The sequence below is a fragment of the Meriones unguiculatus genome, chromosome 2, assembly GCF_030254825.1.
Source record: "Meriones unguiculatus strain TT.TT164.6M chromosome 2, Bangor_MerUng_6.1, whole genome shotgun sequence".
In the NCBI taxonomy this organism is placed as follows: Eukaryota; Metazoa; Chordata; class Mammalia; order Rodentia; family Muridae; genus Meriones; species Meriones unguiculatus.
In genome coordinates, this window is record NC_083350.1 from 27,545,616 (window position 1) to 27,609,011 (window position 63,396).

The 63,396-nt window shown below is 40.9% G+C and overlaps 1 protein-coding gene across 6 annotated transcripts; it reads right to left on the reverse strand.

Annotated features, from left to right (window-relative positions):
- Nucleotides 1-26,808: 26,808 nt before the first annotated feature.
- Nucleotides 26,809-60,017, reverse strand: Csnk1a1 (casein kinase 1 alpha 1). 6 transcript variants are annotated; one of them, XR_002476317.2, is made up of 12 exons: nucleotides 59,885-60,017; nucleotides 59,183-59,289; nucleotides 49,413-49,539; nucleotides 48,306-48,404; nucleotides 45,877-45,960; nucleotides 42,560-42,699; nucleotides 40,852-40,930; nucleotides 40,147-40,221; nucleotides 38,685-38,791; nucleotides 36,949-37,097; nucleotides 32,417-32,782; nucleotides 31,261-31,672 (listed from the first exon to the last, which is right to left on the reverse strand). XR_002476317.2 is itself a non-coding variant. In XM_021633684.2 (11 exons), the coding sequence occupies exons 1-11, from the start codon at nucleotides 60,005-60,007 to the stop codon at nucleotides 29,422-29,424; spliced, it is 1,062 nt and encodes a 353-aa protein (XP_021489359.1). In that variant the 5' UTR covers nucleotides 60,008-60,017; the 3' UTR covers nucleotides 26,809-29,421. The 6 variants fall into 6 exon arrangements, 4 of the variants coding, with proteins under 4 accessions (XP_021489359.1, XP_021489358.1, XP_021489360.1 ...); XM_021633684.2 differs by lacking the exons at nucleotides 31,261-31,672; nucleotides 32,417-32,782 and adding an exon at nucleotides 26,809-29,429 and having other exon boundaries at nucleotides 36,985-37,097; XM_021633683.2 differs by lacking the exons at nucleotides 31,261-31,672; nucleotides 32,417-32,782 and adding an exon at nucleotides 26,809-29,429.
- Nucleotides 60,018-63,396: the final 3,379 nt, after the last annotated feature.

The following is a 63,396-nucleotide window of genomic DNA, read 5'->3' on the forward strand; positions in this document are numbered from 1 at the left end:
GGCCTTGGGGATTTTTTTTTTTTTTTTTTTTTTTTTTTTTTTTTTACCTCTACTGGCCACTTCCTATATGGGCAATGATTAAATTGACAAAGGATATGAAACTTTTCACTCACCTCCAATCTCAGATTGACTCAATAAAACTGTTTAAGACAGAAAAAATGGAACACACTGTAATCCCAGCACTCAAAGGACCGAGAATCTCAAGTGTGAAGCCAGATTGTCTTATACAATAAATTCTAGGGCAGCCTGGAACACATATCAAGGCCCTGTCTCAATAAATGAATAAATACCACCTGTCATTTGAGTGCAGAAAGAGAATCCATGTTGGATTTGATGGCACATTACCATAATCCTAGCATTCAGGAGTCAGAGGCAGGAGGATCACCACAAGTTTGAAATCAGCCTTCTCTACACAACACATTCTAGGCCAACCAGGGCAACAAAGTGAGACCCTGTTTTAAAACAAACAAACAAACAAAAAACATTTTTCACACTAGACCAGAAGAAAACAGAAGTTTGAACAATAATATTCCTTAAATTTTTATTTATTTTTATTTCACATGTACTGGTGCTTTGCCTGCATGTATATCTATGTGAGGGTGTCTGATCCCCTTGACCTGGAGTTAGAGACAGTAATGAACTGTAATGTGGTTGCCGGGAATTGAGCCCAGGTCCTCTGGAAGAGAAGACAGCGCTCTCCAATGCTGGGCCATCTCTCCAGCTTCCAAGAATAACTTTAGTTTATATGTGGGAGATTAAGGCCCAAAAGCCAAGGGTTCTCTACCCAGAGCCTGAGATGAGAACAGAGCAAGCCACAGATCTGGCACAGGAGCCCTTCTCACCATACCCCAGGGAACAATCCAAAACTCAGAAGGCCTTGGCTTAGCAGCAGCAGCAGCCACATCAATACTCAGAGCCCCAGGTGCCCAGAGCGGGTACCTGGCACTGGGGTGTACTTTTGACAAGAAGTAATGCATCCCAGTGTCTACTTCCTCCTCAGGTTAGCCAGGCCCGTTTGTGTGCCAGGATGGAGTGAAGCATAGATGGGTGAGGGTGAGTGCAGTGCGGGGTCTTGGTTGGCAAGGATGTATTGGTAAAAAACACCACCCAGGAACAACTTCAGAGAATTGGTTCGGTTTTGGGGCGGGGGAGAATGGGGACACTTGTGTCCCTGGCAAGCTGGCCATGATCTCTGGGGCAAGGTTCCAGGTTAGCCTGGACTATAGAGAGAGATCCTGTATAAAATAAACTCAAACAAACAAACAAAACAAAACAAAACTGGGGTTTGGGGGCCAGTTAAGTGGCCAGCCAGTGGTAAAAGAAGTCACTCTCTAGTCAAGAGTGAAGCTGAGGGGGAAGGGTAGTTGGAAACAGTGGGCCTGAAGGTTTACATCAGAGACACCATTCTGATAGACAAAGAGGAGCGTGGGTACCTTTAGAATGTATTTGTTTACAGCCAGACAGGTCAGTTATAGTACCACAAATCAAAACAAACAGCAGTGGCCACCAGAATGAACTTGCTGTTTGCATTGTAGACCAGAAAACTGCAGCTTGACTCTGCCCTGACTTTAGAGGGACCAGTGGGATGGTGGCATTGCTGAGGCAGGGCAAGGGAAGGTGGAAAGAGACGCTGATGCCTCTGTGGTCTCAGGTCATGTAACCAGAGACAGCGATGGCTTTGCAAAATGTCTCATTTGATGTGTGACCAAGAAATTGCTGGGTGCCTAACCTGTGCTAAATTCTGCTTTGATGTTTAAATAGGGGAAATAATGGTCATCACGGAGGGTGACCAAATTGCTTCCAGAACACCCATAGCATGAGCACTGAGTGTGCCCAGTGCCATGGTGAGGCTGAGTCATGTAGTGAGATGGGAATCTACTAATCTGTCAGGGTCCCCCATGGCGGGAGAGCAGCTTCCTACAGAAGACTAGATGATACTGTGTGGGTGTGTGCTGACTCAGACTTCTCATTAGGGAGCCCAGACTGGATCTCAAATTGCTGCCTCCCTTCTGTACTTCCTCATTCAGCGCTTTGTGGAGCTCTGGTTTAAAGTCCTGAATGAGAGACCTGATAATGAATATGTGACCCAAGGAAGATACAGGGCTTTGATTATGGTGCTCATTTCCTTGTATTTCTTCTGGGGTTGTTGCTCCCTGTGGCCATTTATAAAAGTGTTTGCAAGTTATGGAAGGACTGGGCATATAGCTAGGCTATTGGAATGCTTGTCTATAGCATGCACAGAGTCCCGAGTTCAGTCCAGAGCATAAACTCAGCTTGGTGGTACAGCACTGGGAAGGTAGAGGCAAAGATCAGGAGTTCAAGGGCACCCTTAGCTACATAGTGAGCTTGAAGCCAGACTGGAGTACAAAAGACCTCAAAAAAAAAAAAAAAAAAAAAAAAAGAAAGGAAAAAGAAAGGAAATGATGACTTCCCCACACCTGCAAGTCTAGCACTCAGGAGGCTGAGGTCAGGTTGGGCTACATAGCGAGTTCCAGACCAGCCTGAGCTATGTAACAAACCCTGCCTGATAAAAGTGAGGGGGTAGGACAGGAAGTGTAGTTCAGTGTCAGAGTGCTTTTTGTAAGATTCACAAGGTTCTGAGTTCAATCCCTGCCTCCGTCCCCCATAAAAAAAGGTGGTGATGGGGGAGGGGAGTTTCAAGAAGGGGGCTCAGGAGCTAAAGTGCTTGCTATGCAAGAGTGAGCATCTGAGTTCAGAGTCCCAGCACCCACATGAAAGCCAGGTGCAATTGTGTGTGTATATAGCCCCACCCAGAGATAGGCGGATCAGGCCACAGGCAGGAAAGGGTAACCACATACATACACACACAGGCTCACAGACACACAAAACAGACTGACATTAGACAACATGAATGGGGGGGTTAGAAATGCAGCCCCTCCATTGGAGAAGTGCTTGTCTGGCATGTTGGCTTCTGACACTCGCTAAACCAAGGCACAGTAGGGTATGCAATCCCAGCAGTGACCTAGAAAGTGGCTGACCAGGAGTTTAAGGTCATCTTTGAACACGAAATAGAAATAAATCTGAGGCAAGCATGGGCTGTGGGAAACCTTGTCTCAAAAAATTAAAAACGAAACCAAACAAACAACTAAAACAGCACTGTAGGTTTCATCCTCCAAGACTGTAATCTTAGCGTTTGGGTGGCCGAAGCAGAAGGACTAAGAGTTGAAGGCCATCCTGGGCTCTAAAGCAAGACCCTGCCGGAAGGGAAAGCGATGCCATGGAACCCCCACTGATCTCTTCGTGTCTAGCCTTCATAACCGCCATAAATCTCCAGTTCCTCCAGCTGACCTCAGCCTGCTTTCCAGCAGCCCGGCGGGACCCTCCGGAGACCCTCCCAAACCGCACACCTTTGACTGCTCCGTCTGGCTCGCTCTTTTCCCTGCCCTCCGCCAGACGTTGCAGAGCCCTTACGTCATCTTAAGGTAGGATAAAACAGAGGGGGTGTGGGAAGGGAGAGGGGCCGCTTATCACAAGGTCTCCCCTGCCCATAATTTAGGGAAGACCTTAACAGTCTCTGTTATCAAACCCACAGAGATAAACCTTAGCTATTTAATACACGGCGGTACCCCTGTACAAACTCAGGGTCTTCTTTATTTTAACTTAATTTTCTTATTTTTATTTTGTGTGTATGGATGGTTTACCTTATAATACATGTATGTCTGTGCACCACGTACGTCTGATGCCCCCAATAAGAAGATTGCATCGGATCCCCTGGAACTGGAGGTACAGGTGGTTGTGAGCTGTCCTGTGGGACTGGGGATCCCCATCCTCTGGAAGTGCAGTCAGCCCTCTTTACCTCTGAGCCACCTCACTGCAGACCCCAGAGTCTTAACCGAATTCTCTCAGCAGCCGAGAATAGAGGATTCTAGCACGATGAGCCACAGTTGCTACACAGGGACAACATTCCTTTTGCACAGAGGTGTTTCCAAACAGCTTGGGCACGGGAGGCCTTGAGGTGGCCTTGGTCCTTTCCCAGATATTTTCCACTATTCCAGCAAACAAGTGTAAACGTTTGTTTACGGTAACATTTTAGCTTCCCCTGTCACCCTTGTTACCGGCTGTAACTCTACCCAGTGCTCCTCAGGAGCCACCCCCATGATCTCAGTCACCGAATAAGCACAGGTTCCTTAGCAACCGCTTGAGAAGGGATTTCAGAAACTGCCAAAATCTTACGTGCGGCTACTGTATACAGGTGGCTCTCCCTTGAGAAGCCTAAAGACGCTGGGCGTGTCTTACTCTTTTCCCGCGTGCCCTTCCATGCTTAAATGTGTTAAAAACCCTTTTTAAATAAACTGCGTTTTATATTGGTTTGTCCTGGAATTCCTTCCTGAAGTAAATGAAGTCCTGGCTGTGGCTTTACCTGGTGGAGGTCTGATGGGAAGCTGCTCCGGTTGCTGTGGATAGCAGTGTGGGCTATCTCCTGAAATCTATGAAACACTGGATTTGGGGGATCCTGGGAATGTTGATTCACCCTTTAGAACTGGAGCAACTAAATGATTTGTCTAAGATCCCAAAATATGGGATTTATGCCTCAGCCTCCAAACCATGGCAGCTGCCTCCCCCAGCCAGAGATGGGGGTCTCTGTTGTTTAAGGGTTAGAGATCTGAACCTATCCCTGCTCTCCTGGATGGCTCACATTTGTCCAGAGCCTGCTCTTTCCCCAGCTCCATTAGACTGCAGCCCACTGTCCACCTCAGGACTAGAGAGGACAGGCTCTTCTAAGCAGCCACCCAGCACAGGCCTTTCTTCCTCAGGCTGGCTACTACAAACAAGCAGCTGCTATGCCTCATGAACAACCTGGGTAGCAGCTGCCTGACTGGTGAAGAGCAGTAGAAACCAGGTAGCCAGGTGTGACTTGGCAAAGCAGCCTGTCTACCCTGTCCAGCCTGCCCAGCCTGTCCAGCCTCTCCCTGCCTAGGCAGGCCTCCACAGTGGCCCTGGTTTTCCCCCACTGGGACAAAGCATTTCAGGAGACAAAGCTCTGACCCTCCAGATCGGGCCACCAGTCAGCGCTGACTCCCTTCAACAAAATCCGTGACACAATGAGATCTGACGGCACACACCTGGGACCCCAGCCATTGGGAAGTTGAGGCAGGAACATCATGAGTTCAAGGTCAACCTATGCTATATATCATGTTTGAAGCTAGCTGAGACTATATTTGACCCTATCTCAGAAAACAAGGGGGCTAGAGAGATGGTTCAGTGGTTAGGAGTGTATAATACCCTTTTCCACTCCGTGCCCTCCACCCCCCCCCAAGACAGGGATTCTCTGTGTAGCCTTGGTTGTCCTGGACTCAATCTGTCCAGGCGGGCCTTGAACTCACAGAGATCCTCCTGCCTCTGCTTCCCAAGTGCTGCAATCACAGGTGTGCGCCAGCACACCCGGCTGAGGGCTGAGTGTAGACTACTCTTGCAGATGATTGGCGTTTAGTTCCCAGCACCCACATCAGGTGACTCACAAAGGCTTATTAAGGCTGGATCTGGGAAACCTAACAGCTCTGTCTGCAGAGGCACCTGCTCACATGTCACACACATACACATCACATTTTTTTTTAATCTTTCAAACAACAATGGACTGTGACAACAAAAACAAACAAACAAACAAGCAAACAAACAAACAAACCAGTAACATCAAAGCAGGACTAGTGGCAAGGCTGAGCCAGTGAGTGCATGTGCCGGGCAAGCTTGGCAACCTCAGTTTGATCCCCAAAATCCAAAAAGAAAAGAACTGACTCCTTCCAGTTGTCTGCCTTTCACAAGCACTCTCTCTCACATACATCATGCACATATATACATCATGCACACATGAGTTGCACAAACACACACACACACACACAAAAGCAAAAATTAAAAAGGATTTTAATCAGGTCCTGGCTATTACAAATAAAACCACTACAAACATGGTTGAGCAAATGTCCTTGTTGTGTACTTGAGCCTCTTTTGGATATATGCCCAGGAGTGGTATAGCTGGGTCTTGAGGAAGCACTATTCCTAATTGTCTGAGAAAGCGCCAGATTGATTTCCAGAGTGGTTGTACAAGTTTACATCCCACCAGCAATGGAGGAGGGTTCCCCTTTCTCCACAGCCTCTCCAGCATGTGTTGTCACTTGAGTTTTTGATTTTAGCCATTTTGATGGGTGTGAGGGTCGTTTTGATTGGCATCTCTCTGATGGCTAAGGATGCCGAGCATCTCTTTAAGTGTTTCTATACCATTCTGTATTCCTCTACAGAGAATTCTCTGTTTAGCTCCGTACCCCATTTTTTTAATTGGATTATTTGACTTACTGCTTTTTAACTTCTTTAGTTCTTTATATATTCTGGATATCAGCCCTCTGTAAGATATAGGGTTGGTGAAGATCCTTTCCCAGTCTGTAGGCAGTTGTTTTGTTCTGAGGACAGTGTCCTTTGCTTTATAGAAGCTTTTCAGTTTCATGAGGTCCCATTTATTGATTGTTTCCTCTTAGAGCCTGTGCTGATAGTGTTCTGTTCAGGAAGTTGTCGCCTGTGCCAATGAGTTCTAGGTTTTTCCCCACAAACCAAATGTCCATAAACAGAGGAATGGATACAGAAATTGTGGTATTTTTACCCAATGGAATACTACTCAGCAATCAAAAATGAGGAAATCATGAAATTTGCAGGCAAATGGTGGAATCTAGAAAAGATCATTCTGAGTGAGGTATCCCAGAAGGAGAAAGACACACATGGTATATACTCACTTATATAGACCTATAAGATATGATAAACATAATGAAATCTATACACCTAAAGAAGATAAACAAGAAAGAAGACCCGGGGTAAGATGATCAATCCTCACTTAGAAAGACAAATGGGATGGGCATTGGATGTAGGAGAAAACTAGTAACAGGACAGGAGCCTACCACAGAGGGCCTCTGAAAGACTCTACCTAGCAGTTTATCAAAAGCAGATACTAAGACTCATAACCAAACCTTCAGCAGAGTGCAGAGAATCATATGAAAGAAGGGGGAGTTAGTATGACCTGGAGAGGATAGGAGCTCCACAAGGACCAAATATAAAACGCACAGGGGTCTTTTCTGAGACTGTTTATCCAACCAAGGACCATGCATGGATATAACCTAGAACCTCTGCTTGGATGAAGCCCATGGTAGCTCAGTAAACAATTGGTTTCCATAGTAAGGGGAACAGATTCTATTTCTGACATGAACTCAATGGCAGGCTCTTTGACCTCCCCACCCTCCAAGGGAGGAGCAGCCCTGCTAGGCCACAGAGGAGGACTTTGCAGCCAGTCCTAAAGATACCTGATAAAACAGGGTCAGATGAAAGGGGAGGAGGTCCTCCCCTATCAGTGGACTTGGAAAGGGGTAGGGAAGAGATGAGGGAGGGAGGGTGGGATTGGGAGTGAATGAGGGAGCAGGATACAGCTGGGATACAGAGTTAATAAAATGTAACTAATAATAAAAATTAAAAATTAAAAAAAAAGAAAAGCATCAATTTATCAGACGTGGAAGTTCATGCCTATAATACTAGCACTTGGGAAATAGAGATGGGAGAATTTGGAGTTCAAGGTCAATGTTGGTGACTCAGTGAGGCTGAGGCCAGCTTGGGGCTACTGAGACCCTGTCTCAAAAACATGGCTTTGAAGGTGCCACCAACCCTGAAGAACTGAGTACAATTCCTAGGACTCGCATGGTAAGAAGAACTAAACATTGCAAGCTGTCCTCTGACTTCCGTACATGTACCATAGTATATGTACATCTACACACCTATCATGCATAACACACACACACACACACACACACACACACACACACCTTTTTAAAACATCCTAAATGAACCTGTGCTGTTTTGAATGAGAATGGTCACTGTAGGCTCATATATTTGACTACTTGGTCTCTGGTTGGTAGAACTGTTTGGGAAGGATTAGGAGGTGTGGCCTTGTGGGAGATTTGTCTCTGAGGTTTCAAAAGCCCACCTTCTGCCTTGTGCTTGCGGATCAGGATGTAAGGTCTCAACTACTGTTCCAGCTCCATAGCTGCCTGCTTGCTGCCAGGCTCCCTGCCATGACAATCAGACCCAAGCCTTCTGAACTGTAAGCCCCCACTAAACTCTTTCTTCTATAAGTTGCCTTGGTCATGGTGTCTTCTCACAGCCAAAGGAAAGGAGCCAAGGCAAATCTCTAGTGAAAGTGGGGCTAGCACCAGGACCACAGAATGCACAGCAGAGCTGAGCCAAGAAACAGAAGCCACATAGATACACAAACACTCGAAGCCACACATAATAAGTAAATAAATGCAATAAAGCAGGAAGAAATTGTAGCTCACTTGGAAAAGTGCTTGCTTAGCATACACAAGACCCTGAATTTGCCTCGGTAACCACCCTGAAACAGAGCATAGTGGTGTATGTGATCACAGCAGTGACTGAAAAGGTGGAGGCAAGGAGGATTAGGAGTCCAAGGTTATCTTTGAATACATAGTAAGTTTGAAGCAAGCCTGGGCTGTGAGAGACCCTGTCTCAAAACAAATACAAACAAACAAACAAACAAACAAACAAAAAAAACCCCAACCATTATCATTTTGGCAGCTTTGGTGAACCAGGGCTGTAATTTTAAAAAAATTAATTTTTTTTTCAAGACAGGTTTTCTCTAAGTAGCCTTGGCTGTCTTGGGCTTGCTTTATAGACGAGACTGACCTCAAACTCACAGAGATCTGCCTGCCTCTGCCTCCCTGAGTGCTGGGACTACACGCCCGGCTGCTAGGGCTGTAATCTTAGCAGGAGGACTGAGAGTTGAAGGCCGTTCCTTCTAGGCTATATAGCCAGACCCTGCATCAAAATTGAAACAATGCCATGAAAACCCCTACTGATTTCAGGATAGTCTCTGGGTTTTTGTTTTGTTTTGTTTTGTTTTGTTGTTGTTATTCAAGACAGCATTTCTTTGTGTAAACTTGGCTGTCCTGCATTCATTTTGTAGACCAGGCTGACCTTGAACTCACAGAGATCCACCTGCCTCTGCCTCCCGAGTGTTGGAATTACAGGCCTGTGCCACCACGCCCAGATACATTCTTTGTTGTAAAACACAACAAAGTTTTTGCCTTGCTTTTAGGAAGAATAGGACAGAGTGAAAATTTATGTTTTAGTTCTGTTGTTTGTTTATTTGGTTTTGGTTATGGAGCTGGAATCCAGGACAGGGCACAACCTAGGCAGAGGGCTCTGCCACTGAGCCACAGCCCCAGGTTAGAGTGAAGACTGTATACACAGTTGTTGTTTTTTTTTTAAGAATATTTTATTTTTTAGATTTATTTATTATGTACACCTGCACAACAGAAGAGGGCGCCAGATCTCATTATAGATGGTTGCGAGCCACCATGTGGTTGCTAGGAATTGAACTGGGGACCTCTGGAAGAGCAGCCAGTGCTCTTAACCAGTTGTCTAGACACAAGAACCATCTAGCTTGTGTTTTATGATGGGTTTTCGTGTGGCCCAGACTGGTTGCCAACTCACCATATAGCTGAGGATGACCTTGAACTCCCGATCCTTCTGCCTGTTGAGCCCAAGTCCTGGGATGCGCCGCCACTCTCCCTGACACAAGAGCTATCTCAGGATAAAGAAAAAGTCGGCCCGGCTCCCAATCTGTGTCTAAAGTCCAGCCCAGCCACCCATGCTCCGGGAGCCAAGAGAAAGTGGAGAGCAGAGGGGTTGGAGAGATGTCTCATCAGCTAAGAGCACCTGTTGCTCTTTCATGGCGTCTAGGTTTGATTCCCAGTGACATGGTGACTCACCACCATTTATAACTCCAGTTCCATGGAATCCGATGCCTTCTTCGGAACGCAGTAGATGGCAGGCATGTATGTGGTGCACATACATACATGCAGCCAAAAACACTGATACACATAAGATAAATTAAAAAAAGAATTGGGGGAGGGGTTAAGTGGGAAGCAGAAAAAGAAAGATTTATTCAATATGGCTACACTAGAAGAGGGGCAAAGAGAGCCAGAGAAGTCTCAGTCTGTCTGCCAGGCCTCTGGAGTGAGAGCAAAGTTTAGAGGGCCAAGGATACGCACATCTGAGCAGTGCGGTCAAGGCATGGTCGCTCATCATTGTCTGAGCTTTAGCCTCATCTGTAAGACGGTCTGACAGGTTGTTAGCCCTGTGTAAAATCCCTTCACAAGTCTTCCATCGGGCTGGAACCTTTTCCTTCTCCCAGCATGAGATTTCCTGAGGAAATTCCTATTTCTTTGGGGTCCATTGTTTCAATAGTCTGAAATTATCCACATTTATTAGGCCAGTTACAATGTCAGAATGAAAGCCAGGGTCTTGAAGGTATGGCTCAGTGGCATTGCATATGCTGAGGCTCAGAGGCCTTGGGTTCACACACACACACACACACACACACACACACACACACTGCCTCATGACTGGGTTTCATCCTCACCAGCCTCAGCACTAAGGGATGTAGCTGCTCCACAGAGAGAATGAGGCTTCTGGTTAGAGCAAAGGCTAATGCACAGAAAAGTCACCACTGCAGCAGCTTTACCTTTATTAGACATGGGAAGAAGCCAAGGAGAGAACCCTAATGGAAACTGAGATGATTAATGTGGCGAAGGAGGCAGGAATCCAAGTAGATTCAGATACAAAAGCCAAGCTAATAGCCTGAGCGAAAATGCTAAGGGCAGCGAGTCAGGGGCCAGCATCAGCCTCTGGAAAATTTTCCAGAGTGGGTCAGTGACTTAGTAGACTCTGCATTGTGTCAGCGCCAGCTGTAAATAGCTCAAACAGCTGACACCAAATGCTTCCAGCAAACTGGGCTTTGAAAAGCACATCATTGGATTGATCTGCTAATTACAAGGGCTGAGGACCCAGTTTGTCTGGCAGAGGCAGTGAGCTAGGTTGCTAGGGTGAGGGGCAGAAAACAATCCTGATTTTCAGCTCAAAGGAATTTCAGGAATCAGACACCGCAATTCAATCCTGAAGGAGAGAGGCATCCCTAAAAGGGTTTCAGCCTCTTACTTGAGACCTGAGGCCCCAGGGCGGAACAGCCCAGAAGTCAGTCACCAGTGAATGGACTGCAAACTTGCACCTTCGTTCTTGTTCTAGAAAAGTGGTTCTCGACCTTCCTAATGCCTGGACCCTTTAAGACAGTTCCTCATGCTGTGGTGACTCCCAACCATAAAATTATTTCGTTGCTACTTCATAACTGTAATTTTGCTACTGTTATGAATCAGAATATAAATATATGACATGCAACCCGGAAAGGGATCGTGACCCACATGTTGAGAAACACTGCTCTAGAAGCTACCTCAGAACAACCTTGAGAAAAGAGGTGGTCATGGCATAAGATGAAAGAGAAGTTGGTAGTCTGTCTACTGATTTTTTTTTTTTTTTTTTTACGTAGTCTCACTATGTAGCTCAGGCTGGCCTTGAATTTGGACTGGCCCTTTTGCCTCTGCTTCTCAGTTGCTGGGGTTACAGGCATGTGCAACTATGCCTGGCTTGTTCACTGAATTTATATTCTAGGTCAGCCTTGAACTCCCTACGTAGCAGAGGATGACTTTGAACTTCTGATTCTTCTGCCACCACCCCCTGATTGCTGAGATCACCATGCTTGTTGAACGCGCTGCTTCGGATTGAAGTTAGCCTTCGTGTATGCTAAACACGCATCCTGTTTAGTGAACTACACCCCTCAATTAGATGCTGTTTTTGTTTTGTTTGTTTTTCTCTGTGTAACAGCCCTGGCTGTCCTGGAATTTGATTTGTTGACCACGATAGCCCTGAACTCATAATAGTTCACCTGCCTCTGACTTCCTAGTACTGGGACCAAAGCTGTGCACCACCACACCTGGCTCTAGCAACTACTTTTTGATAAAAGACCTTTCAGGCTTTTTTTTTTTTTTTTTCCTCATGATTCACAGAACTCTAGTGACCAAGGGATTTCAGACATTTATAGATGCTGGACAGAAAAAGAAAAAGAAAGTACTGGGACAAGATCCTATAGCTATCAGCAGCAAAGCTTTGAGTCCACTGGAAGGGCCGTCAACTACAACAGACACATGAAAATTTGACCCTTGGGCCTACAAAGTTACTAAAAGTAGGAAAAAAAAAAAAAAAGCCTGACACTGCCTTCATTTTGTATCTACTTTTCTCTTAGAACTCAGGGTCAGGCTGCTGCCTCCATCCCACCACCCCCAAGACTGGGTTTCTCTGTGTAGCTCTGGCTCTCCTGGAACTCACTCTGCAGACCAGGCTGGCCTCAAACTCAGAGATTCCCCTGCCTCCGCCCTCTTGACTGGGAGCTGGTATTAAAAGCTGGGCAGTGGCGCAAGCCTTTAACCCCAGCACTTGGGAGGCGGAGACAGGTGGATCTTTGTGAGTTCAAGGACAGCCTGGTCTACAGCATGAGTTCCAGGACAGCCAGAGCTGCTACATAGAGAAACCCTCTCTTAAAAAAAAAAAACAAAAACAAACAAAAAAGGTTTGTGCCACCACTATCTGGCAAGGCTGCTTTAACTCCACACATAGACATATTGGCTCTTCCCAGATTGTCTAAGAGTCAACGAGAGTCTGACTTCCCTTCCAGGCTGAAGACACAAAGATAGGAGAAATGGAGGCACCTGATTGCTCTAAATGTTCAGAAAAGGAGCAAATAATGCTCCAAGACCTCAGTCACCTTACAATCCAAGACCAACACAGCCTTGCCAGCAGATCAACCCACAATGAGCTCACTCCCTGCCCTCATGGCTTTTAAAGTCTTAAACTGGCATACGCTAATTATAATGGTTTCATTGTAATAAAATCACTCAGCCCCATTACACTTTCTTGTCCCCTTCCCACTTCTGCTAATCCCTTCCTCCTCCTAACTAGCCCCCTTATAATTTGATGCTCCCCCCAATCTAATGACATTAGAGTTGCTTCTAATGGACAACTTCCCAGTGGATACACCCCTGGGAACAAAGCCTCCTAGCAAGCATTAACTGCCTATGATCTCCGAGGGGTGGGGGTGGAGAGTGGGACCTTGTGAACTCCTTTTCATATTTTAAAATACACACTTAAAAGGTCAATCCTGTACTAAGGGTTGATGGTCTTTTTTTTTTTCTTTTTAAACTTTTTGGATGATTCCTTTCTAAAAAGATATTTTTTTTTTTTAATGTGCATTGGTGGTTTGCTTGCATGTATGTGTGTGCAAGGGTCTCAGATTCCCTGGAACTAGAGTTACAGACAGTTGTGAGCTGCCATGTAGGTCCTGGGAATTGAACCAGGATCCCCTGGAAAAGTAGCCAGTGCTCTTAACCTTTGAGCCATCTCCCCAGCTCCGGGTTGATGGTCTTAAAGGTCTAGCAATGACATGCTCAGATTCGTCTTGTCCTAAAAATTTTGTGTTTGTGTATCCTTGAGTACGCCATGCCTGGCAGGCTGTGGAGAGCAGAGGACAACCTGTGAGAGTCAGCTCTCTCCTTCCACCATGCAGGTCCAAAGATTGAACTCAGGCTGCCAAGACCAGTGGCAACCTTCCCTACCTACTGAGCCATCTTGCTGGCCCACGTTACTATTTGAATCACCAATCTTGCATTCTCACCTTCTCTGGTCTACACTCCCTCCTGAAGAAGAATGACTACATCTTTGGGTGATATCTACACTGAGTTTGAGACCCTCTGTCCTATAGATTTTACCTGCCTCAACACATCATTGGCTGAGCTCTGGCTATTTGTGAGTTCATCACTGAATTGGCTCTAGTATGCTCTCCTTTGAACAGACACGGATGAGTTCTGACACCTGAGGAGCTCTCCGTCTGAACAATCACAGAAATATGATCACAAATATAGTTAAGAAGGATCTACTGTGAGGGCAGGGGAGCAGCTTTCCTGGTGAGCATGGGGATGGACATTTCCCAGAGATGTGCAAGCTGGGCTGGTAAAGTGGAAAGCATTTCTGAGAGCGTCCGGGTGCATAGTGAGTCCTGTGAGAAGCAAGTGCATGTGAAGTGGGGGTACAGGGGTTACAAACTGGAGCCGGGGTAGAGGCCAAGACATAAGGCCAGGGTGGCTGGTAAGTAGGGGTTAGAACCAGGGAGGGATGGAAACAGCATGCATACAAGGATGCCATGGAAACAGGGTGTGATGGCACACATCTGCAATCCTGACACACAGGAGGTAGAAATTCAAGGTCACCTCCAGCTTCAGAGTGAATTCAAGAGCAGCCTGGGCCACAAGAGCTACACAACCATCTCAAGAAGCCTTCAGAAACAATAAGGCTAAATTAAGGGAGTCAGCATAGATGGATGTGAACTGAGAAAACAGAACCAGAGAAGCAGATTTAGCTTCGTTTGTAGACACAGTAAGCGAACAAATACACCGTTAACCACTGAAATGCATGGCTCCTGACCTTCACACACGAGAACCTCAAAATCGAGCTTTCATGTGGCAAAGCACTGAGGCACACCATGAGCCAGAGTAACAAACCACCTGAAGCTAAGTGTGGGCTGTAGCTTAGTAAGCAGAGCAGCTCTCAACTCACCGCCATAGTCTGTCAGAAGAGGCAGCACATGAGAACAGTAAGCACACATGAGAAAGTATCTGGGTTTTAAAATCTGCCTGTAGAGTCAGCCTCCCTTGGAGAAAAAAACAAAATTCAGGCTGCCAAATTTAGGTCTGCAGCACTGATCTTCTGAATGGGAACTTTAAAAGCTAGACTCACAAAACCTGGATCGGGTGTTGTTAAAAATTCCTTTTAGAAATAAGTGTGCTGGCTTTTTGCCTTTATCCCTTCACTCTGGAGGTTGAGGCAGGTAGAGTTCAAGTTCAAGGCCAGCCTGGTCTAGAATTCCAGGCCAACCAGGGCTACCCCGTGAGACCCTGTTTCAACAAAATTAAACAAAACAAAGCAAAACATTCCTTTTACAGTTAGGGAGATAGCGTAGTGAAATTCCTGAATCTAGAGGGGGCTTTTGTTTATTAATGGTTTTAAAATTATATACAGGTAAAAACCTTTACCCTTATTTTTGATAGAGCACAAGTCCAGTGAGCCAATGGCATAATACTGCTGAAAAACCAGCACTGCTCTAAGTGAGGTTCAATTGCCAGGCTTCTTCTAGAATCTGAGGACGAGAAACAGCTACAGCAGAAATTCTTTTCATCCCTTATTCCTATGCCACCAACACAGAGACATGGTCACTTACTCCCCCTGCTTCCTCAAACAGCTGCTTGTCATTTAGGGGAAAGCGGCAACTCTAAACCCTCAGTAGATCTTTCCTGGCCGTGTCTGTGTGTCTCCTAGCAACGGAGGGAGTTGCACAGCTTGTTTTCCTATGTGACAAGCCCTGAAAGAGAGGCAAGGAGCCAGTACAAAAGCCACGAGCTTACCAGGCCAGGGCTCTCTTCTTTCCTGGAAGGAAGACCTAACTTAGATCCTGAGGATATGCAGAAACCGCCTCTCAGATACTTCCAACTGTCTCTACAAAGCCTGCGACACAGAATCTTAGAACCAAACAACCTATGGCAGTCACTGCCAAAACAGGCTGGCTGTCCTAGTACCCCCACCCCTAAGGTAATATAACATGTTGGTGGTATGCTTCCACTGGCGTTCCCCACTGCATCCTCCTGGCAGGCTCACACGGCTCATATTAAGGAGAAGTCTACTTTGCCCTTGTCCACCGCAGCCATTCGAATTAGGTGTGCTGCCTCAACAAGCAATAACATCTCCTCTTTGACCTCTCCACATTGTACTGTTAAAGCGTCTGTTAAAGTCCTCTCCATTCCCTTTCTCCAGTAAGTTCATCATTCTCTGTCCTCTGTCCTCCTGTCCCTGGAGCTGAGTTCAACTCTTCAGTTGTAGACCAAAGTTTTCACTATAGAATTCTCCTTGCCCTGGCTGTCACAACCACAGCCACACCTCTGTCCCACGCTGTCTTCCGAGTGTCCCAGAATTCATGTAGCTCTAGTTTTGGTGGAAATGATAAGGGATACATAGGGTGACGTTCAATAGGTAAAGTTCTTGTTGCAAGGACGAGGACTTGAATTCAGATCCTGAGCACCCACGTAAGTCAGGGGGTGTGCAAGTGTAACCCCAGAGCTTCGGCTACAATGGGGTGGCTACCCAAAGCACACTGATTGATCTAGCTCAGACAGTTCTAGGTTGACTGTGGGTGGGCTGGCAAGCTAGGGCAGCGGGTAAAGGTGCTTGCTGCCAAGCCTGAGCCGGAACATACATAGTGGAAGGAGAGAACCAGCTCCCACCAATGTATGCATAAACCACCTGATAAATGTGTATATAAGATCACCAAAGCTGTTGGACCCTGCTGTTAAGGTCGAAGTCTGGCATTACTGGATAGCCCCTGAACTTGGTGATAAAATGATGGACTCCCTTCCTCAGCTGGGTTCTCTCCTCTCCTCCCCCTTTTCCTCTAAGCAGTGTCCCATAGCCCTCAGGAAGATTACAGGCCCAACCGTACCCAATAAGTGTGCACTTGGGAATTCCTGGAAATAACCTCCACGCTAATGAGACATCTTGGTGTCTCATCTCTCAACCAACGCCCTTTATTCATATCTCGAACCATATCTGGAGCTCTCTCCCCCATACCCATAGGATAATTAAGTTTCATTCCCCTTCTTCTGATAGGACCTTGTTGCTGTGTGTAAATGAAGTATCCCTGGCACTCCTAGCCCCAGTAGAATCAAACACATTCATCCCCCAAACTCCACCCACTGCCCAAAGTTTATAATGTCCCTGAGTCACAAAATAAACTCTTTCACTCCATTCCTCCATCATGACTTTCTGGGACTCGTCATCTATTCTGAGGGGAAAAAAGGACTCCCCTTCTCCCTGAATGGAATTAAATTTGCCACTGAAGCCCACTCGACCACTCCAAGTTGGTCTGGTTGGACTGCCTTTAGCATGGCGGCTTAACGGAAGGGCTGTAACACTTCAGTATTTTCACTGGCTTTGGAACTCCCAAGTTTCTGCTGCTCTCTGGTACTGGCAATCTCATTAGAGAGAGCTAATTGTAACATAGTGGAAAAACTCTTTTCCACACTCCAGGTGAGATGGGGAGTCTTGCAACATGGACCTCGATCCACGTTCTCTAACTGTTCCTGAGGCGAAGTGGAACCTGAGACTCCAAGGTTCTAGCTGTTCCTGCCGGGAAGCTGGCAATGCTCTGACTATCCCTCGAGAGAAGCGTGTACTTCCAGTGTGGTGCTCAGAGGTGACAGCCTGGCAGGGGCTGGCAATGCAGAACGACACAAAGTGGGGTTTCATTAACATTTGAGCAAGTCCTTCACCTGACTTCATTCCATTCACAACCAGAAATCTAGTGCTTGTCATCTCAGACAAACAAGGCCATGCATCAGGTCCCAATTTATCCTTTTGTTTATGTATAGCCCTGGCTGTCCTGGAACTTGCTCTGTAGACGAGGCTGTCCTCAAATTCAGATCCACCTGCCACTTGCTTTCCAGTGCTGGGATCAAAGGCATGCGCCAGAACAACTCACTTACCCTGGTTTCTAATTGGCCTCTCTTTCAACAGGATTCTCAAATTTGATTGTGCATGGTCTGTGTGAAATTGCTGGACCTTACCCTTCTATGGGTTTAGGGCAGGGTTTGAGAATGTGGATTTCTACTGGGCATGCTCATAATCGCAGCACTGCGGCAGATAGAGTTCAAACCCAGCCTGCAGATAAGAACTGAGACATTGAAGAAAAAAACCTCCTTTCTACCCCATCATAGTCAATGGTCCTGGGCTATGGATGTAGCTTAGTAGTAGTGCTTGCATACTAATGAGGCCCTGGTTTCAACCCCCAGCAACCTGGCATAAAGTGTATGCATATATAATATGCATTTTGTTTTTTTTAAATTCATATTTTTCTCATTTATTTATTTTTATGTGCATTAGCATGAAGGTGTCAGATCCCTTGGAACTGGAGTTATAGACAGTTGTGAGCTGCCATGTGGGTGCTGGGAATTGAACCCAGGTCTATTAAGAAGAGCAGACAGTGCTCTTAACCACTGAGCCATCTCTCCAGCCCCCTGTAATATGCATTTTGTTTACTTTTTTTCTTGACATTTTGTTCTGTTCACCCCTTCTATCACTATTTCAAATAGTACTTGGAGACAAAAAAAGGCAAAGGGCGAGGAATGCAATTAAAAAAAATATTTAGCTGTATGTATGTCTGGATCTATCTACATGCATGTGTGTCCACAGAGTCAGGAGGACATCAGATGTCCTGGAACTAGAGTTACAGGTGGTTGTGACACACATGATATGGGTTCTAGGAACTAAGCTCAAGACCCCAGGACGGACAGCAAGTGCTCTTAATACTGAACCATCTCTTCAGTACTGATAATCCGAAGTCTTTAAATTAAGTAGTATCTTCCCAGGTGTCTGTGAAAATCTATATGTGGCTTTTTTCCCCCCCAGGGGACAGGTTTTCCCTGTATGGCCTTGGATATCCTGGACTCACTTTGTAGACCAGGCTGGCCTAGAATTCACAGAGATCTGCCTCTGCCTTCCTGAATGTTGGGATTACAGGTATACGCCACTGCACTGGGCTTACATGTGGCTTTATGAGATGCTTTGGCAGCAGTTTAATGTATGGGATTTCCTTCCCCAAGTATGCAGCACTTCTTTCTTGATGTAAGGCAAGAAACAGTAGAGAGGTTAAGGCTCAGCATAGAATGCTTCGCTAGCATAGATGAGTTCTAGATTTGAATCCCAACACTGCTGCAGACAAGAGGTACTCAGAAGACATTTAAATGTATTTACCCCAGGGGGGCATTTTATCAGCCCCCAAATAGGAACCTTTCTTCAGTACAAAGTAGTACTTTCCCAACAGTTGGCATCACACACATGATTTCATAGAACACCAGATCATTTCAAGAGTGAACTTGTTTTCTAGTTACCATCACCTCCATCCTCCAAACACCTTCCCCTGTTTAGGTTCATCTTGCTGGGCCAATTTCCCCCTCCTGATACTAACACAAAGAGTTTTTGTTTTTGAGACAGGGTTTCTCTGTGTGGCCCTGGCTGTCCTGGAGCTCACTCAGTAGATCAGGCTGGCCTTTAACTTAGTGGTCCAACTGCCTCTGCCTCCCAAGTGTCCCACTATGCCCTGATCATTGACAGCAAAGAGGGAAAGATCACACAGAATCTCTAGACCAGTGGTTCTCAAACTTCCTAATGCTGCGACCCTTTAATACAGTTCCTCATGTTGTGGTGACTCCAACCATAAACTTTTCATTGCTACTTCATAACTGTAATTTTGCTACTGTTATGAATATAATGTTAATATCTAATATGCAGGATGGATGGTCATTGTTTTAATTTGAACATAATTAAAGCATAGTGATCAATCACAAAACAATATGTAATTATATATTGTAGAATATTTAATTCTAATTACAAAGAAATGAAATATTTTTCTTGAAGCATGGTGTAACATGGGTAACCGTCTTAATGACAACAGTAAACTATATGGCTACATTTTGCAACAGTAAGTGCAAAGTTGCTTCTTTCTCATCAGATCAGAAATGAACTAGGCAGTCTCTGCAAGAGCACAATGAAGATCATCTTCCACAAAAAGTCTACTTCTATAGATAACCAACAAGCTGGAAAACCCTGTTCCACAAAGATATGTTGCTGGAAAAAAAAAAAAAAAGGTGGCACAATAGTCTCAGGCAGAATAGGATATGACTGCAAACACTTGATCCAGAATTTTGTAGTTGGCACTGTAGAGAAATCGGTTCTCACTGCATAACTGTTAATAACTTCAGTGAACCATCCTTCTGCTGTTTCAGGAACATCTTCAACTTTGACTACAAATTGGCTTCTGGCAAGTGTAAACGGGGTGTTGGGTAGACTTGGAGGATACAATGAACTTTTGTCTGCAAGCATGTGCAAGTTCTTTTGAAGAAATCATCGTAATCCTTTTGTCTGGTTCAATGTCATGTTCTTCAATGAGAGCAGATAAGGTAAGCAACATGTATGTAACCTTTTTTTTTTTTTTTTTTTTTTTTTGCCAAAGTTGAAGTTTCATTTAGAATGATCAAGTCTTTTCACACAAAATGAGGCATGTTGCATATGGGCCTATGGGTTAATAAAGTTAACTCAAGATAGCAAAGATGTTGACTAAGTAAGCTATTTTCTACAATTCACTTGTATTGCTGAAAAGTGCTTTGAATTGTGGTCTTGCTTTCAGATTAAAAAACCTATTGAGTTCATCATAAAGCTCAAAAACACGTTTTAAACCTTTCCTGCGGCAGCGAGCTGGGAGCAGCACTCAGGGAGGCAGAGGCAGGTGGATCTCTGTGTTTGGGGCAAGCCTGGTCTGCGAAGTGGGTCTAGGACATCTAAGGCTACGCAGAGAAACGCTCTCTTGAAAAACCAAAAGAAAAAACAAAAACAAAAAACCCAAACAACCCAATAATAGCAATAAAAACCAAAACAAACCAAACAAACTAAAAAATAAAAAAATAAAATAAAAAAAAAAACCTAAACCAAACCAAAAGCTTTCCTACAGCAGGCGGTGGTGACTTTAATCCCAGCAAAGGCAGGTGGATCTCTGAAATCAACGCCAGCTTGGTCTACAGAGAGAGCTCAGGACACTCAGTCAGGGCTACACAGAAATACCCTCAAAAAAAAAAAAAAAAAAAAAAAAACCAAGGGGGTTGGAGAGATGGCTCAGAGGTTAAGAACACAGGCTGTTCTTCCAAAGGTCCTGAGTTCAATTCCCAGCAACCACATGGTGGCTCATAACCATCTATAGTGAGATCTGGTGTGTAGACAGAATGTTGTATGAATAAATAAATCTTAAAAAAAAAAACCAAAAAACAAAAAAACCTTTCCTCTCAGTAACCATCTCACTTCAGTGTGAAACAGCAGAGCGTTTCAGCACATCCAGAGCAAAGCTGGGGAAACAGTCGATTAAAAAAGTGTTTGCCTTTTGTTTTCATTACTTCTTATTACTCTGTGGCAGCATCTTTGTTGCTAATATTTGCTGATGAATCATACAGTGAGTTCCGATGACTTTTGGTGACTCAGTCAGTACCAAACGCAGAAATCCAGATTCACATCCTACAAAGCTGGAAAATCATCTGTGCAAACTCCATGAACCTTTTCATAAGAGATCTTAAGCTCTTCCAAAATGAGTGAACTGCACATAGTTGTTTCAAGAGGTTTGCAAAAAGGAAACTCATCTTTAAAGTCACCGTCATTAATATACCTCACGTAAACCACTGTTAACAGTTTCAAACATTTGTGCTCATCCAACTGGATACCAAACATTGGAAGTTGAGCAGAATTGCCTGACCAAGACTAGCCGCAGGCATGTCATCCATTCTTTGGACAATGTCCTTAGATAAGGAAAGTGCACTCAATTGCGTTGCAAATTCATCTCCCATCATAACAATGTCCCTGGGAGCTGGCAACAGTAAATCCTCAGCAACGGTGTGGTTTCATAGCTCTGGCAATTCTGAGTGCCACCAAGTATGAAGCTGCCACAGCTACTGTGATTTTGTTTGTGCTACTTGCAGCCTGGTGTCAAGTCTGGCTTTCCTGAGTCCACCAGCTCTGCTTCTAAAATAGCTGGTATCCTTGGCGGTAAAGCTCAGATGCTTGCTATCAAAATGGCAATTTAGCTTGTTCAGCGACTTATATTTGGCTGATAGAACTTCACAACAAATATTACAGCTTCTCACTTCCTGCTGTAATACATATGCATTACATCCTCGCTACATTTTCCTTCCTTTTTCTTTTCTTTCCAAGACAGGGATTCTCTGTCCTGGAATTCTTTGTAGACCAGGCTGACCTCAAACTAACAGAGATCTATCTACCTGCCTCTGCCTCTTGAGTGCTGGGATTAAAGGTGTGAGTCACCACGCCTGGCTCACCTTTTCTTGCTGTTCTTCTCTATACAATCCATTGTCATGGGATGGTTTTCTAATAAAAAGAACATATAACAACAGCTTTAATAATACAAATGATTAGCCGGGTGGTGGTGGCAGTGGGGCACATCCTTAATCCCAGCACTCTGGAGGCAGAGGCAGGCAGATCTCGGTGAGTCCCAGGCTAGCCTGGTCTATAGAGTGAATTACAGGACAGCCAAAGCTACACAGAAGAAAAACATTTCTCAAAAAACCAAAATACAACAGAAGCCCCCCCCCCAACAAAAAATACAAAAGAGAATACATGGCACAGTTTAGTCAATAGTTAGTTTCATAGGAGACTAATTTTTTAACTAGTTTTTTTTTTTTTTTTAAACAAACCTGTTTATTATCACAGGGAGGCAGCATTCACACTACTTACAGCTGGATATAAAAAGATTGCTCAGCATCCAGATTAAGTTCCCATGGTACAGATGTATTTTTTTGTAGTAGCTGATGATTTTACACTTACCCAGTAATTATAATTTGTTTTACCTCCATACTGCTACTTTCAACACAGTAGCTGCCTTCTACATGTGTGACTGGTCCATTTAAGTACATTATTGCACTGTTATATACACCTGTATTGATGTTTAGGGTGTAGTATGGGGTTGGTCCAATGATGTCATCAGGCCCAGTAGTCAGTGGGTATGTCTACATGCAGGCAGACCTGATTGGAGAGGGTTAAGAAGAGTGGTATCTCATTTCCTAAGACCATCACAGAGTATTCATTTTCTGGTGGTCTTAGGCTAACTTGGTGGACCCCTTTGGAGTTTGCAACCACAGGCTGAGAACCACTGCCACAGACAGAGACCAGAGTCATAAACCGAAGGGCAAATTCACAACCCATGAGAGTTGCTTTGATGTGGACCTTACGGGCACTGCCAGCTGAAGCACCATGCAGCTGGGGCCCCTTTCCTAGCCTTTCAGACAACATACACACTTGGTTACCATGCATATCTTCTGGCCCATGTGTGCATGTGACCTAAGGAGCTTGTGAGGAGAAGGAAGCAAGGTTTAAATTTCCTGCATGGGCTGGAGAGATGGCTCAGAGGTTAAGAGTACTGGCTGTTCTTCCTAGAGGTCCTGAGTTCAATTCACAGCAACCACATGGTGGCTCAGAACCATCTGTCGTGAGATGTAGGCAGAATACTGTATAAATAGTCAATCTTCAAAGCTTTGATGGGGTGCCCTCCGTGGGGAACCTTGGGTTTCACTTCCCATCCCAACCCTAACTTTTGCTTACCTTTGGGGGTAGGGTGAGGAGAAACTAACAAAGGAGGGACTTGGGAGGAGAGACTGGAAAGACAGGTCCACTCCTCCTGCTCCTCCTTCCTTGTACTTGAAGGCTCCAGAATACCCATTACACTGTCATGTCTTCATGACTTGTTGACAGTGTCCTGGACTATTTATTCCCAAGTGCATACATGGGCATACATTAAGTGCAGTTGCCCCAAAAGACATCAGACCCTCCAAAGCTGAGATTAATGCTGTTGTGAGCAGTCTATCATTGGTGCTGAAACTGAATTTAGATCCTCCACATCAGTATTTGGCTCATAGCTGCTGGGCCCAACCTGATCAGACTTCTGAGAGACACCTTCAAAGATGCCAGTTTACCATGATCATCTATTTTAAGACTCACTAAGGTCACACTCTAAGTACTTGTACCCTAACAAAAGTAGGAAGACAAGTTCTCAATCACATGCAGAACCCCTACTGTGGGGTTAGCTCTGCGCTGGGCAGAAGGACAACTGTTCTTTCTCATTGTGACTGGGGAAGGAAATGACAAGCTAGATGGGTAATCCTGAAAGGCTCAAAGTTGCCTTCGGGGCTAAGAGCTCAACAAATCACAGATGTGGGTAGACCTGCATAGAGTTGGGTAGAGGATCCCTAAATAGGTGACTCCTGGAGGCCCAAGAAAGGGTCACAACCCCACAATGCCCAGGTTGAGAGCCATGGATCTAGGCAGTTACTTGCTGCTGGGAAGCTTTGCTCCAGTGCTGCAGACACTGGGAAGTTGCCTGGAAATACGCTAATTAAGTAATTGGGTCACAGACACAAAGGATCATGAAAGTGGACTGTTTGGGAATATGGGAAAAATATGAATAATAGGTTGTCCATGATCAAAATATGTATTTGTATGAAATGTCATAATGAAATCCACTGTCATATAGTTTATACACTACTTTATATATACAGATCAACTAATATATACCTGGGCATGGAAATGTTCTAATTGCATAATTATTTCTATTCACAAGGAAAAATAACAACTCAATTTCATGTAACAGAATCCACATTATATTCCTGACCATTAGACAAGAACTGTATCTTAAATCTACCCAACACTAACTTGCCAATAGTATTAAATTGATTTTAAAAATTCTAACTGGGTGGTACCTTTAATGAATGCACTCAGGAAGGAGGCATAGGCAGGCAAAGCTCTGAATTCGTGGTCAGCCTGGCCTAGAGAGCGAGCTCCAAAACAGCCAGTGCTATGCAGAGAAACCCTGTCTCAAACAATAAAAAAGCAAGCAAGCAAACAACAACAAAAGAAATCCTAATTGCTTTTTTAAATGAAGTTGCTGGCTGACTTTTTATTTTCTTTCACTACAAACACCCAAGGGGAGTTTACCACTGATAACAAGATTAAGTTTTGCTGAAGGAGTAAGTTGTAGTGAAACCACTGTGACTTAATGATGCTACTAAGAAATTTAAGAGGTACCATGTGATCGTGCAGTGCCTTTAATCTCATTGGATCCCGGTGAGTTCAAGGCCAGTCTTTTCTACATAGTGAGACTGTCTTGACAAAAGTTGGTTTGTAGTTGTGACAGGTCATCTTGAGCACCTGTCTACTTTTTAGTTTCATTAGTAAGACACAGAAGGAACAAACATGGTTCAGTATATTCATAAAAGGCAAACAGGGAAAGTGGTACATGCCTTTAATCCCAGCATTTGGGATTAAAGGGGAAGGCGGCTCTTGAGGTCCAGGACAGCCAGGGCTACACAAAGAAACCCTGTCTGCACTTGCACACACATACACTCATACAAACTTGAACACATCTCTTGTGGGTCTGGTGCTCATAGGTGACACAGGCTCATTCTAGCACAGGGTAAGAACCTGGAGTTCAACACCATCCTTCATTACACAACGAAAGACCTCAGTATTAGTGCAACTTGAGATCTTTTTTTTTTAACCTCAAGGCCTTCAGCTTCAACTCCATGTTCTATTCATTTCAATGAGTGACTTCTGTGTTCAAGAGTCCACTCATGACTCAAGAACAAGCAAACAGCATCTAATGAAGTGCAGACAAATCTTAGAAACCCATGTTAACGCAAACCTTTTACAAATGCATCTCCCCAGCACCTATGTAAAAAGCTGGTGTCAATGGCTTCAGTGTTGGTCAAGTGGAGACCTTGTCTGCATCAAAACCCAGATATAGTAGACACGTCAATCTAATACAGTATATGTTTTGTATAGCAGGGAAGGATTCTCAAGGCCAAGAGGTCAAGACCCAGCAGGGAAAACCCAAACCACACTTCGTTAATTCCAGCTCTTGGGAGGTAAAGACAGATGGATCTGAGTTCAAAGCCAGCCTGGTCTTGAGTGAGTTCCAAGAAAACAAAAACACCATTTCTCTCAACACCACGCTTCAGTACTGTCACATGAAAGACACAAGGCTTTATGGAAAGCAGGGGGGTTTGGATGGGCAGTCCCACTTTTCTTTCATCTCACTGACGAGGATTAAAAATGACACAACTACCTAAAACCCTAGTTTGCAAGATGGATCTTTTCCTCTCAGCCCCACCAACCAACAAGGCTTGTCTGGAACTTGTAACCTCTCCTGCACACCTTTTTATTTGTTGACATCTAAAAAAGAACTTTCTCCCATTGATTTTTACTTAAAGAATCAGCATCAGCAATATGAATTGGCACAGACACTGCCATTCTGAACCATCCAAGTAGGCCCCGTGTTTCAACAGATGCACATTTTGAGATCTCTTTTCTGGCCCCCAAAGGATGGTCCAAAGGTTCTTTTTCTGTTGATTTTCATCACTTTTCTTCTCGGTACTCTGAAATGTACAATTTCTATTTGGTCTTTGGCTGATTCAGAAGTACACAGTAAATGGGTTAGTGGTAGAATGCTTGCCTGGCAAGCAGAAGACTCAAGGGCCCATGCCTAGTTGCAGCTAACAATCCCGACCAACAAACCCACCAAAACATGTACTAACTACATTTGACATTATCCCAAACAGGTAAGGAGAAAGTCATTTAAAATATTTGGATACTACTGATGTGCCTCAATGACTGGGTCCCAATATGCTCTAACAGCAACACAATATCAGTGCCACCTTAAAGTAACAACGGAAGCTGGGAATGTAGTGTAATGGGCCCTGGATACCTCTCACTTCCCAATACTACACACGCGACAGTACATCTGGATTAAGTTTCTGATTTCTGCTACGTGATACAGATATCCTCACATCCTGGTCATCATCTTACAAACCAGTTTAGCTCAGTAAGACAAAAATACAAAACACAAAACCCAAGCCCACTTTTAGCACATTTACAGTGACGTTGCAAGAATCTTCAGTTAACGATGTGTTAAGAATGGCCCTTTTTGCAATCCTCACCGCTCATTCTAGTTGAATTACAATAAACTATTCTTTATTATCCCAGCAATTTCCAGGAAAGCAGCCTGCTGGCTTAGACTACACCATCTCTTGTAGTTCATGATTTATAACAATTCACCTTGTGTTACAGTGCACTCTGAAAATATTTACAGTACGACAGGGACTGAAAGCAGGGAGGAAGTCACAGCAAAGGCAAGCCTTCTATGTCCGCTTGTGGTTCATAAGAGCATATGCACAACCATGCGGGGAGACAACCAGCCTCCCCTTCATATATATTCTTTTTTTTATTTTCTTTTTATACCTTCCCAAAACAGACATTCAACAGTAGTTAGAATGGCCATCTCCCAACATTTAAAAAAGCTGCATCACCCAACGGGTGAACAAAGAAAAGAGTGGTAACCTAGAGTTCAGCTGAGTCAGCCACTGTGGAGCCTTTAGTGGTGAGGTCTTCCAATTTCAAAGTGATGTGTCTTCAACATATACCATCATTTTAGTGGAAAAACATAATTAATTTGGTGAAATGAGATTCATTTCCAGACAGGATTAGTAACAGCATTCACTGAATTTCACTCTTCTTTGTGAACTGTGAAGAAAATGAATGGCAGCTAGACGATCAATGGGATTCCAGCTCCAGCTGCAGATGGAATGACAGTATACCAGGACAAAAACATTTCTATATTCTGATTCACAAAGCTAACAGCAGTTTTAAACCTGCAACTTAATTACAGACCAATGACACCACAACCCTTTCAAATGGCAAAAATACAAAAAAGTGTTACAAAAATATTTCAGAAAAAGTGCATAGTCTAAGTGCATAGTAAATAAAAGCACTGAAAAATATCTTGCTAGAGAGAGAGTTCAACTTGGAGTTATTACCAAAGTTGAACTGTTTTATCTTACACAAACTATACTTAAAAAAAAAAAAAAAAAAAAAAAAAGTAGCTTGATGAGACTGATTCCTGGCTAAAAGTATCAAAGGGTTTATTAGTTAAGAAACATCTTAACCAAGAAGCATGGTTAGAAAAGAAACATGCAGCTGCCACATCATCAGATCCACCTCTTAAGACTGTTTCAGCTTTATGGTACCAATACATTTCAGGCGTCAGAATGTGGCAATCACTGGGTTAATTATTGCTGTTAAAAAAAAAAAAGAAAAAGAAAAAAAAAAAAAACCACAAGAAACTAATTCGGACACAATCTTACCAAACACATATCAATTTACACTTCAAGATTATTTTACAAAATACCTACAGTTGCACAATAGGCTCCTGGCAGCATTTTCAGAAAAATGTTCTTTTAATTCATCCTCACATGCTGTAAATTAATAAATTACACCATTTAAAGAATTCTTGTCAGTAAGTTTTCCCTTCTCTTGGATCAGAGAAAAAAAAAAAAAAACAACCAAAACCAAATAAAAACCTAAAGAAACGAGAGCGTCCAAGAAAGACTGGAAGTGTGCACAGGTACCTACAGAAGTGTGGCTAGATAGTCAACAATCATTAGCTTCACACGGTATGACACTCTCTCAGCCATTTCACAAGGATTTTAGAAAGAAAAATTATAATCTAGTTAAACCCTTTAACACTTTCACTCTTGTTCAGAATCAGTCCATCTGCTAGCAGGGGGCAGCAGGAGTCAATGCCAAAGTTCTGGCAGCTGCAGTACGGGGTTTGTGCCTGCAAGTTATAAACAAAAAGTGAAAGAATGCCTTTCTCTTCAGGTCAAAAAAATTTTTCAGCAAAGGAATATCATAACAAATGGCTTGAAGTAGTCTTATCAAAAAATCAGGGCAAGCCGGGTGCGAAGGCTCATGTTTTCAGTCCCAGCATTTAGGGAGGAAGAGGCAGAAGTATCTCTGAGAGTTCTAGGCCAGCCTGGTCTATACAGGGAGTTCCAGGCCAGCTAGAGCTACAATATGAGACTCTGTCTCAAAATATAAAACAAAACAAAAAATTGGGGAGATACACTTCATAGTGAGTCAGCAAGGCATTTTGTTGTTTAAAAAAATTTCACTTCCTTACAGAAACAGTTTTTAGTTTTTAATGAACTTGTAAACAAAAAGCTCCCATTTCAAAATAAAAACAAATCCCAGATCATATAGATGTTTACAGTGATTACATTTATCTAAGCAACACACATACATGTTCAGCTGTAAGACGGTAACTAAATTTCCGTGACAAATATGCTTTTTAATAGCAAGAACATTATAGAGTTAATGCAGAGTCCTAAGGATAATCTAGTAGTCGCTATGTTTTTTTTTTCTTACGTCTTCACTTTAGATGCTGTTATTTCTAGCACAGGTAAGCAGGCAGAGTCTTTCAAATGCTCAAACACTGGAATCTTTGGTTGCTACCATATCAGCTGGCTTGCAAACAAGAAGCCAGCCATTTAAAGAATGTTTTAAGTTAACAACTTGCAAACCCCAGGGATGGAAAACCCTAAGAACACACAATTGTGAACATTTACAACCATCACAACTGTGGCCGAAGACTGTTCATGCCGTTCTTCTGAAACAAGATCTCAAAGCAGTATAGTTCAAATAAAAGGTTTTAACAAAAAATTGGCATATGCACAATTTCTCCACCAATTCGTGTGTCAACCATTTAGGTAACTTTTCCACTTGAAAAAAAAAAATGCAATAGAAAACCAGACACCATGTTTCACTACCTCAGTTAATATTCACAATTACAGCGGCTACAGCTCAGGATCCGCATCAGCAATGCTGTCCAGAGCCAGTTTATACTGAAATTAAGTTCTTTACACCAAGTAAATGGTTGTCCACAACCACTGGCTAGTGTACATATGAACTAAAATGTCTAGATTTAGGGAGAAACAAATGCTGCTCCAATCATCTGCTCTGCTGCTTCTCTTCCTCAATTCATGCTTAGAAACCTATTAAAAAAATTCAAACAGAAAAAAGATGTTACAAGTTTTAAGGAATTTTACAAGTACTCCCAAATTAGATACATAATCACTTTTTAGTGGCTGCTGTTTTTATCTAAAACATCAGCTACCTAAATTTCAAAACAGAATATATGCATCTCTAAATAAAGCCATTTCCCTTCATCCTGAACGACCCAGGAATAAGTCTGCCGTCAATTAAAGCCTCAGCAACCAATCCCAAGTTGAGTTGCTAGATTCAAATGAGGATGCCCAGTTCCTCACCTTTGGTACCCAGGACACACTGTATTTCAAAAACCCAACAAGCAAATGAAAAACAGATGATATTACTGCAGCAACAAGAGAACGATTCTATTCTAACTAGATCAGAAGCATGAATTTCTGTGTATATAATTTCTGATAGAGATTACATAAGCTTTAGTGAATTCATTTAAAGCCTAGATCTAAATACAATTTCTAGACAAAAACTTTTACATTAATCTTTACACTTCTTTACTTCCAACGTTGCACTAAATAGATCATGTAACATCACTGATCTGCAAACTAAAGTGCTTTATGTATTTCTTGTGCTGTCCTGCTGTACAGTTCCTGCTAGGTCACAGGGGCTTCTTCATAAAGCTGCTAGTACTAACGATCTTTAGAAAGGCTGGCCCTTTTTGGCTTGAGACTGAATAAACACACCCAACAGCCATTTTGTCTATTCCCTTCTGAACACCTGAGATGACCTAACTACCTTCTATTTTTAAACCTCTTTAGCAAAGACAAAAAACAAACCACCACCACTAAAAAACCCAAACAAACAAACAAACACACAAACAAAAAACCCATGCTTTTGTCAGTAATAAATCATTCCTTTTTTCTCTTCAAACACTGGTAGAGTATTTTCTTTGGGCTTTGTGCAATACGTAAAATTCTGCTACTTTTAAAACAAATGTCTTTTAAGAATAAAACTAGAAAGACATTATTAAGCATTTATAATCATCTTTTTTTTTTTTAATTCACCAGTTAACTAGCTTTTCATCTGGGAGGAAAACCAGCCACCCTTGTGTATTTTGTAAATACAGAGTGCTAAACTTTTAAGTGCAAAGATGTGTTTTACTCCCCCTTCCCAAAGTGTCTCCTAAGAACGAACAGGTATATAACAAACAATAATTTCATAATCCTAAGCTCACAGAAAGAAAACATTTTTAGGTTATGAAATAGCACTGGTAAACTTACAACCATCATAGACCCGTGTGTCAGTACATGTACATGTGTAGCACACACCTATGCATTCAAGAGGTTGAAATTAGGTCCTTCCCAATGGCTCACCACCTTACTTATTTCAATGCAGGGTCTTTCATTGAACCTGGAGCCCACAACTTAACAGGCTTGCTCTGGGATCCTGTCTCTGCCTTCCACGTGCTATGATTACAGGTGCGCTATATAACCATCCATTCTTAGGGGTTCTGGACATTCTGGTCCCTGGTCTGTACTAAGTGTTTTATCCATAGGGCCAGCTCCCCAGCCACAGTAAGACATACTTTAAAAGGTTATCTAGCGAACCTAACCTAAATTACATCTATAAATCTGACCACTAAGACTACGAACTAGCTAAACAGAAATGACCTTTACCCCATCAGGATTTGGCTTTAAGTACCGAAGTTATTCATAAACATTGCAAAACCAAATATGATTTCCCAGCTAAAACTAGTATTCCCCCCTTTATAATAATTTACTGTAATGTTAATTATATTTTAGTAATTTGATTGTTACATTGAATATCCCTCCACACAAGCAGATTTGAAGTAGAAAACCAGTCACTACAAACTAAAAGCCAAAATAAAAGACAACTTGGTTTCTTTAATAAAGGGAAGCTCTAGGTCAGAGGTCTATCTGCATGGAGCTGCTAGGTCAGGCTATGGTTACAGCTGTTTTAGGGACTGGTCGAAGGTCAGCCTAACAATATCCCTTGCAGGAGTCAAATGCAGATGAAGTTCTTCAGCTACACAGGCCAATGGTGGATGTTCTACCCAGGCCGCATCTCCTCAACGAGCTGTCCGTTGGTGGGACTCAAGGAAAAACATTTTAGCAGGCCTCCAACATTCAATCTTCAACTCCTAACAAGCACTCTCTTCACTGTCTTTTAGTCTTTTGTTTGATTTTAAAATCTTGCAGTCTGGGTGGCACCTCTGGTTCTAGAGTACATCTTCACTGTAACCTCAGTTAAAATCAATGATGAACATGTCTTGTTCCTACGGGAGGGGGAAAATGAAGAACATTACCAAAGCTAGAGGATTAGTGTGGATCCAGGAATTATGCTACATTTAAGTTTCCTCTCAAGTATTCAAACAGAAAACTGTTTATTTTTATGTAACAACCATACTTTAGCCCTTAAAACGCAATCTATAAGAAGTGTATCTTTTATTCATGAATTTCAAACATGTCCAATTTGTAAAAAGATAGAACCAGAATCCACTTAAAATAGTTATGATGTTTTGAGACAGTTTATCCTGCCTCTCTACATACCTCTGTATTTATCGGATTATAAATAAGGGCCACCAAGCGGCTATAAGGTTTATACATTCGTGGAGGGTGTTTGAAATTTAGGCTCCTTCCACAGTATAAGAACAAAACTGAAGTTATATTCAATTCAATAATCACTATACAATGTCACTTATATTAACTAACTTTTCCTACAACAGTCTTATATGGGCTTCTGGTTATACAAAGTTAAAGCAGGTGAATTTTGAATTAAGCTGCCAGTATGTATAAGCTCACAGCAGCCTACCAAAACCAACAACCCAACTATCCTATTAACTCTTCTCTACAAACTAAAACTGTGAAAGATGAAAGCATTTCTTAATCATCAACTGGCAATTTATGTGTTAACAGGCTCAAATTATCCTTGAATTGTACCAACAGGTTAACAATCTGAATTAGTGTCTTCTCAGATTTCATTTTCTAACAGGTTTCTATAGTTGTTAAGCTTAAAATACCTGTTAGGAATGGATCCATCCCAATGGCAGATGGTGGGCATACTACAGCATTGAGGTTCGGGAACGCTGTTAGGTCTTCTGAAGGTCATCATCCATAGAAGTGGACATGCTGACAGTTAATAGGTCCAACAAACCTTGGAGATATCTCTTGTATTTTCACCTTCATTTATTCTTGGACTGTTTTATTCTCTCCAGCTTTACTATCCACAATGAACAAAGCTGATGAAAGCCCCAGACTTCAGCAAGAAGATTGAGTTCCCTGGTCTTCTTTAGACTGAATGTATTCATAGTAGATCAGTCTTTCCAGATACTTCAAGGTCTTCCCTTCTGTGTTTTGGTTAAGTTGCTGAATTATCAGCTGTGTTCCTGGCAGCAGTTGGTGAAGCCAGAAAAGGTTAAAGCTACATGTAAATAGGAGGTGAATCCCTCTGCTGGGGAACCACTGATAATGGGTAATGTGAGGGAAAGACACTTCAAATCTTTGATGGCCAACATAATCTTCACAATCATTTATATTGTAATAAAGTAGATTAATACTTATGTCTGCAACAGTGAGCAGTTAAAGACAGTAGGATAGTAGAATCCCATGAGGATCTAGCTAAAATTCTCTCCCACCTTGTCCAAGAAACAGTGAGCTTAAACTTCATCTGTATGTATGTGTGCTTCTGAGAAGAGATCTCACAAGGGAACTCAGGCTGCCCTCAAATTTGTCATTCAATCATCTCAACTACTTGTAGGTACATTAGAATTAACTGAATTTAAAGGCTTTAAAAAAATTTGTCTTTTTGTCTTTGCTCTTTCTATGTCACAAATAAGCACCTTTCTAATAATCACATACAGTTGAAGAACACCAAGTAAATTGGATTGCTAACAGCTCAGAGTGAACTGCCACCCCCTTACATGAATAAAAGCAAAAAAATTAAAATATTGGAGCACTTCAGCATTGGGGGAAAAAAAATCTGAGACACACACACACACACACAAAACAAAAACAAAAACAAAAATAACAACAACAAAAAACACCCTTGTCTCTTAGTGTTGACTGGCTCTGGAATGCAGCAATTAAAAGGCGTAGAAGAAAATTATCAGAGCAGAAACCCACCTATTACATAACAAGCACATAAAAACTAAACAAGCAAGATTTGGAAGAATCCTTGAACACTCTTACTGTGTGACCAGATCTTTCTGTAATCTATGAAAGAAATGTACATTAAAACAAAAACAAAACAAAAAACCTGAAACCAAACCAAAACATCTCCCCCTCCTCCCGCCCAAATCAGTAAATGTTGCTTGCTGAAGATTTTTGAAACGGAATTCACTTACATGGAAGCTTCTGAGATTATAACAACAACAACAACAAAAAGTTAGAATGTATATCTATAGGAAGCACCTTTACATCTTTTTGTCTTGAAGACAGTCCTCCTATGTAGCCCTGGCACTTCTCAAACTCAAAAACGACATCCATTCGGATTATAGGCACGTGCCACCACCCCCAGCCACTTTCTTTTGAGCAGAGAGATAATGGCGTTACCATTATTGTAAGATTCCATGAAATTGAAAGTCCTAATACAAAAACTGAACCTACAGTTTAATGCACCGTATTTCATGTAATCAATAACCTACATAATGTGAGAGACAGAGGGTCTAAAGACTAGGCTCCTCATGCTTATGTTATGCTACCCTTAGGTATATGTACACAGACAGCTTTTTGATTATACGCCATTGTTTGACAGATGTTTAAGAAGTCTAAAAGTTCAAAAAGTCCCCTGTTATATTCTGCACAGTGGCCTGGCTTTTGTGCATCTGTGTGTATGTATGGTTTGAACAATCCTTATGGTTGCTCCTCTAATGCTTTTCACTTCTTGGAGTCAGGGTCTTTCATTGGGGACCTGGAGCTCATTGCTTAGGCTTAATCAGGATGGCCAGCAAGACCCAAAGCTTTGCCTATCTCCACTCTGCTAGGCAGGGCTGGACATACATCATTACAGTTTGCTAGCTTTGTTGTTTTGAGATGGGTCTCAGTTTTACTATGTTATCTTGGTTGGCCTTAAACTCAGAGATCTGCTTGCTGGTATTCAGGTCATGTGTCACACCAGGCTCAGCCCTTGCTGGTCTTTTCTTCTGTTTTAGTGTTTTTTCTTTGTTAATGACAGTGTAGCTTTGGCTGTCCTAGCTTGCCGGCTTTCAAAATGTTAGGTTCTAGGGATTGAACTCAGGACCCAATTCTTAGAGGGCAAACACCAACTTAGCTTATCTTTCTTGCCCCAGAATGACACGTTATCAAGCACTATTTTGCTAATGATCAAAATATATCTCTTGGTACCAAATTCCACTCAACTACCCGGCGAGAGGAAACTCTATTGCTCAAGCTGGGCAACAGGCTGAGACTCTATTGTCCAAACCAGGCAGGAGTCTCAGTAGCTGAGACTATCAGTGTTTACTGGACTTAGAAATGTACCTTTGAAAACAGTCAATAGTAATGCATTTGCTTATTGAAAAGTCTAACATTACAAGTCCATGTATTTGTAATAATCTGCACGACCACTGTGTTTTTATCTGTTTTAAGATTTCAAGTTACTTTCATGAAAAAGTTACGATACAGGAAGAAGGCTTAAACTTTAGTTTAATCACTTTTCTTTTTCAAGGAAACATACTAACTCAGTGGATCCAACTTCTCGTCTTTAATACCTGGATAAAGCAGGACAAAAATTCTGCTTGTTTATTGATTAAGAAACACACAGTAAATTGGAACAATAAAACTAGGTTAAAATTAAGATACTTCTTTCTGAAGTCTGCTGAATGCCTGAAGAAAAATGTTCTAGGCCAGATAAGATTTCAAGCTACAATTTGTGATGATCCTATTATCCCAGCCAGCTTTAGGGGAATCAAAAACAGGGCTTCATTTCATGCAAAAAAGGACAAGTATATTATGGCTGTCAAGCTTACTAACTTAGTTAAGAGACTCTACTTGCTTTCACCCTCAAAAATGAAACCAACTCTCACTAATACTTGCTACCCACTTCAACACAAGCTTTCTTAGTGTATTAAGGAACTTTGAGGGAAGCATCAAAGTCCAAACTGAGGCGCAGAGGCTGAGCAGCCTCAACACACTGCTATGCTCTGTAGTGTTGGCCTGATCATCAAACCCCCACCTGCACTAATCTTCAACTCAGCCCTTCCCACATACACAGACATAGAAAGGAAGCCCCTCAACTTTAATGACAGCTGCTGGGATCAGGATGACATCAGCTCAGTTTATTTCTTCAATGTTCCTCAGATAATAGAAGACTTTCTTTCTTCCTTAAAAAACAAAACAAAACAAAACCCCCCAAAAACAAAACACAGTTTTATGTAGCACTAGCTATCCTGGAACTAGCTTTGTAGACCAGGCTGGCCTCAAACTCAAGACATCTGCCTGCCTGTGCTTCCCAAGTGCTGGGACTAAAGGCACATACCACCAGACCCAGCCATGGAATCTCTTTTTAAGTTTATTTGAAAACCATGTTCAGACTGGAGCAGTCTTTCAGAAATTAAGTAATCAGAAATCAAAAACCAAACCTTACCTGCCCACTACGTGCACAAAGCAGGCAGGTTTTAATAGGTAAGCCCCAGAGAGGGAGACAGTAAAATGGAGATAGGAGTTGAACTCTAAGGCACCAGAATAGGGAATGATGTGCTTTAACAGTTCTACTCCTCAGAAGCACTGAAAGTGCCAGAAAGAGACAGATACAGACTAGAATTTAATGGCATTTGCCTCAGTTATCTTCAATCGACAAGGACCAACTGCAGGCTTCAGTTCCACACTGATCTCTAGTGCCTGAAGTTTCTTAGCATTTAAATAAAGCACTCCTCTTAAGAATCATTCTGAAATTAAGATGTCATAGCTCATTAGCAGAGAGAGAATTTATGATTTTGGAAGTTATGCTGAGCTTTGTAGTTAACAAGGTGCTCTGCAATTGAGAAGATCAACATGCTGAAGGCAATGCCAAAACTCACCTCTTGAAATTACATCATGGTCACATTTTCCCATTAAATGCTAAAGCATTAACATGCAAACAAAAATTTTATCTTAACACTGTTAGTCTGAAAGTAAGTCAAAATATCACGGCTAACCAGATTCTTTATTAAAAAAAGAAAAAAAAAAAAATCAACAAGTGTTAGGTCTAGGATTTTGGATTGATTGGTAATACCATATTCCCAACACCAAATGTTTATTTTGGAAAAGGGTTAATGAATGAGTTAAAAAAGATGCAGTTGTTAAAAATGACCCAAAATCCCAAGAAAAATGATATAATATACACACATATATGTATATACAAATACATATACATATATATGAAAAAGGACATTTGGGTTTAAAGTTAGTAGTCAAATTTTCCAAGGACGTCTTTTTTTTTTTTTTTTTTAATACAAAGCCAAATTATTTGTATTTTAAAACCACCTCCTTGATCTAACACTGTTAGAACGGAATGAATTACCCAATTTGCATTTAATTTTTTCCTTGTAACGTCACTTGGTTCTTGGCTACTAACCTTTCATGTTACTCTTGGTTTTGTCAGTTTGCTTGCCTGTGGGGGTTTGGGCCTGCTGACCCTGCCCACTGGAAGAGGCTGCCTGCTGTGCTGCTTTCTGCTTTAACATTGTCCAATCAAATGTATAGTCATACTGGTGGTTCAGGGTCCTGAAAAAGAATTCAAATGTCATGTTAATCTTTTAATAATGCTGTTCAGCTAAGTAATCCTACTCACTTTTTAAGACAGTGGAGAGCATTTCTTTTATTATGTAGCTCCAATGGTCTGGAACTCTCTCTATAGACCACTCTCCTCAAGCTCAGAAATCTGCCTTCCTGTTTTCCAGAGTGCTGAGATTAAAAGGCAAGCACCACTGTGCCTAGACCCAGGGCATCTCTTTATTTTAAGAGTATTTTCTAATAATCATAGTAACTTCTAGGATTTTTCTCCCTGTAAAAAACTTTAAAATTGCTCAGTAAATAACTACTCCTCAGTTTTCAAAACTGAGGGGAAAATGCTAACCACTCTAGTCTTATGCATTAATAAAAACAAAACAAACAAACAAACCCCAAATAAACCAAAAAAACTTCAAATAGAAACTGCCTTTTAAAATTTCTCCAAATAAGCACATAGAATAGTAGCACACGTCTTTAACCCCAGCAACTCAGAAGGTGCATTTCTAGGAGTTTGAGGCCAGATTACACAGTAAGACCATGCCTTAAAAAGCAAAACAAAACAACTGAGTCATAAGTACTCTGAAGTCCAGTCTTAACTAGCTATGGCACAGAAGATGAGAATGCCCAATCCTCCAACCTCTATCTCCTAAGTGCTTGAGTTCTGGTATACCACTGTAAGATTCTGTATTTTAATGCCTTTTCCTTTTTTGTTTTTCTCCCCAGTTTTGCTGTGTAGCCCCGTCTTGGAAGTCAGAGATCTGCCTGGCTCTGCCTCCCAAGTTCTGAATGCCACCATGCTCAGTTTTAAATGCTTTTTTTATTTGGTACTGAATAGGGTGGGTTCTGTACCATTGAACTTACACTTTTAAAGATTTAAAAAATCATTTACTTTTAAAAACCTATTTTGAGATTAATATAATCACATAATTTCTTCCTTCCTCCTCTCCTCCAAACATACCTATATACTTGTGCTTGCTTAAAAAAAATAAAAATAAAAAATAAAAAATAAAAAAATCCATGACCTTTTTTGTTTCCCCCTTTCCCGAGACAGGTTTCTCTGTATAGCTTTGGCTCTCCTGGAATTGCTTTGTAGACCCGGCTGGCCTCAATCTCAGAGATCCGCCAGCCTCTGCCTCCCAGAGTGCTGGGTTTACAGGCTGTGTCACTGTGCCCAGTCCATGACCTTTTCTTATGAATTGGTATACTCCTATCTCTCTCTCATCCGGGAATACCCTGCTCAGCATGTATAACTTCTTCTATGTATATTTTCAGGTCTGACCACTAGGCAATAGACAAACAATTGGTGTTCTCTTCCCCAAGGAAGACAATTTCTCCTACTCTTAGCATTCCTTAGTTTAAGCAGTAATGCTGATGAGACTTAATGGGTATAGCTTCTGATATCCCTAGGATATGAAGTGCAGGTGCCTATGGAAGCCAAAGGTATGTGATTCTGTGACACTAAAGTTATGTTTGGTTAGGTGGCGGCCAACATGAGTGGTGGAAACCAAATCTGAGTTGTCAGCGAGAGCAGAATGCCCTCTTTAACCACTAAGTCATCTTTCAGCCTCTGCAGCCACTGACCTGAAAAGGATGCGGAATAGCTGCCTCAGATACATGTAATCCGGAGCTTCCTCAAAGCGCAGCCCACGACAGTAATTTAAGTACATGGCAAATTCTGCAGGAAACCCCTATCAATACAACATTTGAAAGAGAACAAAAAACAGAAACTCCAAGTTAGGGGGGGAAATATCAAAGTTTTGAAATATAAGCAAAACAAAATGTATAAATAAGTTGTTTCAGTACCCCATAGAGAGCTATGCTTGCTTTTCTCACAAATTTAAGTGTAACCTCACCATCTCATTTTAGAGTATTCAAGATGTTGTTGTTGTCCTAGCTAGTTAGCTTATTTTGTGGTTGTTAACAAAATCTAGACTCAGTTGGGAAGGAACTGGTGGAGTATTTTCTTGACTAATGACTGATGTTGGAATATCCTTCTCACAGGTAATGGTGGCACACCTGGGGAGCAAGCCCTCCATTTGGCTTTTGCTTAAGTTTGTTATTCTAGCTTCCTGTTGACTTCCTTTAGGGATAAGAGAGGAAATAAACCCCTTCTTCCCAAAGTTGCTTTTGGTCACAGTGTTTCAGAGCAGCAATAGAAACTACCTTTTCCTATAGAGCTGTGTTCCTAAACAATTCAGAAATTACTCTGTAGGCAATACAAAGACAACTGACTTTTTGTCACACTAGGAAAATAACTAGGGTAGGTATGTCTTCCCTATGATCAGATGTCTTTCTTGTGAGGTAAGATTTTTTTTTTTTTTAAATTAACATTAACATTAAATTAACTTTGTACTTCCTTCCTATGCACTGTCTGGATATAGATATACCCATGCATGATGCGGCTCTCACATGTAGAACAGAGAACAACTTGTAGGAGTTGGTTCTTCCCTTCCACCACTTGTCTATGGGATCAAACTCAGGCTATATTTGGTGGCAGGGGTCCTTACCTTGCTGACCTTCATACAAATTAAGGTTCATTTAAAAAAGATTTCTACTTATTTATATATGTGCACTCTGCTTGCCTCATGTGTACTTGCTGGCCAGAGAAGCCAAACCAGAAAAGTGTCTGGAGCAGGAGTTACCAGTGCTAATAAACCACCCAACGTATCTACCAGAACTCAACTTGCATCCCCTGCTGCAAGTATTATTTTTGTTGTTTGTTTGTTTGTTTTAGATAGAATCTCTCTACATAGCCCAGGCAGTCCTGGATAACCCCAACCTCCTGACTCTGATTCCAGAATGGTGGGATTAAGTCACAAGTGTGACACCACACCTGGCACAACAAAACTTCTTAACCACTGAGCAACCTCTCCAGCCCACATTTACTACTACTAAAGTCTTACTACTTTAGCTCTGGATGCATAGAACTTACTGTGTACATAGACCAGGACTGTCTCTGCCTCCCAGGTGCTGAGATTAAAGGTATGTATCAACACACCAGGATCACATTAATTATTTTTAAACAGCCATTATGTACACTGACCTTACACAAAACCTCAACAGGAGTGGACATCTTCTTTTCACTAATCTTTTCATATTTTTGTTTCTTTGTAGCAGCCTGTAAGAAAACGAGAGTGCAAAGATGGACTTATTATTTAGAAGAAATGCAGCAGTAGAGCTCAGTAGACAGAGATATAACTAGAGATATAGTATGTGACAGCCAAGTAAAGAACGCATAGAATCAAGTTCATATTAGATAAAGCTACTCATGGAAGAATTGAGCATTTTATGTTCTCCTTTAAAGGTTCAAAATTGCTACTGAACTCTATACTACTGACTCACTGCACACTTTAACATCAAAAGCCCTCCCGTGTTTCCACCTAAATAAGGCTAGTGGTCACCTATGAATACCGGCACAAATAAACTAGATTTTAACAATTTCATACTGAAACAATTAAGTTTTATTCCTCCAAATTAAAAGCAAAAGCAAATTAACTCTGGCGAACTTCAGGTTTGGAAAATACTTTAAAGGACACCTTCTGTAGTTTTCTCTTTCTTTTCTTCTCCCCCCTTTCAAAGCGCTCTTCCCTGAGTGCTTTGAGAAGTAAGGAAGTGCTCCTTACTTCTGTTGCCTAGGTTGCTCATAATCTACTGGGCCCATACTATCGCTAAATTCTGGGATCACCTGTCTCATATTTTTCCTTTAACTAAGATCAAAACAACCCCGAGCAATTTGAGTCTGACTTACTTTTAGCCCTTGCCATGGGAGACTGGTTCTATTAAAATACATCAAAACATATCCTAAAGATTCCATGTCATCTCGGCGACTAGAAAAGAGAATATTATTTTATGAACCAGATTATGGGAAAACATGAAAACTAAGTACTGTACACAAAAGAAAAGAAATGCTCATAAACCAGGATAATATTTGGTATCTTACAAAATTAAACAATTAAATAAAAGTTCAAAACAGATAACTTTTTCACAAGATTGCCATAAACCTTAAAATTGTCAATATAGCTAGACAACTCTCTATATTAGCAAATAATGAAAAACGAAAAGAAAGATAAGTCTCAGTTTTACAACTTCTAAAGACCAGAAGTGCTGAAATGAAACAAATAAAAGAACTAAGTAACAAAGTTACACACACACACACTTATACACATGTACCTTTAAGAGGAATATACTTAACGACAGGAATCATTTTTCTTGGAAAGGTAATACTTTAAAGCGCATAAAGTGAACGCAATCACAGAGTGTTCAGAAATTCACTATTTCTATTGATACACTTTAATTAGTTCTCAACCCAAATTGTTTTTGTTTAAGGAGAAAAAGCTAACCAGAGATAGAAGGAAGGGGACTGGAAAAACCAAACCTCAAGTCCAAAAATAGGAAGACACAAAGATTGTGGTCCACTAATCACCTTCTCGTTTATTATGAACCTCATAATTTTTAATTTTTGTTTGTTTGTTCTCAGATTAACCTCAAACTTGGAGGTAATCCTGTCTTACTAGCAAAGTGCTGGGATTACAGGCATGAGCTACAGTGCTTTCCTTATAAAACTCCAGTTGTTGGAACATGGTCCAAAAATGGAGTTGTGCAGAGGAAATTCTGAGTGTTTGAGAAAACTCTTAAGAAAACAAGGTTAGAGTCTTGTGACTTCAAAACATGGAATTGTTCTTGGAATGTGCTTTTGAGGCCTCCCCCGCCCTCCTGGGTGTACTGGATAGGAGTGAGTTTACTGTAGATTATTCACTACAACTGACTACTGTTACTTGTTTATTTGCCCACCCCGCAAAAAACATGTTTCTGTCACATGTAGCTTGTCCTTTTGTCTATGTATACTATGTATACTTTACTCATTAGACTCTTAAGCCCCAGAGTATAAATTGTTTGACACTCTGAATAAAGTTGTCTATTACATGAGATTTTAGTCAGCCTCATTTTTAGGCTCCATTCTCCCAGCTTCACACTGCCAACTAGAGTGGTAAGCACAGACAAAAACATTCAAATGCATAATGCTTAATATTAGCACCTAAAAGGTAGATATTATATTAAATGGCAAAAAGAAATGTCAAAATACTAATTATGTTTCCAACTTCCATGTTTAACAGGCTTTCCATTCCTTCCTTTTAAAAACAGGGCCTCACAGTGTGGACCTGGCTAATCTACTACTCACCATGTACCCCAGAATGACCCTGAATTGCTAATTTTCCTGTTCCAGCCTCCTAGGGCTAAGACTACAGATATACGCCACCATATCCAACATTTAACTTTCTAATCCAGAGACAACTTACAAGAAAGAAAATATAAAGTCCTAATTAATTTGCTTCTCTGCACTAGCTAAAAACAAAAGGTAAAACAATAAGCCATTCCTTATGTTCTCAGCCAAGAAGCATCCTAAGACACGAAGAAAAGCCATCAGTTTGGCTTATTATGGGTTTGGTAAGACTCACCTCTGCTCAATACCAAGATGTGCATTGATGCTAGCATATCGGGCAGTGCCAGTGAGGTTTTTATCTTCTCTGTATGGTATGTGTTGCCTTGTCCTGTTGTCTCTGTACTTTTTGGCCAAACCAAAATCAATAAGGAATAACTTTAAAAGAGAAACAAAGAGACATTAGGTTTCTAACCTTTTTCAAATAAACAGTCTCTTACTCTTTAGTACATTTAAACACCAAAATGTAGTATAAGTAGAACAGATAATAGACTTAACATACCAATAAGCTTTTAATTACTACTCTTCACAAGAAACAATAACCCCCCACCATCACACCTAGCAATTTATCCTTGTTTATGTAACTCATCTGCTCAGTTCTTACACACACAGTAGCCTGTCTTCACATATTAAGTATGTACGTGCCCCACAGTAGAGTTGTCAAGTATGCTTATAAAATAATGACAGCCTTTTTTATAGGGTAAAACAAACATGTTTCAAATCTATGCACAACTCTTCTGGGTTTCTTCTCTTCCAGAGGGCACACTTCAGTATTTCAATCAAAAAGCTTATCATTTAAATAACACAATCCTCAAAGTCTGATACAGTTAATAAAACATTTTAAAATAATAAAGAGCATGCATTACATTGTTTTAAGATATCTTAAAAAATGTTAATCCAAAAATTAAAAGCATAGCATTTAAATTAAGGTGGCTTACAGATTATCTGCTTAAATGAGCTAACCCAAAACCACATTAGCATTTTAGAAGATAATGTTTAGTTTTATATAATTTATATGGTACCCAAGGAATAAAGTACTAACAACACTTTTTCTAAGTAACTCAGATTTGACCTACAAAACTGAATTTTTTAAAGGGAAAACCTATTTTTTTTATTATAAGGTAACAAAATTCATTCCTGTATATCAATGTATTTAAAGTTTTAACTTTTATAAGAAAAAGCTCTACTTAACTTACTATGCTATAATAAATTCCTACCTTCAACATTATCAGGGTAGACATTTCTGTGTGTACACAGAACACACTCAGACTACTGACTTTTCTAATTCCACCTACACTATTCTTTTCATTAAACTACTGGGTCTCCTCTGCCAGTGTGGAATCTGTGATGTTTTAGGAAACATGTTACCACAATCTTTTTTTTTTTGTTACCTTAATCTTTTAAAACAAAAAGAAAGTTTCAGGCTAGCTAGGCAGTTATATATAGCGAGAGGCCCCCTAAAAAAACAAAACATAACCTGTTTCTGTCAGGCACTATCAACTGTACTTTTATTTGGTCTACGATAAAACAAGTCTAAGTTACTACTGAGAGATACACTGGATAACAAAAGTCCTGTCAATCCAGTACTATACTCCCTAAGTTATTTAGGAACATGGTTAAGTATTTTAATACATATAGCTTGCACTGCGCATCCCTGTCAGTAAGAAAACCAGCACCAGTGTACTAACAGTGAATGAGCATACAATCTGCAGACTGACACTGAAAACAAAAACTAACAACAAAGCATATTCAGCTTCATGGTATTAAAAACATTTATTCATAGAATCTGAGGTTTCCTTGTATTCCAAGTGGCTAATGTGGATTATGTATGACAGCTACCACTTAAAGCTAAATCTCCATTTGCAACTCAATAAGCAGATACTGTGTAAACAACCAAGACTGATTCAGGAAACCCAATACTCAAGTTATTTCCTCTACAAAAATGAGGAAACAGTACTAAAAAAAAAAAAAAAAGTAAAAAGCAAAAAAAACCCCAAGTCAAATACTAACTCCTCAAATGCCCCAGTTTTTAGTAAGAAACTAAATAAAGATAGAACCTAATAAGGAATAATTAGTTAAGCGTAGGACCGTACCTTTTCATTAGTGGAACAAGTTACTTTCCTGTAAACTCTTATTAATTATTTGCAACCTAATTAGCTTGTATATTAACAAAATATTAAAACATTTATTTAGATTATTAAGTTGTTATGCTACAAAATGTAAGCAAAATGTACAAATGGATGGGTAAGTAAAAACGAGGCTATTAAGTTTTTAAAAATTGTTTCTTTTTATAATGAATGCATTAACTCATGTGCTTTTACCCCCAACCAAGATGTACCGCAGCAGTAAGCTCTTTTGGGGGGTTTATGTTTTGAGAAAAGGTCTTAGTATGCAACTCCCTAAGTTATCTGGAAACTCCCTATGTAACTAGTCCTGGCCTGAACTTTCTGTGATCCTCCTCTACTTGCCGGGATCACACGCATGCATCACCCCACTCAATCTAATAGTGCTACCGAAGCTGGGTGGTGGCGGCGCAAGCCTTTAATCCCAGTGCTCGGGAGGCAGGTAGATCTGAGTTCGAGGACAACCTGGTCTACACAACAAGTTCCAGGACAGCCAGGGCTATAAAGGAAACCCTGTCTCAAAAACAAAACAAAACAAACAAAAATTTATATTGGGTCAGGCATGGTGGTACAGGTAGGTGGATAGGATGACTTTCAGTTTGAAGCCAATCTCATCTACATATCAAGTTCCAGGCCAACTAGAGCTACAGAGACCTGGCCTCCAAACAAACAAACAAACAAATATCACGGGGGTGGGGTAGGGCAGGGCTACAATTTCGAGGAAGTAAATAAACTATAAAGTGATTAAATTACTGAGTTATTTAGCCTGTCCAAATCTAAAACAGATGATATGTTATTTATCTTCATGTTAATAATGGCCACTGACCATTTAGTTTTTTTTTTTTTAAACTCCTTATATTGTCACTATTCTATTATAAACACAAAGTCTTCTAGTCTAGAGCATATAATGCTCTGTAAGAAACCATTTGGTGAAAGCTAAGCATTGACAGCCTGAGGAATCAAGTCTGAGAAATACTGACTGTGAAACCTGACCTGTACTTACCTGAGGATCTTAGGGAAAGAGGACAGTACAACGGAGTGGTCACTACAGCACAGCGAGACTCAATTGTGTATTAAGTTCTCCAACTCCAAACACATTTTTAAAGCTAGCCTACCTCAAGTTTATTTTTTTAAGTAAAGGCTCCAATACTAAACTAACAGCATTTCCTCATATCAATGTTAGAGATCTAAAACAAAGACAATATCCTATTTTTATTTAGGTTTGATCTAAGCTTTAAAAGTTTTAAGCAAAAGCCATGAAAATCTTAGTAATGTTACATGTTTGCCAAGTATGTCTGAATAATGCCAACGTAAGAGGTGCTTGAGCAAGATCTATATTCTCCAGAGTTAAGTAAAAGTATTAAAACAAAACAATAAGAAAGAAAAGCACATGAATTTGGGGTTGAGGTTGGAATAGGAGACAGTTTCAGACCTGGTTTAATCCTGAGAAAGATGGGTCCTGAGAAGGACTAACAGTCATGCTTCTTTTCCTCTTCCCCACTGGAGATTCTAAACACTGAACAGACAATAGAGGTGGCAGTGCATCAAACAGTATTGCGTACATTGCAACAATGGCCGGCGCAGACAGGCAACACCGAGGCATTAGAGAAAGAACAGGGTAGCCAAATGCCATCCTTCTTCCACCAAGCACTGTAGCTTCTCAAGTTTTCCAAATAAAAATCACATGCTCAAGAACATTGAATTCTAGAATACTTAAGGTTTTAATGCCATTATGATTGTGTCACTGCCTGAAACAGGGGTATCAATGGTGACATTTGGCTATTTATTTTTTAAATAAAAAATGGGAAATTTGGATCTGCAATCTTTGACACCACAATCTGCCCTTCCCCCCAAAAGAATGTATGGGGGAAAAATCTTCAGTAAGGAAGAGGTAGAAGGCATTTAGTCACCTTAAAATTTATTTTTAAAAGCATGCAGGGCCGATTACTGGAAGAGATGAGCAAATTCACTACAATCGGAGTGGCTACTCCTAAATATCAAATTCAGAACAATTTCCAAGTTAACAAATTTAACTTCAAAAACCAAACTCAGAAGCTGCCCCTACCCCATCAAGCCTGATCCCTTATGGATACAAAACTACTGATACAAGCTGACTGAAGGAGCTGGTCTTACACAATGGGCACTTTCAAGCTACCATAGTACAGAAAACACCAAAAAACAAAAAACAAAAACAAAAAAAACCAAAAAACCAACAACTATAGAAACATAACACTCAAGTGTCCAAGAGGAACATTTTAATGTGAATCTTACAGGAAGCACTTCACTTCTGTCCTACAGTCTCTCTGAAGCTGCTACAGGTAAGCAGTGACACAAAATCATTTTACTCTCTGTACGAAAGACAGATTCTAAAAAGGATAATGGACTTCAAGACATCTATGTGATTAAAGGAACTCATACTCATAAGAAGGGGGAAAGAGGGTGAGGTTTTACTACCTAGGCCATTGTTTAAAGGGAAGGCAAAAACCATGTACTTACTGCTCTGCTACTGTGCAGAACAGGGATAACATGGGAATAATGGGTGTTTCAGGGTAAGAAAACAGGAAGGAGAGGGCTGGGAAATGGCCAAAAGAAGAATCAAACTACCAAAACTGCAGGAGAAAAAATTAAGACCATTATTTTTTCCAACCAATTACCAGGTTTTGCAATAGTAACTAAGAACCTGGATGCTTCAAAGAGAGAAGCTACATTTCTTCACATGCAATTTGGGGATGCAACATAAATTATATGGCTGAAAAGCCCTTCAATATATGAAGTTCAGTGAAAAATCTAATTTCCTAAAACTTGGTAGGACCAACATTAATATCGCTCACATTAGTAACACCGGTTCTAATAACGGCTCCAAGTTGGCATTCATACAGGCAAACAAAGTAAACATTTACAGCTGGACCTAAAACACCACATTCCCTAACTGGTTAACAAATGGGAAGTTTCCTTCCAAAAAAAACAAACAAAAAAGGCTCCCACCCCCCCATTTGTCCTGAAGTTGAGAATTTCTGAGATCATCAGATCGGAACATGCTTCGTGCATTGCCAATGCTGCCTGTCTGCCCGAGCTCAACATTGAATGAATAAAGAAAGCAATTCACTCAATAAAACTAAGCATTGCAGACAAAATTTCAATATAATTAGTTTCTAACTGCAATCATGCGTTACTACTATCACCCCATATGTGGAACCCATGTCAGGAACCCCCAATAAGCACTCATTTTGCTATATGAATGCTCAATTCACTAGTCAGTATTTTCCTGTAACAGCATGGAGGAGGGGTGGAGAACTCACCCAATTTGAAACCCAAGTAATAAACTGTAAGCTACTTTTGAAGCAGGCCCAAAAGTTATTCTTTTAAATACACCAATCCAAGGACTGAAGATTTCTCAGTATCAACCATGCTCAGTCAGCAAGTGTTAATGCCATACTGACAGATGGGTCAGTGGTTGCCACACTGGCACAAGCACATGTATTACAAAACCCACAGTTTAGTGTCCAAAATTAAGATCTGATTTGTACCATTGAGGAGGGGTTATATGTAAATGTTTTCACTATTTAAGTGAATGAAAACTAGATACAATTGTCCCAAATTAAATTTAGGTGATTAAAACTCATTAAAAAGCCCTTGGAATTTTATATTTTCACATAAATAAACTAACCTTGGTTGGTTAAGTTGGAGAGAATATATTTCAAGTTACTAAGTTAATAGAGTTAGGTGATTATGCTAGCACAATCTCTTAAGCAAATTACAGCAAATTCAATTTACTATGGCTTTTTAAAAGATTCAAGAGTTTATCAAAGCAATCTGTATCAATATTTTACTCTGTTCTTTCATGCACAGCATTTAACTAACCTTATTACAGTGACGCCCAATACCCATTAGGAAGTTATCTGGTTTAATGTCTCTGTGTATAAAATTCTTTGTGTGCACATACTCAATTCTACTGATCATCTGAAAAAGAAAAAGGGTAGGAATAATACATGATAAAGATAAAAGAAAGCAACTCATAATTCCTCAAGTACTCCAGTATGTTAATTACTAATAATCTATAATGACAGCACTAGAAAAACAAAAAGTGGAAGAACAACAAAATCCTTCATCTCTTTCAAGCCTGGCTATCTGGGCCTAAACTTGTAATGGTTTTTGGCCTGTTGCTCTGCTAGTATGAATGATTAAAAACACAGGCTGCTGGAAGTGATGGTACTCACCTTTAATACCAACCAGCTTTAGTACAGGCAGGTGGATCTCTACAGGGTCCACACAGTAAGAAAGAATGGTTTCTAAGGACTACATTCCCAGAAAGCATTGCTGCAGTTTTTAGCAACTTCTTTCTCATGTTACTGGTGTTACTCTTCTACCATAGAACCTTAATTTATTTTTGTATTGTTCTCTTCTTGCCTTTTAACTCCCAGAAGGGACGATTTATTCTACTTTGGATACTCAAGTAGTAAACCTAAGGAGTCTCAAGCCAGGCTGGTATTTCTAAAATGTCCTGGTGTTGTTGCTTCAATGCTATTAATGTTCCAGATTTTTTTTACGTTAAGTATCAATTTGGCTAAAGATTAATTTTTTGTTATTCTGGTGCCTCATTAATTAAATAAAAAAGGTTTTCCATCACAGACAGGATCTTGTATAAAGCTTAGGCTGGACTTGAATTGGTAACCCACTTCAGCTTCCCAAATGCTGAGATCTTCAAGAGCCTGTGCCACCATACACAGTAAAAATTCAGAATGCTACATGTAATGCTGTATCTTATTCCCAGAGGAACCCATTTATAAAACACACTAGACTGTACACCTGAACAAATAACCTGCTACTGTAGGACAACAAACAAATTTTTAATGCTTTTTGAGAAAATTACTGACACATGGGGTTACAACTACTCTGCTCTATGAAATGTTGACATATAAACAACCTTTCTCAGTTTTTAATTTTTTTTTTTTTCAAAAGTTCACATACCTGGTCAGCTAACATAAGTACAGTCTTCATAGTGAACCTTCTTGAACAGAAATTGAAGAGGTCTTCAAGGCTGGGCCCCAGGAGATCCATGACTAGCACATTGTAGTCTTTTTCTTGTCCATACCACCTAACAAAGCAAAAGTCAATACAAAACATTAATTATCACTTAATATCATATAATTTCAATTGTTTAAAGGTTAAGGCCTATTTCTTAGGCATGGTAGTTCACACCTAATAATCTCAGTACTTGGGAGACTAAGGAAGATGAGTTTTAAACTAGGGAGATTCTATCTCAAAGACAGATTTAAACTTTTTGTTTATCTAAGGTAACATTTTCTCTAGTCACAAGACAAAACCATTAATACACTTTATTAAAAAATAAGGAATAAGAAGACCTTTTCCCTCTTGCATGGCCACCTAATAACTTTTCACCAGCATAGTTCAGTTTTGTAGCCATCTGTATTACTTAATTCTTTGTAACTGAAGAAAGGACCCCAGCCATCCCACAACACTTCAGGAAGCCCTCTTATCATTGGCTCCTGGCTTCCTTCACACCAAACTGCACCTCAATTATTTGTCCTCTGAAAAGGAATTCCATTTTTGCTTAGTTTAGTATTGTAAAAGTAGTAACAAAACATGATATTTATCTCTTCAAGAATTGCATCAGCTATCCTGTGTTATATTGTACATAAGTAAAATCTCACTCCAACAACTTAAGTGTCAATACTGTTAATTTTTCTTGTTGCAAGGACTAGAAATCACTACAAGTTTTTTCACATTTTAATGTCTGTAAACACAAATTCTTCTCAGAAACAATATGGAGACAAGCTGGCTATATACAGCAAGCCTGTCTCCAGAAACAACTAAAACTGATATAAATGACTTAAAAGCCTAACCTGGTTTCTTTGTTAATACTAGGTACTAAAGCCAAGATTTTACCATATTTAGAAATATGTTAAAAAATGCCGAAAAGGAGAGAAAAATAAAAGCTATGTCAAAGGCGTTACAAATCTGCATGTGGCTGTGCTTGTCAGGAGCCTGAGGCAGAGCTTGAGGCCAGCCTAAACTACAGGGTAAGATGAAGTCCTGTCTCAAAAGATCAAAAGAGAGCACTAAGTAACGGTGTCTAGGAAACAAAGTGTTTTAAAGCTATTATTATTATTATTATTTACAATTTTTACAATTTACATGGTTAGGATCTAACATGCGTTCTGTTGATAAACAGTCCTGATTTTAAAACATCAGTTTTAACACAAGAATATGAAGGTTTTTCTAGAGGATAGTTTACTGTATAATGTTCTATGGTTTATCTTTTTTAAAAAGTTATTTATTTTAACTAGTCATCCCAGATACTCAATACTTTATCTCTTTAATGCCATCTATCACAACACAGTGGGTTTCAAGAGAAATACAAAATAAAACCTCATTCAGTTGGCTCTAAACTCAGACCTTTACTGATAGAGCACATATTCAGTTGTATCAAATTTTCTCCCTAAAATCTTAGTAAAAAGAAAAGGTCATTAAACATACAATGTATACTTGTATAAAATTACCATGTCAAATAGTGGCAGGCCTGTTATAGGTAACTACACACTTTCCGACTGGGTGAAGCTAGCTGCACAGGGAGGAACTCGCATCTGGTACTATAAGCTTGGTCAACAGTCTATGGTTGGGAACTCATAGGTGGGAAAGCTTCCATTATCACATTGCTAACTGGAGACTGTGCAGATCAGAATGTTAGTGCACCAGCACGGCTGCCAGCTGCGCTCACAGGCTCCTTCCGGTTTATGTTTATGTGCTTACTGTAAAGACTCCTAAACAGTGCCGAGAATAAGTAACAGAACTCAAGGTGAACCTTAATTGGGACTTCTATATCATGTTCTCCCAAGACTCAGGGAACATCCCAAAAGAATATAAGAGCTAGAGAAAGGGGTAGAACATTTTCTTCTGGACCTAAATAATATGGCTATTGTACTCTTGAACTCTCTCATCAGTTCTGATTATCAGCATAAAGCCTACACACCACTCAAGCTATTGTACATTTATGAATCTGATGCTCAAGTAGCTGACACAGAAATCTGTTGAATCTCTTGGAACTCAAGTTATGGACAACTGTAAGCCACCGTGTTGGTGCTAGGATGTGAATTCCAGTCCTCTGAAAGAGCAACAAATGCCCTTAAATTATTGAGTATCTCTCCACTCATGTAGCTACTTACTATCATGGTTAGGATCTGAAAAAGACTCACTTCACTGGATTCAAACAGATGACTTCAATGGTGTGTCTCCCTTGAATCTGACTGTGCTGCTAGTTTTATGTGAACTTTGTACAAGCCAGAGTCATACGAAGAGGGAACCTCAATCTGTAAAATGGCTCCACTAGATTGGCTTGTGGGCAAGCTGTGATGCAGCTTCTTGATGTGAGCAAGTCCAGAAGGTACCACTCTTAGGCTGGTGGTCCTGGATACTATAAAGCAGTCTGAGTAAGCCAGTAAGCAAGCAGTATCCTCCATGGCCTCTGCATCAGCTTTTGCTTCCAAGTTCCTAGCCTGAGTTCCCTCAGTTGTGCTATGCTAAAATAAACTAAATAAGCTAAAATAAACTCTTTCCTAAAAAAGTTGCTTTTGGCCATGGTGCTTTGTCATAGGAACAGATAGCCCTAACATAAGACACTGACCAGTGAAAGCAATTGAGGGCTTTCAGGTACTGCCTAAAGCTTATTCTTACACTATCTTCTTGAAGTTAAGAAAGCATCATGTCCTTACACGTTCAATCTCAGTTTGAGATTTACACAGTTCTCCTTATTTTCAGAGGAAGACAAACTTGCTGGTAGCACACACCTGGCTCATGACCCATAGCCAAAAAACATAATTTTCGACTTTTCATTCAAGTGTGCCTACTTTAAACTTGCTGGTACACAGTAACCACTCATATAGGAAAGAATAGCTTTTTATATCTACAGGTTACTATAGATATGCTACATAAGTATGCTCATAAACTTAAGAATGTCAAAGTAACCAAGACAGTTTTAACCACCAAAGAGTTTATCTGAAGAATAGCAGCTAATATTTATTTCTATATTAAAATTACAGAAGTTCAAAACTGGAACACTGATTTCACTTAGTGGAACATGGTGTTAGGAATTAATTTAAACCTAGTGCCAACAACCCCCACACAAAAACAATCCAAACAACAATAAAAAGGCATTATTTATAACAGAAAAAGAAAGCCAAGTGTGGTGGCACATACCTCTAATCTCATCACTAGGAAAGCAAAGGCTGGTAAATCTCAAGTTCAAAACCAGCCTGGTCTACACAGTAAGACAACCCCACCTCAAAAACAAAACAAAAATAAACACGAAGAACAGAAAAAGTAGAGAATGGTATTCATAAAAGCATGACCTCCAGCCCAGAGGTTTTTACTACACCTCTAACAAATAAAGTATGTGAGACACATCTAATATAACTGTTTCCAAGCTTTTCAATTTCAGATAAAGGCTGGCATGACAACAAAGTCTGAAAGTTCACTTGTAAACTTCTCCACTGTGCATTTAAAGGCAATACAAATTAAGCACAGGAACTTATTTTACCTATTCTTTAGCCACTGTAGTGGCTTTAATATAAAACAAACAAAAATAACAATAAAAACCAAAGCAGCAACCGCTCTTGGTATTTACTTAGAAAATTTAAATGGCTAATAGTAATAAACCTTATGATAAGCTAAAGAACCCTGACATTTTTTTTAAAGACAAGATTTCACTTGTGGTCCAGGCTGGCCAGGAATACTGAGATTACATGTGTGTGCTACCATACTTGGCTTCTGAGACATTAAATTTCAACAGTACAGCAGCTCCTTTGCAACAGTATTCAAAGCAAAAAGAGCACAGCCACATTTCACTGCGTGGATTAGCAGTTAGCCTTGGCCCAGTCTTAGTCTAATACAAGTATTAGAACTGGAGAACATTTCAATTAGAAACTAAGGAACTTAACTATCCATGCATCAAACACTTCTAAAATTCAACATGTATAGCTGGATTTAAAAAAGTAAACACACACATACAATGAAGCCAGAGTAAGTGTGTTTTTTATACTCTAACACTATGCTGAGAACCTACCAGCAAGACCTATTTCTTTTACTCAAAGCACTGTACGAATGCACACAAAACACCATGTTTTTACATACAGTTTTAGATACTCCTTTCTCCAAAACAAAACAACCAACCAACCAACCAACCCAAAAAACCCCAAATCATCTGGTTGTATGAGGTTCACAGTATAGCCTCCAGCACCAGTCTGATACGGCATTCCGTAAGCACATAAATTAAGAGTTCACTGATGTTTTTCTGTGACAGAGTTTCTCTAGATAGCCCTGTCTGGCCTAGAGCTGGCTCTGGAGACCCAAGCTAACTTCAAACGCAAGACATCCACCTGCCACAGCCCCCCAAGTGCTGAATTAAAGGCATGAGCCAACACAGAGGTGAAGGTATCACTGAGATATAGTTCAGAAACAATAGGGATAAATAGGCTGAGCAAAGAGAGGCAATGGTTATTTAAACCCTACATAGTGTAGTATGGTTGTTCCTATATTTTCACATCAGAATCGCCCCACAAGGCCTTAAATAACTATGTCACATACAAAGTGCTATTTTTTACAGAAACTTCCAACTTACAGGATTGCTGTAATGATTAAGAGAGATAATTAATATATAATGCCTGGATTGTGTTTGACTCTTGTTCTTCATTTACTTATTTTTCCAAAATGTTTATGTGTATTATATTAGTGACCACAGAGGAGGGGTTGGGTTCCCTGGAGCTAGAGTTAGTTATTAGCCAACATGGGTGCTGGGAATATAATTCAGATCTTCCACAAGAGTAGTACACATTCTTAACTACTGGTTTGTTTTGTTTGAGTGCCTTAAGTAGCTCAGGTTGTTCTTGAAACTCCTGCCTCAAAAATTATGGAATTCTAGGTTCAAATACAGTTTGGCTTTTGCTTTTTCCATTTTCATTTAATATCTAATGCTCTTCAAACAATCCTTTTTTGTATGGTACTTTCATAATCCTATTAAAACAGCCACACATTTCTACTGACTGGTCACTGAGACTAACTAGAGAATGGCAATATTCTAGGTCTTCAATGGGAAAGAACTGAGTATTCAACCAGCAGCCATCACAACTACAAAATTATTTTGTCATGCAACCTGTACAAATACATAAAGCGAGGAGACTATCAACCAGAAGGCTTTGCTATTACTTTGTTTTATGCAATTTTTCATCAAATTTAGAATAACACACAACTACGATATAAAAATTAAGCTGTGGGTTATAAAGGACAAGCAATTCATATACATAATTATTGTAGCGCAGGAAGGGCATACACTTGTCAAAACTAATTCAACCACATTAGCACCTGTATATTTCACTGTATGTAAATTATACCTAAGCTTTAACCAGAGAGCATCATTTTAAGCTCACTCACTTTAAGCTTTAAAAAGACAGTTATGTAAATCTACTCATAGCACCCATGAGGCAGAAGGATCTAAGTTCAAGGCCAGCCTTGCCCACAAAGGCAGACAGTTACATGGTGAGAACCTGACTCAAAAAGATGTAAAAAATTCTAGATTTCTGTTTATACATTTTTCTTCTTAGCAGACTAGTATTGCTATGTCACCCAGGCTGGCCTCAGACAATGCTCCAACTGCTGGGATTACACTGGTATGAGCCACCACGCCTAGCTATCTTAAATACTGGCACTTAAATTTAGCATCTCCCATATGTTAAGCATGTGGTCCAGCACTGACCCACAGTGCTAAGCCAGGTTTTATTTTTTTGTTCAATTAATGTGTGTGGATGGAGACAGGGAAATTGTGGACAGTGAATGAAGCTAAGCGTGGCTCTTTCAAATAGAAAGGTGTGTAGTATAGAGCAGGCTCGGTATGACCTTGACAGCAAGGTGATAATGGCTCTCAGGAGAACTAGGAGCCAGAAGACTAGGGACTCTCCTGGGACTCAAGGTTTAATTTGTATGAGTAGATATTCTTTATACATCTCTTTGGTTTTATTTGGCTCAAAAACACCATCCCATAAATTAACAATATAAGTCATTTCTAGCATACTGTGATTTAGTTATACTTTGAAAGAAGTCACTTTTTATAACACTTTCAACAGCTGTTTTCCTCTATAACATTACAACCATATCTACAAGACATACACTTAATTGTTTAAACTGCTTTTAGCAGGGAAAAGAATTAGCTAATATTTTGTAAATACCCGATAGGTATTTTCTAAAATACCTGACATCCAGATGCAGACAACAGGAAGGTATGGTTAAAGTAAAAAGTATTTTTCCATACTCTCAACCACCTTCTTATACACAATTTTCCTATAAAAGTATATTCTACCATTATGTCTTTCTAAAAGTTGCCCAAAGCATATGCATTTATAAGTCTTGAAACTTGGAGGTAGTTTCACAAAATAACATTCTGACATAGCACTAAGCTCTGGGGGGGGGGGGGGGATGCTTGTAACTATCAACTGGAAGGTCTTGTGTATCCTGTGTGAATGTATGTCATGTGTGAAATCAGATCCTCAAATACTCTTAACCGCTTAGCCTCCCCAACATTTCCATTCAGCACTTTCCCACTCTCCACAGAGCTAAAAGCATAAATTATTAATGTTCTTTTTAATTGTATAAATGAGGAAAGTGATGAGCCTCAAAGAAGTTTAAGAGACTCTAGATCACCCTAGTTTCAAGCGCCTTGAGCAGATATAGAATTCAAACATTTAATACCTAATTGTTCTACCTAGGTAGAACTCAGTTCCTGTTTAATCAACTTTTTCCTTTACAGAAGTTAATTCAATTCAAAGCAGCACATCAAAAAAGAATGTAAAGGAAATATTAATTCTAGATGAGCTCACAGATGTTCCACAAGCCAAAAGGATTTAGTTTCTTATACCACACAACTAGATGCCATACTTTCACTCCTGAGCTTGAAGTTCTAAGTGGCTTTAAGTCACTCAAAGTATACAGGAAGAGGAAGGCCAGGTAATTTTGAGACTTTTTTTTCAAAGATATACCATAATATCTTAAAGCCCATCTTATGAACAGATTGCATGTGTGCATACAAAGCTAAGTATGAAAGGGGGATGCACATGATGGGTAAAATGAGGTGAAATTTTACATCTTAAAATTAATATCAACTAATGGATACAAAAGAATGCTCTATTCACCTAAAACTAGCCAGCCAACTTACCTGAATCTTTACCAAGTAAATATTTATCAGATATATACTATGTATAAGTGACATAGAAATACTGAAGAATATACAAGAACGGGAAAATGCTACTTCCCTTTAAAACCAACAAACCAATGTGGCCAGCACTACAGGGAAAGACAGAAGAATCTAAGTTTGAGGCTAGCCAGAACTGAACAGTGAGACCAGTCTCAATTAACTGAAAACAAGCAAAACCAAAACCCAACACACCGTCTGTATTTGTTTCTATGTACCTACTCCTACCATTGCTAAACAATCTAACTTTCCCCATCCCTACCTAATTACCACATTCTGCCTTAGGAACCACTCCCAGAAGCCACTCTATTCTTGGATGTCCTCCCCAACCAGTCCACCAAGCTTTCATCCTGAAATCTCAGCTCCTTTCCCAGGAAGCCTTAATTTAAAAGCCAGGCTAATCTATTTAACCCCACCCACAGAAAGCTTACAAAGGCCATAACTCTCTCTGGATTCACCATCTTATAATAGGCACCTACTAGTCTGTTCACATGTTAATTTATTCATCTGGTTATTTGGTATACTACTCACTACCCTTAATGATCTGTATCTGCATGTCCTTATGCTACCAGACTAAAGAACACATTAGTATTGGATTAGCATTATAAACGCAACGATCTAATGTTTGGATTTTTTTTGAAATTTACAATACAAATCTCCCATTACAGGGCAATATGGGGCATGACAACATGTGAAATGAACCAAACACAAATGACCTGACAGAGGCTGATTCTACTTAGGAAGCCCCAGGAAAACAATAGTAATAGAGGCAAGTCAGTAGAGGCCAGGGGCCGCATTTCCTCCCATGACAGTGTATATTAGAAACAAAAATCATTCAAAAACTCAAACTTGATCCCCTCCAATTTCACTTTAATCTCTGCCACATAAATCTGGATCCCCCCCCCCCCAAGAGCTCATTCTCATTTACAAATAACTAATGCTGCAGTTATCTCCCAGCATATTTATTAAAAATGTTCACTTTTTAAAAATGTGTTTTTCTCTCTTTTTTTGTTTTATTCTCGGTGTAGTCTTGGCTGTCCTGGACTCATTCTGTAGACCAGGCTGGCCTGTAACTCACAGCGATCCACCTGCCTCTGCTTCCTGAGTGCTGGGATAAAGGTGTGTGCCACCACGCCCCTAAAAAATGTGTTTTTAAAAGTAGCGTTATTTAGGTTGAAAGTAATTCATTAATTCAGGATTTAGGAAAAAAAAACAAAAAACAAACAAACAAACAAACAAAAACAGAAGCAGCAGCCAGGTGTGGCACAGCGCTCCTTTATTCCCAGCAGAGGCAGGCAGATCTCTATGAGTTCCAGGTGTCTACATAGCCCATTCTAGGCAGAGGAATAGTAAAAGAAAGAATATATTATGTAGCAGTCCATTTTAATTCTCAACTATGATTCTGTTGGCAAATGCTATGTTTGAGTACTGCTGGGCAACAGTGATGTTTAAACTATAGTTTTCAAAAATAAAGTTAATTTAAAATTCTTTCGCTAACATTAAATATTTGAAAGAGCAGTTTTTATCCCTATTATCATTTCTACTTACCATTAACATACCCTTCCAACAAAACCAACTCCCCTTAAATGTTACCAACAAGATAACTCAACAGGTTGAAATCACTTATCAAACTTCTGTTAAGGGAAGTTTTCTTTTATACAGCTGACCAGCAGATTTCAACAGTTGGTGCTGTTCAAAACTGCCTTTGCCATTACCCATAAAAACTTTCTAAGAACTGAAACATGTCAAATATTACCATTCACAAAGGCAAAAGGCAATGAACACTCCGGGCAGGGATATTAAGAATGTTCGTTTAGTACAATTTAACAAGTTTAGGTTGCATCTGCTGCAGAGATCACATACTGTCATGTCATCTTCCCAGAATCTCATGGCCTTATGAAACTCAAATTCTTGGCGTTTCATGGGTTAATCCATTTAACGCTGCTAAAGGGACATCAAGGAAGCTTAATTTGTAAATCCAAGCTGAGAAAAAGGCAGGAATATGGGGGTTGAGTCACGTCGCTCCGCCATTTTCTAAGCGGAGGAGGAAGACATGTTGGAACAAAAACACAACAAAAGAGCAGCCATTTCCCAAACCAGCTCCGATAACAAACCCAACAGATTAAACTCGGTTACATTCACACCTTCAAAACCACTTCAGTGCACAAAGGTACGAACATCAAAGGTCACCGTAAAGATAGCAAGAAGCCAACCCTTCCGCGTAGGGATCAAAGACGACCTGCATAGTTAACTGCAAACGAAAGCCTCGGGAAGCGGAAAAATAACAGAAGCTAAATGCAGCAGTGCAACAAACAAATTTCCACTAAGTTGAAGAGCTAAAATTTACCCAACGATTTCGGTTAACTGTGGAATCTGGGGCGGACTCAGCACCGAGACCGATGCATCCGGTCCCATTACCAGTCTCAAACCCTATCACCATTTCGCAATTCCCTCTGTAACTATGTATGTGCTCAGGGGTTCTTACCGTATGTGAGGGATGCCAACCCCACCTTGAAGGATCTTATACAGTTTGCTCTCGTACAGCAACTGGGGATGCCTGGCCTTCTGGGACTCTAGCTTCACTGCCACTTCCTGCAGAGAAAAGGGGACGGTGGCATCAACATCGCTACACAAACTCACTTGGGAAATGCTTGCTTCTGGTGGCCGCAAGGACGTGAAAGGATGGGGAAAGGCCACCTTTGTGATTACAAAACACAAGCAGCCTCAAAGAAGCAGCCTCAAAGGCCTTTTCCGAGGGCAATGGCTAACTCCCCAGGTCCTCCACATCTAAAGGATTCATCCAGAAAGGAAATATTGGAACATAAAGCGAGTTTATTTTTTTATTTTTTTTTAGGAAACTGTTCTAACTGGAACAAGAAACCATTAAATTTAAGAAATACAAAGAAAATCATGGCGATCACACGACTTCCCCCTTCTCATCTTAACGATTAAAAAGACGAGACAGTTTGAACAAGGTGGGAAACCTCAGAGTTTACCCAGCCTTTCTATCGGGTTTTTCCTTTTTAGGGAAATAGCAGGGGAGGCTGCTAAGCCAGGAAAACTGGCTCACTCCGGACTCCCCAGTGCGTGCGTGCGTGCGTGCCGTGGGAAGAGGCTTGGAATACTTAGGGGGGGTTGGGGTGAAAATAAGCCTAGCGTTAACGTCCCCCCCGGACCGGGTGATTACCTCGCCATTGGTGATGTTGATCGCCAGATAAATGTCCCCGAAGGAGCCAGATCCGATCTTCCGTACCAGTTTGTATTTCCCTCCGACGATAAATTCGGCCTTGGAGCCGCTGCTGCTCGCCATCCTGAGACGCGAAGATGGAGGCGGGGGCCGAGCCCCGACACCTCTGGGAAGAGGATGGAGGCCTCCGGGGCTGTTCCACCCGGCAGAACTGCAGAGCGTGGCAGCTACGGAAAACCGAGGCTTCTGTTGACGTTACAGGGCGCAGAGTCGGCCGAGAGAAGCCGGATCGCTGCCGCTCGCCGAGGGCCAGGCCGCAGTTTGCTGACGGGTGGTCGCGGCTGCTGAAGCTCGGCCACTTGCTATTTGGGAGGCCACCGATGTCTCGAGTTCGCGGCGACGTCGCGGGCTGGGAAAGGGGCTCGGTGTATCAGGGCGGCGGTCCCACTGCCACCAATGCCGCCGGCTCCGGCCCGGAGGGAACCCGTCACTCCGCCGAAGCCGCCATCTTGTTACTCCAGCTCCAGCCAACACAAAATGCCCCCAGTCCCCGGGAGCCGCTTCTTCACGGCGCAGAGCACTCTGGGAAAGGGATCTCGGGCCCTCTTTCGGTAGGGTGGGCTGCAGGAGGGAGGGCGGAACCGGATCCGCGAGAGTCGCTGCCCACGCTTGAAGCGTCACCCAGGCACGCCCAGCTGCGCCTGCGCACTGGTATGCCTGCTGACTGCGCAGGCCTGGTGCAGCTAGTCCTCTTCCCCGCCCCGGGCTCACTTCCACTTCCGCCCGTCTGCGGATCCGCTCTTGCTACCTGTTAGTCACCTCAGACCGCCGAGGCCTGTATCGGGCTGTGCGTCGAGGGCGCGTTAGGGAGTCACCTTCCCACACCTCCTTCCCAAATGTAGCCAATGAAAGCTTCTGGTCTCCTTGGGAGTTGAGTGTTGATCCTTATTCCGCGTTTGAAGCGCTCTATAACCTTTGATCCTTTAGGTCACTCTGAGGCCGTCCTTTTCCAGCCCATTTTCTGGGAGCAGAGTTTAGGAAGTAGTTCAGGTTTTAGTAGTGCCTAGCTGATGACCAGTAGGTAGAGTTCAGGGCTTGCTAGCTCCTTTCCCTCCATCTTTTAAGATAGCACAAAGAATTTGTGGAATTTGTCTTGCCCTATGTCTGTTCGTGTAGCCCTATGAATAGGCTTGACCCGGAAGGAACAATTCTAATAGATGCTTTTTATAATACTCCTAACATACTGCACGTAAAAACTTGGTAACAGTAGATTGTGCACAATAAAAGTTGTTACACACGTCCAAAGAAACAATTTCGTTTGCATCTTGAGAGGTACAGTATTGATGCAAGCAATAAAAATAACTTAGAAAATAAAATTGACAGCATTTAAAGCTTAAGGTAATTCTAAAATAAAATCAATAAAACAACTTGACCGTATTTTCAGTTACAAAATTTGATTGAAAATTGAGTGTGAAATTCAGGTTCACAAAAGCTCCTGTGGGTGCTATGAAACATGAATATGGTCTAGGTTGTAAAAATTTTTAGTCAATCCTGTAATAACCATTAAAATAAAAAATGAAAAAAAGTTACATTTTATTTTGTGTATGTGTGTGTGCAAGCCTGGAGTCACAGGGGCTTGAGAGCCAACGGCTATAAGTGACAGAGCTGATCTCTAGTCCTCTGCAAGAATAGCAGGTGCTCTAAATCACTGAGCCATCACTCCAGACCGGGGTGGGGGCGGGGGCAAGCTTTAAATGCGGCTCTGAAAGCTGGTACAGTGGTTAGAAACAGAATCTACCTAGGGTTTGACAAGTAGTTCTGAAGCACAAACAAACGAGGGTTAGCCAAAGCATACATGAGAGTCGAAAAAGAAAAAAAAAAAAAAAAGGAATCTTGGTGGACAGGTACAAATGCTCAGTTGCTGTGGTAGGGAGAGCACAGAGTGGGCTCCAGACACACAGAAGAAATGCTTCTGCGGTTCTATGATTTTACAGTAAATGTAAAATAAAGTTTATAAGTTGGCATGTGTTATTTGTTCCCAGAATATTGTAGTCACTATCCAGTACTGACTAGGTACTAAATATTTTCAAATATGAGTGGCCACAACCTGTGCAGCTGTGATTTCTATTGAGTCAATCTTACGATTTTCATTTACTTGCCACGGGCAGGGCAAACTTGGCGGTGTTTGCTTTTAATGTGGAAACTGTTTTTAGGTATTAGCTGTGACTCAGTATTCTCCTTTAACTAGTGTATCGCTCTGCAGAAACTTTCATCCAAAGTTTTTGAAGACTTGGCTTTTTTTGGGGTGTGTTATTTAAACTCACCAGTCATTCCATACTCATTAAACTAGCAGCAGCTTTGTAATTAAAGGAGTCTTCATGTGTGCCAAAATATAATCGTTGGCACTTATCAGATGAATAATTTTAGAAATATAATTTTGAAAATTAATAAAAAGTTTGGACCCTGGAGAAATTCAGAGATCAAGTTTGATAATTACATTTTCATATACAATTTACAGAGCACTTTTACACATACCATTTGTGCCCTCCTATGATAAACTGATGTGCCCAAGATCACATGGACCATAAAGGCAAAGACCCAACTAGACACCAACCTAACCAAGAAAAAGAGAACTTTTGAAAAGGGTAGAACACAAATTTAAAGAATTGTATCCCAGTAATTACATTTGTATTTATTGACAAATCTAGATTAACTTAAAAAAACAAAACAAAAACAGTGTAACTCAAGAAAAGCTCCCTGGTAGTCAGAGTGTTGTTTTGGGTAAAATAATAACAAACACAAGTTCAGGCACATTCAAAAAAGACAAGCTGGCTTGTTCACCTCAAGGATCGCAAACCTATAAGTCAGTAGGACAATGCAACACCTTTAGAATACAAGTACCTTTCCAGGTGTTGCCTATCAAACACCTCTGGGTATACAGTCAGTAGCAGACGGAGGAGTCAATGAAGTGATTGAAAACATGAGGAAAACAGAAATGTGCTTTTGGGTCAGAGTCATGATCTATTTGGCCTGTTTCCCAGTGTTTTACACTGACATCAATTTGGTATTTCTTGTTTTCAGTATAGCTTTCCCTGAAGGTAGGAGACAGACATGGGTTAAATAACTTCCAAAAGTCCTCTTTTTTTTTTTTTTCTTTTTACCTGAAAAAAAATTTGTTTAACATAGAGGGGAAGGAAAAAAATGACCTTTACCACCCAACACAATAAAGTAATGAAATTCAACAGCGAAGATCCAGCCAAGTCTTTCCTCTCCTTCTCAGGATTACTCTGAAACAATGCTGGAGGCCTTGACGTGTTTGTCTAAAATGAACGTTCTGCAGTGTAACACACAAAAGCTGGAAATACATCCTGATAACAAGAAGGCGTACATCCCTGTGTCCTGACTAAAGCTGAGACTTGAGCATGAATTTAAAAAAAAAAAAAATGTGCCATCATTGACTGGCCTTCTCTACCCCACTCCCACAATTCTGGTTAGAACGACTTGACAATATT

Coding starts and splice junctions, on each gene's coding strand:
- Csnk1a1 (XM_021633683.2), bottom strand. CDS start 60,007: ATGGCGAGCAGCAGCGGCTCCAAGGCCGAATTTATCGTCGGAGGGAAA. Junction 42,700..45,876: donor CTTTCTCAGGATTAAACCAG/GTCTGAAACTGT, acceptor TCTCTTTTAAAG/TTATTCCTTATTGATTTTGG. Junction 38,792..40,146: donor CTGTTGAGGTTTTGTGTAAG/GTCAGTGTACAT, acceptor TTGTATTGATAG/GGGTTTCCTGCAGAATTTGC.